The sequence below is a fragment of the Triticum aestivum genome, chromosome 5B (assembly GCF_018294505.1).
Source record: "Triticum aestivum cultivar Chinese Spring chromosome 5B, IWGSC CS RefSeq v2.1, whole genome shotgun sequence".
NCBI lineage: Eukaryota > Viridiplantae > Streptophyta > Magnoliopsida > Poales > Poaceae > Triticum > Triticum aestivum.
The window spans coordinates 572,741,584-572,813,672 of NC_057807.1; the positions used below are offsets into that span (position 1 = coordinate 572,741,584).

Sequence of the window (72,089 nt, forward strand, 5' to 3'; positions counted from 1 at the left end):
CGACGGTGTCACCGAGGGTTTGAAAAGTCGCTCCTCGAAGACGCCAGGCTCCTGAGGCAGCCGCCTGGATGCCCTCTTGGTGATGTCGTCAGCCTCTTGATTGGCACCGCGAGGCACATGCTGCAACTCCAACCCCCAAAACTATTTCTCCATCTTGAGGACCTCCGCGAGGTACGCTTCCATGTGCTCATCCTTCGGCTCATACACCTTGTTGGAGAAGTTGACGAGGAGTTGCGAGTCACCCTTGACGGTGATTCGTTTTACTCCCAAGGCGATGGCTGCCCTCAAGCCCGCTATCAGGCCCTTGTACTCTGCTATGTTGTTGGAAACCTTCTCCCCATGCTGGAAGCAGAGCTGCACGGCATAGTAAAGCTTGTCCTGAGTGGGGGATATGAGCACTGCACCAGCCCATGCGCCCTGCCGCGCGAATGCTCCGTCGAAGTACATTACCCAACCGTCTGGTGCTTTGCTCCCTGGGGAGAGCGACCGGTCCTCGCTCATTTTAAGCCCTGGTGCCTCTATCCACTCCGCCACGAAATCTGCGAGCGCAGCCCCCTTAATGACCCTGGTAGTGCTGAATTCTAACTAGAATGCTTGCAGTTCGATGTTCCATTTGGCGACCCTCCCTGCTGAATTGGGGCTCCTGAGTACCCTTTCCAGGGGGTAGGCTAAGACGACCTTGATGGGATGGCCTTGAATGTAGTGTTGCAGCTTGCGCGAGGCTACCAACAGTGCGAGGATGAGTTTTTGAGGCATTGGGTACCGCTCCCTTGCGTCCCGCAGCACCTTACGGACGAAGTACACCGGGTGCTCGACGAGATTGAGGGTGCTGGTGCGGCCCGCGTCTTCTGGAGGTCGGGGCGCCTCCTGAGGCGGCGTGGCCCTCAGTCCTTGGTTGCCTGAAGGGGCCTCCTCTGTTCCCGGTGCGCTCCCTTGGTGGGGCTGATCCTTCTCTGCTGAGGTCGTGGTCTTTGCGAGGCCTTCCTGGCCCTGTTCTGCCTCGGCCGGGAGTGCGACGATGGTCGAGGCCTGGCGCTCCTTTCTGACTGCCACCAGGGTTGCGCTGGCAGAGTAAGGGGTGGCTACAAGGTAGAGCACCAGGGGCTCTCGAGGGCGAGGGGCCACCATCACCGGGGGGCTGGTAAGGTACCTCTTGAGGTCTTGGAATGCTTTGTCGGCCTCTTCAGTCATTCGAAGGGGCCTTTTTTCTTCATCAGCTTGAAGAAAGGCAGCGCCCGCTCTCCCAGCTTGGAGATGAAACATCCTTACACGCCCGGTGAGCTTCTGCATTTCCCTGAGGGTCTTTGGCAGGCTCATGTCCTTGACTGCCTTGACCTTCTCTGGGTTAGCCTCAATGCCCTGTGAGGTACGAGGAAGCCTAGGAGCTTGCCCGAGGGGACTCCAATCACACACTTCTCCGGGTTGAGCCGCAGGTCCACTTTGCTGAGGCTCGCGAAGGTTTCTTCCAAGTCCTGTATCAGGGTCTTCGCCTCCCAAGACTTCACCATAATGTCATCAACTAAGCTTCAGCGTTCCTCCCAAGCTGTCGCCCCAGAGCGGTGTGCATCAATCGCTGGAAGGTCGCGCCTGCATTGCGCAACCCAAACGGCATGCAGGTGTAGCAGTATACCCCACACGGGGGCAAGAAGGCCGTTTTCTCCATGTCCTCCACCGCCATTTTGATCTGATGATAGCCCGAGAAGGCATCCAAGAAGCACAGTAGGTCACACTCGGCGGTGGAGTCAACGATCTGGTTGATGCGAGGGAGCGGGAATGGATCCTGCGGGCAGGCTTTGTTGAGGTTGGTGAAGTCGACACACATGTGTTCCTTTCCTCCCTTCTTTGGCACGATGACAGGGTTGGCCAGCCAATCAGGGTAGCGGACCTCGTGAATGACCCCTGCTGCTTCTAACTTGCGGGTCTCTTGGGCTCGGGGGCGACTGAGCCGGCAGGCTGCGCCACCGCCGCTGTCTTGAAGGCAAGCTTGAGCGCTTGCAATGCATCCCCGATGTCTCCGGACACGGTGAGGACGTCGCTGCTCCCGGGCATCTTCATGAGGTTGTACGCTGGGTGAGTTGTGGCCATGAACTGGGCCAGGGCTGGGTAGCCGAGGATAGCGTTGTACGGGAGGCCGATGGGAGCGATGTCAAAGTCGATCAGCTCCGTGCGGAAGTTGTCGTAGGTGTCGAAGGTCACCGGGAGGCGGATCTGTCCCAGGGAGCCGGTGGAATCGCCTCCAACACCCAAGAAGGGTCGGCTGGGCTGAAGCCGCTCTGGCGGCACGTGGAGGAGGCTGAAGACTTCCATCGAGAGCACGTTGAGGCCTGCTCCACCGTCGATGAGGATCCTGGTGACGGCCACCTGGCAGATGGTGGGGGTTCACAGCATCGGGAGCGCGCCTGAGCAGGCTGAGTTGGAGGGGTGATCATCCGAGCTGAAGGTCAGATCGGCCTTGGGCACCGCCCAACCCGGAGGAGCCCCATACCGCGCGAGGGCGGCACCAATCTGGCGGACGAATGGCTTGATATGGCAGCCCGAGGGCGGCGCCTGCGAGCCACCAAGGAGAGCTGCAACGACCGGGGGCGCCGGTGCAGCATAATTGGCGAGGAAAAGGCCGCGTAGCTCCTCCCAAGAGGCCACAGAAGTCGTTGGCAGGTGGAGCAGCCACATGCGCGGAACTCCGGTGAGGGCCATGGGAAACCAGTTAGCCATGACCCTGTCGTCGCCCCCGGCCTTGAGGACGGCCTCCTCGTATGCCAGCAAGAAAGCCAGCGGATCTGCCATGCCGTTGTAGCGCGGTGGCATCTCTGGCTTGAACTTGTGCGGCCACTGCACCTGGCACAAGGCGGGGGCCAAGGCTCGGAGCCCCCTAGCCCCAGTGCTGGCATCGACAGCCGGAGCGGGCGGCGCATTGCCCGTCATGAGGGCGAAGCGCGATGCTGGTGGAGAGCGGGTCAATGGAAGGGAAAGCTCCGGCGTACCCCTACCTGGAGCGCCAAATGTTGGATTTCGGGTTCCGGCAGACCCTTAAGGTTCGAACTCTGGGGTGCGCGTGGAGATCACTCCCCCTACCGGCTCACGTCTCGTCGCCTCGCCAAGGATCTAGGCTACACGAAGAACAACACAAGGGACGCAAGGTTTATACTAGTTCGGGCCACCATTGTGGTGTAATACCCTACTCTAGTTTATGGTGTGGTGGATTGCCTTAGGGGCTGATGATGAACAATACAAAGGAAGAACTGCCTCGCAAGGGGAGGGGTTCTTGTGTTGGTCATTCGGGCTAAGGTTCGATTGGTCGACCTCCTGCCTTGAGAGTGGCTAGTCCTATTTATAGAGTGAGGCCCTGGTCCTCTTCCCAAATATTGAGCGGGAAGGGCGCCAACAATTGGCCATTTTGAAGGGGAACATCTAGTACACTTATCCTGACTAAAGTTGGTCCTCGCCTGCCAAAGGCTCTGATGATGACGCCGGCTTGGGCTCCACGATGACCTCCGTCCTGCCGTTCTGCTGGTCTTGGTCTTCTTGCACCGAAATGGTTGCCTTTGCTTGATGCCCTTGCCTGCGCTTGCCCCCTTTGCACCAAAGAGGAAACAAGGACACTGCACAGGCCGGCGCCCGCCTGGCGCCCACCTGGCTTTGGTCGTCACGGCTTGCGTCACGGGCACCTCGTGAGGTACCCCGCCTTGAACTCTCCGCCTCCTCGCGAGCCAGCCTGACGAGGTTGTGCCTGAGGAAGCTTCCTGTCATCCGCCCCGTGAGGCCTGGCCCCTCGCGAGGGTCTTGAACTTGTGTTGACGAAGATGGGCCGCACTGGTCCACTCCTTGGGCCACACTGCAGGCCGCAGGCAGGCAAGTCTGGGTACCCCCGTTCCCAGAATGCCGACAGCTCTTGGCAATCTTAGAAGCAAGAGGGTGGTCAGGTTTGATTGGATCACTTGACTGCATGCATAGGAAATGGAAGAACTACCTAAAAGCTTTGAAAGGGCAATATCAGGATCATGTTAAGAAGGCTACCATCATTCTTGAAGCAGATGCATCACATGATTTTTGGATCTGGGAAGCTTTCTTTGGCATGCCCGGGTCTTACAGTGACATCAATGTGTTGCAACGATCACCATTGTTTGCTAGGCTGACTGAAGGAAAAGATCCTCCTTGCCACTATACTGTCAATGGCATGAGTACAACATGAGTTATTATCTAGTTGATGGTATTTATCCTCCTTGGGCTACCTTTTTGAACATCATCTCTAACCCAGTTGGTCAAAAAAGTCTCACTTTGCCCAAAGACAAGCAACTAGAAAGGATGTTGAGAGGGCTTTTGGAGTTCTGCAGGCACATTTTGCAGTTGTTCATTGACCTGCTAAACAATGGGATCCGGAGACCTTGTGGGAGGTGATGACCTGTTGTGTGATAATGCACAACATGATCATGGAGGATTAGGGTGAGAATGTTGTCTTGGATCTTGAATTTGAGAACATGGATGATCATATCGAAGTTCCCAACCAAAAATCTGGCCACATTTAAACAATTTGTTCAAATGCATCAATAAATTTGGCATCGAGCAACTCACAAGAAACTACAGGAACATCTGATTGAGCATCTATAGACTGTTAAGGGGGACAACAATGTTGGAGTGTAAGATTTAAACTTTTTAAATTAGAACCACTGAATTTGAACATTTCAACCATTTTAGACTATATATGTGGCTCTTTGAACCCGCGGACTTAAAAAATGGACACGAATGTTGCGATCAACCTTGGATGACCGCCTCTTGTATCCATATTCCTGGACTGATCTTCTGTCTGCAGACGGATGGCAGAGAAAATTTGCAGCATTCAAGATGTCGTTAAGTGATGAAAAGGTGAAGTTTTGCCTCGTAAAAGAAACCCAGACATGATGCATGCATGATAGATTGATAGCATCACATGCGCTGCACGCACTTGACCCAGTTTTCGGGCAGACAAACTGTGAGACAATCGTTCAATGTGCTGGCTGCTATATGGGCAACTGAAAGAACGAGAAGACCATCAACAGTAGATGAGCAACCGATCGAGTGCGCCCGTGTCCTGAAGAAAATGCACACACGCTAAAAGAATATCCAAGATGGCCGGTTTAGCCCTAAAAAATCATGTCGAGACCAGTGCTTCCTTCGAAGCAAAGTTAATAAACACGGATGACAACGAGCTGAAGGATATGCACATGCATGGGTGCAGGTTCACTTGATCGAACGAGCGCAACATCCCAACCTTAACCAAGATCAACCGCATTCTTGTTTCGGTGGACTGGAGCTGGCCTACCCCGACTGCCTCTTGCAAGCGCTCTCTTCTGGGGTCTCGTATCACACTCCACTCCATTTGTCCTTGAATGCTGTGGGATGGCCCATATGCAGGTTCAGATTCGAGAACTTCTGGACAAAGTTGGAAGGCTTCGAAGAGGCTGTTCGGGAGGCTTGGAAATGTGACGATGCAATCGTTGACCCTTTTAATAGATTGGATATGTGGTTGAGAAACTCGGTTGCGGCCCTTCAAGCATGGGGTCAAAGGAAGATTGGAAACGTCAAGTTGCTCCTGGTGGCACACTGGGTCAAACTTAGACTGGATCAAGTGCAGGAAAGGAGGCAATTGTCGCTGGAGGAACTATGGCTTCATCGCACGTTGAAGTTGGCTCTCGTAGGTTTGGCGTCGCTCGAGAGATCCATCCAACGTCAAAGCTCCCGGATCCACTGGTTGAAGGCCGGCGACGCCAACTCCAAGCTTTTTCAGACAGTAGCTAATGGGAGGAGGATCAAGAACTTCATACCGCGCATCAAGTTCCAGGAGGAAATCATCACTGATCAAGAGCGCATTCAGGAAATCTTCACACTGGCCTACGAGGGATTGTTGGGGAGAGCGCGGGCACGGGTGGCCACCATAGATCTCGAATACTTGGACATGAAGCCTGTGGATCTCTAGGAGCTGGATTGCCATTTCTCCGAGGAGGAGGTTTGGCAAGTCATCAAGGAGATGCCTCCGGACAGAGCATCGGGCCCCGACGGGTTCACCGGTGCTTTCTACCAGTTGGCCTGGCCAGTGATCAAGGCGGACATCATGGCATCTTTTCACAAGCTTTATGTAGGAGACGGATAAGGATTCGGAAAGCTCAACAAAGCGCTCATCGTGCTCATCCCAAAGAAAGCGGCTGCAAAAGAACCTAGGGACTATCGCCCTATTAGCCTGCCGCATAGTTTTTCGACGCTCTTCGCCAAGATTCTGGCTAACAGAGTGCGCCCAAGCATGAAAGAAGTTGTCTCGGCAAATCAGTCTGCTTTCATCGTGGGGAGGAGCATTCATGACAACTATCTCCTGGTTAGACAAGTGGCGCAGAAAATCTTCAGGAGGAAGGAGAAGGGCATTTTCCTGAAACTTGACATCACCCGGGCCTTTGATTTGCTCTCCTGGCCTTTTCTCTTTGAGGTACTGAGGAAAAAGGGGTTCGGCGGCACTTGGATTAGATGGATTGCTATCTTGTTGCAATCGGCCACGACAAAGGTCATTGTCAATGGTGTTCAGGGCCGCAACTTTTCTCATGCTCAAGGGATTCGTCAAGGGGACCCTGTCTCTCCCCTCTTGTTCGTTGTGGCGATGGAGGCTTTATCGACGATTTTCACCAAGGTCGAGCATGAGGGCGTGATCAGCTCCTTTTCCTGCGTCTTGGCTATGCAGCAGCTCTTGATCTACGTGGACGATGTTGCCCTCTTCGTCAAGCCCATCACTAGGGACTTGAACTTTGTGAGAGACGCGCTCAATATTTTTGGGGAAGCCTCGGGACTCAGGGTCAACTACAGAAAATCTGCCGCGGTCATAATCCGAGGTTCAGTCGTGGATAGCAGCAGGGTTTCCGGAATCCTTCAATGCACTATGGGATCTTTTCCCTGCAAATACATTGGCATCCAACTCGCCATCTCTAGGCTTTCCAAGCTAGATTGTCAACCTCTTCTTGATCAGGTTAGGCACTTGGTTCCTGCTTGGTAGTGTGGGCTCATCCAGAGGCCGGGGAGGCTTACTCTTATCAAATTTGTCATCGCGGCCAGACCGATCCATCAGCTATTAATCCTGGATACACCGTAGTGGGTGTTCGATGACATTAACTCCTAGCTTCGATCATTCTTTTGGGCCGACAAGGATAAGATTAATGGAGGATAGTGTCTTGTAGCCTGGAACACCATCTGTCGCCCCTACTACTACAGAGGATTGGGGTCAAGAAAATCAAGTTACAAGCGCTCGCCCTTCGGGTTCGTTGGGAATGGCTCAAGCAAACGGACGATGAGCAACCATGGCAGGGCCTGAAGCTCGTGCCTGATATCAAGGCCAGGGGGGTGTTCGACAACCTTGTCTCCATCTCAGTTGGTGATGGGAAGAAAATACTCTTCTGGTGGGATCGTTGGATCAACAGGCGAGCGGTGGCTGACATAGCCATGTCCATCCTGGCCGTCGTGCCTACTCGTACCTAGAACATGCATACAGTGCATCAAGCCTTGGGGAGCAGAAGTTGGGAGAGAGATGTCCCAAAGGAGCTAAACTTCACCATGCATATGCAGCTCTACCTCCTCCAGCAGGCCATCTCCCTCGTCAACAGGGAGGAGGGGCAGCCAGATATCTTCACTTGGTCGTCGGACAAGACGGGAACCTATTCGGCGATCTCCGCCTACAAAAGATTGTGATTGGGTCTCACGTATTTCCAGCCGGCTCCCCTCATTTGGAAGACTTGGGCACCATTGAAGTGCAAGATCTTCATATGGCTGGCTTCTCGGTATAGAGTTTGGACTTCGGATCGCCGGACACGCCATGGATTGCAGGACGAGACTTCTCCCTGTTTCACTTGCCTGCAAGAGGAGGACAAGGTAGATCATATCCTAATTCAATGCCCGTATGCTAGAGAGGTGTGGCATCTCATTTTGGGCCACAACGGTTTGAACATCGCCCCCCCCCCTCCCATCAGTACTATGCACCCCTCAATGGTGGGAGGAGGCTAGAAACGCACTACCAAGGAACGAGAGGAAGGGCTTCGACTCCTTGTTCTCGATGATGACTTGGGCTGTTTGGGAGCAGAGGAACACCCGGGTCTTTGGTAGGGTTAATCAGCAACTGCAGCCGGTGCAACTGAAGGGACAGATCATCGATGAAGCCAAGGATTGGAGGGCCGCTGGAGCAGGAGGTCTCATTAGTCTAGCGAGAGAGTAGTCTAGAGTTTTCATAGGTGTGGGTGTCGGTGTGTGACCGAAACCTGTTCGCAGTGTCTTCGATCTTCTTGTAAATTGTTTTGCTCCCTTCTATAAAAATACGGTACGCTTTTGGCGTACTCTCAAAAAAAAGTTAACAAACACGGACGTCTCTAGTCTCAAGATGTAGAAAAGAAAAGGAAAAACTGAAAAACATGGATCTCCCAACAACAACGAATCATATGGATGGTCAGCCACTCCATTCAAAAGGAGGAGCTCATCAACTCTTTATCTCAGAGACAACGACACTTGCGAATCACTGGTAAATGCAGAAGCTTTCCAAGATGAACAACGGGTTCATAGAAGATTCTATGCAACACTGACACTTGTATTTTAAGATATATTTGCGTTACTTGTATTTGGTAGTCTAGGATTTATAATCCGTCTCCTACCTTATCTCCACAAGATCCTTCTTATCCTCCAAGTCTTGTAGTCAATATATACTCTCCCTCGAGGCTCAATAATACATCCATCATACTTCACCAAGCCTCTCTTGAAGATAAGGTATGAGACGGATTACAAATCCTAGACTACCAAATACAAGTAACCCAAATATATCTCTAACATAAACAAGCTGATGAAGGAGAAAAGGCCAAGTAAAAGTATGGTGGTGCCGACACTTACTAGCCAGTGTCACTCACACCCTCTTACAAGGAACCAACCTATATATATGGTTTAGGAATGCTGCCACTGCAACCATGATTACCGCTAGGATCAAAGACTTTGGGCGCTCGTGGTCGCTTATGTAATGTAATGCAGTGAGAGTTTTTTTTTTGAAAGATCCAGCTTGGCTGGCTTGCATTGATTTAGCAGAGGGGTGAAAGAATACAAGGTTTGATCAAAGCGATCAAAAAGGATATAACCAAAAAGAAGATGGAGAAAAAGGTCCTGAGGGGTGGTCCCCCCCCCATAACCCCGGCTCTTGGGTATCAGGTTTTATCTTGCGCCAAAATCCCTAAACGGGGGCTCCAGCACCTTGGCTCCAGCGATCCGCCATTGCTCTAAGTTTTCCCTGATCGCCCTGGTGATATCCGACGCCTCCATTTCCGTCGCTCTGAAAGCATTGTTGTTCCTTGCGTCCAGAGCTCCCGGGTTGTGGCCATGATCATGGTTCGAACTCCTTTATTTTCCTATTTTCTTGTGCAATACATGATTTGCTTTGTCGCCGCAGGTGTGGATGTTTTCTCTCTTTGCTGGGGGGCTAGGGAGGTACAACCTTTCCACGATGCAACTGCGGCCCACACTTCTCTGGAGATAGCACAATTCCAGAAAAGATGAACTGACATTTCCAGGTTTCTTCTACAGAAGTGGAAAAAGTAGGAGTTTGGCCATCCGTGGCGCTGAAGCCTATTGTTGCACCATAAACGATCCAAGTGGAGCAACCAAGAGAAGATCTTGATCTTAGCAGGGGCCCATGCCTTCCAGATTGTGTTCTTCATGTGTGTGGAGGGGGTTCCATTGAACTGTGTTTTGTATGCCGTACTGGTGGAGTAGATGCCTGTTGCCGCTTGTTGTCCATCAAATCTTGTCCTGTTGGTGCTCTGCTAGAACTTGTCCTTGTCCTCGGATCAGTCTAGCAAGCAAAACTACCTCGGTAACTATATTTTCCCAGCTTCCATGCCGAACATCTCTGATCCATTGATCATTTCTGAGGGCCTCTGCTACCGTCCTTGTCTTCTTTCTTGAGTGTCTGAACAAGGCAGGGAAGGAGTTGCAAAGAGGAGCACCTCCCGGCCAATTGCATGTCCAAAAATTTGTAGTTTTTCTGTCCCCGATCGCAACCCTGGTTGTCATGGCAAAGAGGTTCTTGTCTTCCTGATCACGGGGTGTGGGGAAATCCCTCCATGGCATGTCTGGTTGCACCCAGGTCAGCCACAGCCATCTCAGACGCAAAGCTCTATTGAAGCGATGGAGGTCTTGTATCCCTAATCCTCCATTCTCAATAGGCATACAAACTGCTTTCCAGTTCACTTTGCACTTCCCTCCCGACAGCTCCTCTTCTTGCGCCCACAGAAACTTGCGTCTCGACTTGTCTATTTCCTTGAGGAGTTTTTTGGCAGACAAAGAACAGTCATGGCGAAAGTTGGCATTGCAGATAGAACGTTGTGTACCAGCACTCTTCTTCCAGCCATGTTCATTAACTTTCCCTTCCAGCCTGCTAGCCGCGATCTAATCCTATCTAAAAATGAATTGGAGATGAACTATCCTAATTCTACCAGTGCAGATAGGGAGACCTAAGTAAGTCATTGGAAAGCCTACAACAACTCCACCAAAGTCTTGGAGAATATCGTCGAGGTTTAGGTCATCGCACCTAATTGGTGCTACTATAGATTTCTCCTGGTTTAAACACAAGCCAGTTGCTTCTCCCAAGAGGTGGAGTATGTTCAGAAGCTTTGATACTTCTTCCTTGACAGGGTTTGCAAAGATGACAGCGTCATCGGCGTATAGAGTAATTCTCATACTAGTTCCTCTGCCTGGGAGGGGCGCTAGGGTGCCTTGGGCTGTAACTGCCGCCAGCAGACGATGGAGAGGGTCGATCGCCAAGATAAACAGCAAGGGGACAGAGGGTCACCCTGCTGTAGCCCCTGGCGGTGGAAGATTGACGGCCCGCTGTCACCATGTAGTAAACAAGAGGAAGATGCCGTGGACAGTAGGAGCGAGACCCAATCTCTCCATCTAGCGCTGAACAAGCTCTAGGATGTACTCCCAGGAGACTGAATCGAAGGCTTTCATGATGTCTAGTTTGAAGAGCAGAGCAGGTTTTCTGTTCCTATGAAGAGCCTTGACGCATCCTTGGACATAAAGAAAGCTATCATGAATGCACTTTCCTTTCTGGAAAGCTGATTGCGTCGGAGAGATTATCGTTGGGATTATTACTGCAAGTCTCATTGAAAGAACTTTGGCGATGAGTTTAGCGACTGAATTGATCAAACTGATCGGCCTAAAGTGGTTCCCTTCCATTGCAGCCTCCTTTTTGGGCAGAAGAGATATGAAAGCTTTGTTGATCTCATGAAAGTTTTCTCCTCGCGAGGTGATAGAATTTACTGAACACTTCCATTATATCTTCTTTGATGGTGTTCCATCTTGCTCTGAAGAATTGGCCAGTGAAACTGTCCGGCCCAGGAGCCTTTTCAGCCGGAGACGCAACAATCGCTGCCCAAACCTCGCCTTCAGTGAAAGGGTTGTTCAAACGGTTGTTCAAACCTTGCGCTGGAATTCTTGGGAGCTACAGCTTGTTCCAATTTAGAGTGAAATGTCGTTTCCTTGATGTGCCTAGGGCCTCTGCGAAGTGCTCATGTATTTCTTTAGTTTTTGCTGCATGTTCAGTCACTATTGTTCCTTCTCTTGTTCTAAGCATGTGAATGTGGTTCTTCCTTCTTCTTGCATTGCATTTTGCATGGAAAATTTTTGTGCTAGCATCCCCTTCCCTAAGCCATGTCACCCTGGAAGCTTGCCTTTTTCTGGCCTTCTCAATCGCGGCAAGCCCCAACACTTTGATCTTCAAAAACTTTCTGAGGTTGAATTCTTCTGCAGTTAGAGCTTTTTTTTCCTGAGCAATGTCAACTGCAAAATCACTTCCTTTGCTATGTGGAACTGCAATTTCGTTTTGCTGAAAAGGGATCTGCTTCAGATTTTTAGATCCTTTGCTGCCCTCTGCATCTTAATTTTGATCCTGACAAAAGGGAAGTCATGGTTGACAGGCCTCTCCCAGGCGTGCTGGACAGTTTCACAGTAGTGCGGGTGTTTAGGCCAGAAATTTTCAAATCTGAATCTGGCCTTGCACGGTTGACAATCAGCACGGGACAGGATTAGGGTGCAATGATCAGAGAAGGGAGTTGATGCAGCATGCAGCATGTAGCCATCATGCAGAATTTCCAAGTCTGGGTTGCAGAAGAATTTATCTATGCTGAGAGTAGATCTTCTGCCTTTATGGTTTTTTAACTCCTCCCTTAATTAACGAATATGATGAATCTTTTGCCTTATCTTAAAAACATGTATAGATATATATGAGTGGGAGATAGTACTCGTGTGCCAAGAGGTCAGATCACATGGCGCTCGTTGCTGCCTGCTGGCCTGAAGCGTCATGTTTGTCTGATTTTCTATCCCGCGGGTTATGTGATTTGTGCGCTATGAACAAGGCAGACATTCCGAGGCCATGTGAAAAGATGGGTGTGAGTCCAGAGGTCAACTCCAACGTGCGACCCCATCCTGTCCGCGTATGTCCGTTTGGTCCAAAACCGACAGACAACACGGGCCAACACGCGACTGCATCCTCTAATTTTGTCTGTTTGGCATCCGGTTCGCCCCATTTCCGGCCGAAACATGCGCCCAGTTTGCATTCACACGGACGTCGGACGGATGGGGACATGCTTTCTTGGCGCCCGCCTTGGGACGCGTGGAGGACATCCACCTACCTCCACCGCCCAAATTGAATGCACATGCACGGCGGGACCTGGCTGTCATTGGCATAGGCGCAGGGTCGCTCTCCTTCTTAATGTGGAAGTCGTGGACCAGACAGTCTAGAGCTTCCACTTCCAAGCCGGCCTGCCTCCTCCATTGCCGACAGGAGCAAACCCTAACCACTTCCCCGCTGTCGCACCCTGCTCGCCCACCTCCCTGCCGGAACCATGGACTGGCATTGGATCAAGGGGAAGCATGACCACAAGATTGGCTCCTCCTCTGGCCGATGCCGCTCCAGCAGATCCGTGCCGCTCGCACCGCCTTCTTCGCCACTTGCTCTGCCAACTTTCAGATGGCGCCGCTGGCGACCGGGCATCGCGACAGGCCCTACATCCATGTCGATGTATGACGTCGTTACTGGGAGATGGCGATGTCGGTGCCGTGGGGAGATGTCCACCTACCAAACAACTGGCATCTCTCTGTCGACCGCGTGCCGATCCCTCTAGTGTCTGCGAGCGGCCGCGCCACCGCAAGGAGATCAACCGATGGCGCGCCCGCCTCCAACCTAATCTATTGGCTGACTCTAGGTACGCCATAGATTCGCCGCTATGAAATATGTGGCTCCGCGACAAGCACGACCAGTGGCGGCAATCTTTTTTTGTCGGTGGTCCTCGTAGCCCGCGTCGCCCACGTCCTTCTTGTGTTTATGACAACCCTTCCCAAATGCAGGACCATAGGCATGTGCGCGACATCACGCCGACGCCTTCTCCGTCCCCGTCCCCGTCACCGCTGCCGCCCATGACCGAGCAGGAGGAGGCCCGCCTCATGAGGCGTGTCATGGAGGACTCCATGAACACGCACGACGAGGGGCAATGGGATGGCCTGGAAACCGCTCTGGCCCTGTCGGCGGCCGGCGACGTGGCCATCCAGGAGATGGACATCGACGTCAAGGAGGAGGTGCCGGAGGAGGTGGTGGAGGAGGTGCCCCTTGCCGCGTGGAACCCTCGTCTGGTGGGCCAACGGCGGAGCTGATCGTGCACGGCGCCCGAGATGGATGACTCAGTAGGTGTCGGCCCATGGTCAGCCACACCGTTGCGGTCACATGAGCACGAGCAGGAGCCATGGGAGGTAGTGGTGCAGGCGCCTCCGGCGCAGGCACCCCTGGTCTGGCAGGGGCCGCCAACCCACCTGTGGCAGCCACCGCCCTACGTCGACTGAACTGGCGACGACGATGAGTAGGACGGTGACTCCTGAAGACGATGGCGGCCATCGGTGACGAGCCTTTATCTATTTTTATGTCTTTTATTAAGTTTTAGTTTAATTAAGACCAGCGTTGAACTTTGGTACTATGGACGTATGGACGTTTTATGTCTATATTTATGTTTTCGTATAATTTACGAGTTTATTTTCTCTCTTTTTTTGGCAAAAAATCGAAGTCCACAACCCAGGCGGTTTGGGATGAGGCGTGCCTGTTAGGCGCACCGATGGCCACACGATTGCAAGCGGACGGTCCTGTCCGTTTTCCTGCCCCGAACGGACGAAAAACAGACAAATCGAACATCCGTTTGAGGTCGCGTGTTGAAGTTGGCATGAGGCCATCTAGAAAGACGATTGTGAGGCTGCGAGTGAGTACGTGTGGTGGATCCGATCCGGCCACCGGTGGGGGCGCATGGATAGGATCGAATACTCGCTCTTCCAATCCGTCCCAGTATCCGGGACGTTCGCCTATTAACTTTTCTATTGATATGATGATCAGAAACTTTTCTACGTGGCGCACCGGCCAAAACTTTCGGCCGGTCCCGCGCGAGCCACGCGATCGAGGCCATCGTACGCCTCACGTGACCCACCTGCCCTTCCCTTATCTTCTTCCTGCCGATCCCCTTCTTCCTCGCTACCTTCGTCCTCCCGATCCCCTTCTTCCTCCTAAATTATCTCTCAACCGCGTCCACGCATGGGGGTGGCCACGCCCCTCCTCTTCCTCCTTCAGATCTCACTGCCAGCTAGCCCCAATCACGTGCAGGTTCATACCTTCAACGCCAACGCCATGCCCACTTATTTCCGCTGCCCGCGGCTGCAGGTTCCTTCCGCCCCGGCGAGCCGGAGTTGAAAGCCACCATGGATAAGCCATCCGAGAGCTGCTAGAACCGTCCACCGGAGATGCTACCAGCACGGCGGCGCAGCCTCCTCTCCCGGCTGCTGTAACCATCTTCTTCTAAGCGAAATTGAAAGCATTTTTGCTCCTCCACCGATGTTGCAACCGACGACCAAAAAAGCTACAACCGTTCGATTCAAAAGATTCAACCAGCGGTATATAAAGCTTCAACAAGACACCATGCACTGAAAAAAGCTACAATCGTTCATATGAAAGCTCCAACTATAGTTTGAAAAAGCTTCGATGGACCGCCGTACAACTAAAAAAAGCTTCAATAGTTCATGTGAAAGCTTCGACCCATATTTGAAAAAGCTTCAAACGGTGGAGTAGTGAAGTTTTAACTCACCACTATGAAATAAAAAAATCTACAGCCATCATTTTGGAAAGCTTCAACCGTTGAATTGAAAAGCTTCAACCGGTTTTATAAAAAGCTTCAATTGGCTTTATAGGAAGCTTCAACCCGCAAGTACACAACGAAAAAGTTGCAGCCGTTGACATGAAAAGCTTCAGCCCTACTTTTGAAAAGCTTCAACCCGGCGACAAAAAGCTAGAACTGGTACCTCACCGTTGATGCAATGGCGGCACTCCTTCGCCGGAGCTGCGACCTTCACCGGTAGGAGCTGCTTACGATTTTTTGCTGCAATCGACAGCGGGAAAAACTACAGCCGGTGCCACGTCTTGCTACTCCCGGCAAAACCCGACGAAGGTTGAAGCAAATCGTGGTCGCCACCGTGACTGTCGACATGAATGGTTGTAGCGATTCCTGTCACGGTCGTAGCAAAAAATGAACCATGGTTGAAGCAAAATATATCTACACATAGATGATGAAGGAGAAAGGAATAGTTGGGCGTGGCCATGGCGACAGGGCTGCGACGAGGGGCGGCGGCGGAGCTGCAACCTGAGCTTCACCTGTCGCTGCTGAGAGCTACAACCACAGGCGCAGCTGTTTCATGGGTCAAGGCGGCGCCGCCTTGACCCATGAAACAGCTGCGCCTGTGGTTCACTGGTGGAAAAAGGGCCTTTGGTCGCGGTTCGCAACTGCCATTAGTCGCGGTTGCGCAACCGCGACAGACCGTGCGCGACTAAAGGCCCCCCCCCCTTTAGTCGCGGTTGCTTAAGAACCGCGACTAAAGGCCCGTCCACGTGGGCGCCAGGTGGGCGCCAGCTTCACAATGGCTACTCGAACATTTTCCGGCAGGAGCCCCCTCAAAGCAATCGGAAGCAATTGCGTCATAATCACGTGGCAGTCGTGAGACTTCAGGTTTTGGAACTTTTTCTCCGCCATGTTTATTATTCCCTTTATATTGGACGAGAATCCAGACGGGACCTTCATACTGCTCAGGCATTCAAAAAAGATGACCTTCTCTTCTTTGGTCAGAGCGTAGCTGGCACGACCTTGAAACCATTCCGGATGCCGGTCATCAGGGTCTTTCAAACGTTGCTGGTCCTGCCGTGCTTCCTTTGTATCATTTGTCTTCCCATACACGCCCAAGAAGCTTAGGAGGTTCACGCAAATATTCTTCGTAACGTGCATCACGTCGATTGCAGAGCGGACATCTAGGACTTTCCAATATTCTAGCTCCCAGAATATAGATTTCTTCTTCCACATGGCTGCGTGCCCGTCAGCTCCCTTCGGAACTGATTGTCCGCCAGGACCCTTTCCAAAGATGACTTTCAAATCCTTGACCATATCAAATACCTCAGCACCAGTGCGTTCCGCAGGCTTCGGCCGGTGATCTGCCTTGCCGTTGTAATGCTTGCCTTTCTTTCTTACTGGATGAATTTTCGGAAGAAATCGACGATGCCCAAGGTACACGTTCTTCTTACAATTTGGCAAATGTACACTTTCAGTCTCATGTAAGCAGTGCGTGCATGCATTGTATCCCTTATTTGACAGTCCCGAAAGGTTACTAAGAGCAGGCCAATTGTTGATGGTTACGAAAAGCAACGCTCGTAGGTCAAATTCCTCTTGTTTGTGCTCATCCCACACACGGACACCACCCCACAGCTATAAAAGTTCATCAACTAATGGCCTTAGGTACACATCGATGTCGTTGCCGGGTTGCTTCGGACCTTGGATGAGCACTGGCATCATAATGAACTTCCGCTTCATGCACAACCAAGGAGGAAGGTTGTAGATGCATAGAGTCACGGGCCAGGTGCTATGGCTGGAGCTCTGCTCGCCAAAAGGATTCATGCCATCCGTACTTAGAGCAAATCTTATGTTCCTTGCGTCAGCTGCAAAATCTTTGAACCATCTGTCGATCTTTCTCCATTGCGTTCCATCTGCGGTGTGTCTCAACTCCCCGTCCGACTTACGGTCCTCTTTGTGCCATCGCAACAACTTGGCATGCTCTTTGTTCCTGAACAGACGTTTCAACCGTGGTATTATAGGAGCATACCACATCACCTTGGCGGGAACCCTCTTCCTGGGTTTCTGGCCCTCAACATCGTCACCAGGGTCATCGCCTCTGATCTTATAACGCAATGCAGTGCATACCGGGCATTCATTCAAATTTTCGTACTCACCGCGGTAGAGGATGCAGTCGTTGATGCATGCATGTATCTTCAGAACCTCTAAACCTAGAGGGCAGACAACCTTCTTTGCTTCGTACGTACTGGCGGGCAACTCGTTATCCTTTGGAAACATATTCTTCAACATTTTCAGCAAGTTTTCAAATGCCGAGTCAGCTACACCTGCCTCTGCCTTCCATTTCAGCAAATCCAGTGTGCAGCCCAGCTTTTTCAGACCATCATCGCATCCGGGGTACAGCGCCTTTCTGTGATCCTCTAACATGCGATCCAAATTCCCCCTCTCCTTTTCAGTTTCGCAGCGTCTCCGTGCATCAGCAATGGTCCGACCAAGATCATCAACGGGATCATCACGTGCCTCTTCTTCACCTTCCCCTTCACCTTCAGCATCCTCCATGAAAGTATCACCGAAATGAGCAAGATAGCTTTCATCGATGAAATCATCCCCTTCTTCATCTTCTTCCATTATAACCCCTCTTTCTCCATGCTTGGTCCAACAATTATAGCTTGGCATGAAACCGTGCCGAAGCAGATGCATGTGAACATCTCTTGAGGAAGAGTAACCCTTCTGATTCTTACAGATAACACATGGACAGATAACAAAACCCCCCTGCTTGTTCGCATTAGCCACTACGAGGAAATCTTTCAAACCCGTAGTGAACTCGCCGGAGAGTCGGTTACCGTACATCCATTGCCGATTCATCTGCATTATTATAATATAAAATATATAATTAACCATCATGCATTTGTTAAACTAACTAGCTACAAACAATATAAATTAAACAATGAACTGCACACATGCATATTTTATCAATGACACACATGCATGAAAGGTTCAAGTTGCTAACCGCGATCGAGGAGGAAAAAATAAATGAGGAACCTCAAGTGTGGCTCCAACACTTCATATCATGTTTGTTTCACCCTCTTAGGGTATTTCATCAAACACCTTGTGTGCATAAGAGGAACCAAAAGCAAACCTACACCCCCTTGTGAAGCTTGTGAAGAGAAGTGGCACCAAATGGCTAAGTGAGTGTGCTGAACTGGTATATATAGGGGAGGAGCTTTAGTCGCGGTTGGCCTGGCCAACCGCGACTAAAGGCCTTTGCGCACCTTTAGTCGCGGTTGGCCTGGCCAACCGCGACTAAAGCCCCTCACGTGCACCAGCTGGCCACCGAGCGCCCTGGGCCCAGGCCTTTGGTCGCGGTTCGTCTGCCGAACCGCGACTAAAGACTTCATTAGTCGCGGTTCCTACACTTTCGCGACTAATGGGGCTGGACGGAAGCCTCTTTTTCTACCAGTGGGCGACAAGGACGGCCGGCGAGGATGGGGACCGGCGACGAGGACGGCCGGCGGGAGTGGGGACCGGCGACGAGGTCCGCCACCGAAGGGGAGAGGATGCGCGCACCGCGTGTGGAGATGTGATTCCAGCGAGAGGAAGAAGAAGCTGCGGGGCAAACCCTTTTCTTTCGCCAGATCCAATGGCCCACGCGGCTCAAATCCAACGGCCCTGACGCGACCGACCGAGCAGTTGGGCCGGTGCGCCGGCACAGATTAGTGCCCTATGATGCTGCCAAGAGATCAGTAAAAACAAACTTGACTGCAACAGAAACAAACAAACTGAACTTGTGCTTACGGATGAAATAAACTGAGATAGTGATTGCACACTCCGCGTCATGCGCCCTCTCGACGCGTCTGCTCTTCCGTGTTCGCAACTCACAAGTGATTAAAAGGGGCAACAGGGCCTACCTGTCAGCGCCGCAACAGCGAACACAAGGAAACTCGGGCCGTCGACCGTTGCTCGCGGATGCCGTTGGCGTCGGGCACTTCCCCTCCATCCGCTTCAAATTTCGAACCCTTCCCTCTCTCTGCCCCCAATCCCACCGCCGCCGCCCCTCCTCATAACCCCAACCCAACCCCCGAACCAACCCAGCCCGCAACCCCAACCCCGATCCATGGACGAGACCCCGATGGCGAGGAGATCCGCCTCCCCCACCGCCACCCCCACCACCGTAACGCCCGGCTCCACCGCCTCCTCCTGCTCCTCCAACTCCGACCCCGCGGCGCGGACGCCCCCGCCCGCCTACCTCGTCCCGTGGGCGCGCCCCGCCGCCGAGGGCGGCGGCAGGGGCTACTACCCCGGCTGCCGCAAGGACGCCAACTGCGCCTGCGAGATCTGCCTCGCCAGCATCAACGCCACGCGGGACCTCCTCCCGCCCGAGGCCGCCTCCGCGCGCCGCTGCTTCGCCGCCGCCGCCAGGGACCGGAGGCCCGGGACGCGCTCGCTCTTCCTCGCGCGCGACGGCGGCGCCACGCCCGGGTCCGCGGTCACCGAGCCGTGGACGCCGCCGCTGCGCTCCACCGCCAAGTCGAGGCGGGATGCGGCGGCCGCCAAGGCCCGGAGGTCCTCGTCGCCCGACTGGGCGCTCTACGCGCTGACGGTTCTTGGGTTCTTGCTCCTGCTGTGGGTGGACACGGGGCTCGTCCCGGAGGTCGCGGCCAGGGGGTTCGGCCCCAAGCTGTCGCCGGAGGCCGTCGCGCGGATGGGCCAGGAGGCGCGCCTTGCGCCTGCCGACCTCGGCCACAAACTGCGCTTCCTGGAGCGAGGGGTCCGGCAGCTCGTCGGCGCCGACAGGATCTCCAACTGCAGCTCGAAGGATTCCGTCTGGCGACTCCAGCAGGTTCGCCATTCTTGCTGTTCTTGCGTGTCAGTCAACTTACTGAGTCTTGGCTGCAGAGACAGTTCCTCATTGAAGAATTCTTTTTCTTTCAGAATGATCAGCATTTGTTCCATTGGCGCTGCTCACTATACAAGACGGCGGCAGAGGAGGTCAGCATCTGGGGGAGCCCGCTCCGGACCTCCGGCCTACTCCCGTCCACGCTCTCGACACGGCACATCACCATCCTCTCCGGCAAGGTCACGGAGGTAATCGACAGAATGTCCACTATCAACGCCAACATTTCTTCATCACCTGAACCACCAGTAGCAGCTAGCTGAAACTGAAAGCCATGTCCGTCTGGTATTTGTTTGCAGTGGTCGGACGGGAGCGTGTTGCCGACGGTGAGGGCGAGCAACGGCAGCTCCTGGAGCTACCGGGGCCGGAGCGCAGCGGCGGTGCTGCTGGAACCAGAGACGTGGGTGCTGGAGTACCAGAGGAGCGTGCTGTTCGAGGGGACACGGCTGCTGCCGGCCACGGTGGAGCTGCTGGCGTCCAGGTGCTCGGAGATGGCGAAACGGGCGCGGCGGAAGCTGTCCAAGAAGCGGTTCCGCGGCGGGATCCAGGCGAAGCCGACTTGACCTGCAGACAGGGCGATTTTTAGCTTTAGCATGTTGGATCATCTCATTTCCTGTGAGATTTCCTGTCTGCTATTTCATCGGATCGCTCGTTGATTAGTGGCTGATCACGGTACCTCTACTATGAATGCATAATGTTTGGAACTTACAATCCGGTAGAATTTCAGGGGAATTTTGCTGGAGTACACTGCAGTTAGTTGGCATTGCTTAGACACGCTTTGGAACACAAATCAGGGAATTCAAGAACACTAGTAGTATGCAGTGGCATGTTACCCAAGAACTACAGTTTTCTTCCGAAATTCTTGTTGGAATTTCCAGAGGTTTATGAGCTACTTTTCGTCTGAAACAACACCTTGAGGCCTTTACAGATCAAAGGAATGGAAATCCAAAAATATACAAAAAAAATGTTTAGAAAAGAAAATGTGAAAAAGAGGACTCTGAAGCATAAGAAAATCAAGAAATGTGGTTTAGAATGAAAAGAAGAATTTTGCAAGTACCATATGCGGATGATGGCAGTGTGAAGTGGAGACATATATAAAAAGACCAATATGAGCATCGTTCCTATGATCCAAATGCATCTAGGGAATAAATTCCTAAGGTTATTTCTTCGTTCCAATGGGGCCGAAACATCTGTGTCCATTTGCTAGCAACTCTTCGCTGCCTAAAGTTTACAAAAATCTTAAATCTCCAGCACGCTAGCGAATAAACGACAGGAGCGATGCATCAAAATCACTTTGCATAGCAGCTACACAACACAATTCCAAGATAGACATCAGGGAAACAGGCAACTGAAGCAGCAAATGCAGGAAAGGGGAATTGTGGCATACTGGCATCTGCTGCACAATTCCAAGATAGCCTCCCCTGTTCCAGGTTGCCAAATTTTCAAGATATTCCCCTGTTCCAGGTTGCCAAATTTTCTCCATCTCGCAGTTACGACAGCAGCAACCTATAACTTGGTTGTACCATCATGTCGACAAATCACAGAATAAACACAAATTACCAGCATAGTCATCACTGAACTCTGAATGTACGATTAAAGTCTGAAACTGGTAATTCAGATGTTGGGGGACTCTTCCTAGAGCAGCAGCCTGGCGGTGCACCCTGGAGCAGCACATTGTCGGAGACAGGTATACAACAGTACAACAGCACAAGAGACAACATACCCAATGTACAGTTCAGGGTAAACTATGGTATCTAAGTTCAAGCTAGTCAAACTTTGAGCTACTCCGCTGGTGGCGGCAACCCAAAGTGCTCCTTGATGTTCGCCGGTGCTTTCCGGAATCCCTTGGAGATTTTGAGCATGGTCTGGAACTTCTCCTCCTCGCTCTTCACTTGTTCCACACGGTTAGTAATGTTGGAGAGAAGCACGCTGTAGCTTGAGATATCGGATACGGGGTTAGGATCTGCAAGCTGGGACCTGTCTGACTCAAGCTGCCGATATAGACTGAGGATATAATCTTTCTGAGAATAAAGCTTCTGCTCTGCCAGCCTGTATTCTGCTTCCTGAGATTTCTTCAGTTCTAGAAGGGAATTATCTATCTCATCCTCAAATTTGAGAGACATCTCGGTGTGATTACCAGTAATGAAAATTGGAACACTTTCGGCAGCCCTCTGCAGCTCATTATCAACCATTGGATCAGTCAGATATGGGTACTGTGGATCAGCCCCTAGTACTGTGACACCAGCAATAGGTGGGGAACTTTCTTCTGCATGAGCCATAAGAAAAGAACCCAGTTATGGACAAGCAATATGTGAAGCAACAACTGAAGAACACCAGAGATACAAACTGTTCTTTGAGTTATACAACGTTCTGACACATGTCATAATTGAGGTTGTTCAAGATTACAATAAACATAAGGATTAAATCATTTCTACATCAAAGAAGAAAGAACAGGTATGACAGAAAATACTAAATCGCAAGTTACAACTTACATAAGCTACCAAGCATTACTTGTCCATAGTAAAATATGGTGCGTGTAGGCAAAACCTCAGATGGGTTTGAATATCATGATCCTACAATTTCTGCATAATCTACAGAGTTTTGGTTTATTGGAATTACATTGAACACCAGATGTCCTAACCATTACAACTAGGTTGGGACCTTTTATGATTATCTGAAATCCCACAAAAACATTTCGCCCTCAAAGTTCTCTTAATTGAACTAAACAATAAAGTTTACCTGCATTCAGTATTGGCATGCCATCGCCATCCTCCATATTCCATACTTCAGCAAGATCAACCCCATTATTCACCTGCATTAAACAATACACTATCAAACCATAGTCTTGGACTACTGAAAACAAAGTTGTACACCCATGCGCAGTATTAGCACCAATCAGAGGAGTGCTAGTACTAAACAAACCATGTTACCTAACTATCCTACTGAGATTTAATAAAATACATCACACTCACCTTTGCCATCACTGATGCCATATAGTCCTCCAAGCTTTTTGCTTGCAATTGTCTTGAACCACGCAAGATGCACAAGCCCATATTAAGGATTGGTTCAATCTCACTCCTCGATCCAAGAGAGCGACATGTTTCCAGCAGTTTCTCCACATGCATCATCAGGTTAGTTTTGTTGTCACACCTCCTGCAGTAATATTGCACATCCAACCCAATGCTTCCTCCAACAGTTCCAGCCATGAAAATCCTCAGAGCACAGTCAAGGTGGGCAACATGCCCACAGATGTAGTTCTCTGCCACAACTGCCTCACACTTGATGTAACTATAACCTCCAAAGGAATTGTTAACAGCCTTGCCACAGAGAATGCAACAGCATGTACGACAGAAATCAGGATGTACGCAGCAGATGTCACAATTCCCTGCTGGTGATGATTCAATAAACCCTTCTTTCCCAAGATTGCACGCCTTATTCCGAGCCTTGCATGGTCCATCAGGATCCGCCAGGCCATCTTCAGGTTCAACGCGTTCCACTTGAAGAGTTCCTGGACATATTAAGATGTTACAGAACTGTGCAAAATGAACAATCTATATTGAAATAACAGCAAATATGCAAATGCAATGATGCTTCTTTTCTTTTAGCGTCAAGACAGATGAATCAGGCTATCAAATGAAGAAACTATTTTTCCCCTTATGTCATGCCACTACGTTACTAGACAAATCCTCACGCATTCTCCAGGTTACATATGAAGAAAACTAAAAAAGAAAAGTAAAGCAGAAGACTAATCCAGATGCTATGTTTATGTGACAATCCTGGATGAGGAGAAATGATTTGCTTCCTTTTATGTGAGTTAGGATTGGGGGAAAAGCACCGCTTGAATGAAGAGAACAAAGCTCACCGTCACTTGGGTTGAGAGCGATAGGTAAGACAAGGGCGCGAGCAGAGCTCTGCGCAAGGGGAGGGAGGGACGGAAAGCGCCACCGCTTCAATTGGTGGTGCCGCACAAAGTTGAAGGAGAAGGGAGCCATCAGTAGAAGTGGTAGGCTGGAAGGAGATGTAAGAATTAGAGTGGCGGCTAGGGTTTAGGATTCGAGGAAGAGATAGGTTATACAGACAGATATATATATATATATATATATATATGGAGATGTTGACAAGCAAGGGTGGGCCTAAGGCCAGGGCTATGAGGACTCTAGTCCAGGTCCAGTTCAAGTGCACACCGAGGAAAAATTGCTGAAATATACACAGCTCAGCAACCTTTTAAGCCCAGCTCAGCCACCTTGTAATTTTCTGGGCCCAACAAGACATGTAAAAACAATATGGGATAAAAATTAATCCTGATACATGCACATACATGATAAAATCAAACATGTGCATCTATTGAAAATTAACTGAACTTAAAGAAATTCCCTGGTTAGCCATAGACCTAAAAAAAAGGACCGTTGTCAAATTTATATGGGTACAGCTAATAGGCTGCACAATAGAGATAGTTATAAAAGAAGATTCAATGCATAATAGCAACTGCAGATGTGGAATGCGTAACAACACGTCTGTGTGACCTTCATACTCATTATCTTCATTCTTTCCAATGTAATTCCATAGGTAATGTTGCCGAATCATGTTGTTATCCTTTCTATACAGTCAAATGTCGTGTCAATGGATTATCTTGTCAGTAAGAGGTCCACTAAGTGGTAAATAACAAAGTTAATGGTGCATTCAATGAAGCATAGAAGTATGGAATGGACATGCATAGGATGGAGCTGCTGCAACATGCTAGTTGTAACAGAGCCGTATACAGTTGCAGGAAAACAACGGACTTCACTTATGAAACAAACCACCGAAAACATAAAGATATAAAATAAAAGCTAATGCTGGCATACAATAACCGAGGTGAATAGTGTGTACATTTAAGGAAGTTATTTAGTAGATACAAGAAAAGAGAATAAAAGAACCTCGCACCCCAGGTATGTATAGTAACTAGTGCTACCAAGTTAAATTTCTTCCAAAAATAAGTCACACAGGTGGCCAAACATAAAAAAAAGGACCAGCATGGAAGAAAGTGCTCTGGAGTGGTAAAAATCATATGTATTGATTTACAGAAGCACCCATTACTCATTAGATGCTACACGCTACAGTGGTTTTAAGGTCTAACCTCCTTGAATCCCGCCTTCTGCAGCAGGGATCTTCCATATGAACATAGAGAAAAATGTGCTAGGATCAACATCTGGAAAATTGCTCTTGATAAACTCTCCAACTTTTAGTCTACTTGTGAATGTCGTCTTTTTACCAGTAGCATCACGAAAGCGCGAGGGCGGGGCAAGATATCTGTACAAAGTTAAATCCACAACGTGAGTCAATATGCTAAAGCTAAATTGAGAAATTAACCCTCTATAAATTTCTGCATTTTTTGCTTGGGCAAGACTATTAAAATTCGGCCTAATGAAGCCTTGATAAAAGCATTTACCTGTCCACCCAGTGCCCACCTGCAGCAATTCTGTTCCCCACTTTCCATTGCCACTGATCTCCAGGAGACGGCCAATTTTCAGGAGCATAGGGCAAACCCTTGCCATATGCATTACCATGAACAGGTATGGCAACAAGGCCATTCTCGCTTTTGCACAATTCTGATAAATCGAGTTCCCCAATTATGTTATTTTCTGCTACCACAGCACCAGGCAGCTGAAAGAAACAAGAATCTAATCAATGCACAGCTCAAATTCTACTTAACTCAGGAGATATTAAGATATACATTTTCCAAGAAATCATGTTAAGAAAATGCTTGAAATTCATACATTGGAGAAAAGGAAGTTCTATTTCATTTACCACTAGGACATATTTACGGTGGTTCGGATTTCTTAATACAATAGCTTTTTCCCCATATAAAGTTGAGATATATTATAACACTCACTCCATTAAGATTAATACAAATACAATGGAAGCAAGTAAGTTGTTATTCATGGCCTTAAGGTTATGTAAGTGTATCACTCTGCCGAACAATACTGGTGAGATTTCATTTCTAGGAGCAAAGGGCGAACTCATTCACAAGTAGAAAGTGCCATGGGAGAATGCTAATTACCAAGTATATTCAAATATAGAAACACAAACAGGCCGATTCAGATAGCTACCTTGCCCGCGTAAATAGGTTGTACAAGCAGGCAACTGTACCAGAATGGCACAAGAACATGTAGATTATGAGAAAAGTCACACCATAAAGCTAAAAGGCGTAACTTATTGTGCTTCAATCTATCCATGTTCTGATATTCCCATAAGCATCCAGTGAGCAAAAGACCCTGATTCAACTCCTGCTTGGTCCTAGCCAACTTTGGCACAATTGTTGTTTGGCAAATCATGGCTTGCCATATTAACTACGGCAACCGAATCACAAGTCACACAATAGTGGCAACTGAATTTAAGACATGCAGGTCATAGCGCTAAGGAAACATGGTAGACCACAAATCTACGGATGAAGCAAACATTTGTGGTTTGCCTAAGAAAGTGATAACCTAAAGTTAGGCACTGAAACCAACACCATGTTAAGCTTGCTGATCAGCAACCATAACAAAATAAAATGCACTATTTGGTTGAAAACTATTCAGCTCCATGGATCGATACCTCATTTTTATCCATTACTTGATTTGAACCTTGGACGATTGCTAACTCAAAGCCATTTGATGACGTCTGATGACGTTGAGGTCTATCCTTTGGTGGTTCTATTCGCGCCTTTTTTTTCGAAGGACCTTTCAAGTTCTCAGAAGCCGGAGGTGCCCTATCCTTACCAAATAACTCCAATAACCTATCGTAATGATCAATGGTCTTCGTCATCCATTTCTTGGCTTCTGGTTTTCTCTACAAGATCACAGCAAAAAAAATTACATCAGCTCAGCAAATCACAACACATATATACATTTGATTGGTGGCACACAGACCTCAATGAATTCCCTCCAGACTTGAGGGTCGGCGTGGAACCTCCGGGTCGCCGGGTTCCATTTAATCCCGCTCTGCTTATCAAAAAGGTTCTCGCACTCATGGAACATGTCCTTGACATGCTTGAGACGGTTCTTGATGTTGGACCTGTCGATCACCACCCCGAACCTCTCACCGACTCCGGTGATGACACTTTCATAGGCGCCGGTCAAGAACCTGCCCTCGGCGCTCCTGTTCCCAATGTCCTGCTGGTGCATGAGCGCATCGATGAGATACTCATTCATCTCTTCGGTCCAAATCACCATATCCCTGCCGTGCGGCCTGGAGGCAGACCCTCCATTGCTGCCGCCGGAGCCGAACTGGTTGGTGGAGATACTGGTCATCTCCCCAAGGCCCAACCCCAGCGGAACCCCTCCGGCGACCCCTGGCACCGGGGGCGGATCTAGATGGCGTGCCGGGCGAGAAGCGGCTGAAACAGAAGTTGTGAGGTTCAGTGGGACTTATTAACCGGTCGCCGGATAAAATCAAACCCACACCAAGAAACGAATGAACAAGGACCGCGTACGGGGTATAGACGGCAGGAACGCGACGCGCCGACGAGGAAGAACTGGAAGGAACGGGGACGGCGAGGGCGGACGGGGCTGAGGCGGTAGGCGGGCGGAATTGCGGCGGGCGGCGGGTGACGCTAGGGCGGCGGATGTAGAGCGCGGCGGTGGGCGGCTAGCGGGGAGAGATCTGCCGGGCCTGGCGATGGATAGTGGATGAGATTTGCTCCTCGCGCGATCTTACCAGCGAATGGGGGGAGAGGAGAGGAGCGGAGAGGAGCGGGGCAGCCTGAAGAACAAGGGGAACGGGGACGGCGAGGGGGGGTGGGGGGTACAGACACTGGTAACTGCAATCGAACCAACAGACACGTTGGGAGTGCGCTAGGGCATGTATGTAGACGCCCTTGTAGAATACTCTAGAGCCTAGGGTCTAACCGTATATGATGTATGTGGGTGACAACCCATGGATTGTCCCTAGTTAGTCAATTTTAGCAAGCAACAATATGTATATGCAAGTATTAGTCGTAAGATGGTATTATCGATATAGCAGCGAGGCCACCGAAAATCTTTGAGATCACTTGATATCTATCTTCTTTCCTCCCCTATCTTCCACACTCAACAACCATCGTATTTGGCATTGGTTACCAACAACCCACATAGGACGACTATGGCACATGTCCTTCGCATCAAAGTGGTGGATAGCAATGAAACTCTTCTCAACCAACAAAAGTGGCAGGGGCACGATCGTGGATGCCCAGCCTTTTGCTAGGGTTTTGTTCTTGCTCTTTGTTGTTAATTTCGCCCCCATAGGCCGATCGTTGTCATATTACTCCTCCGGTTCTTGTGATGTGTTAGTCTGTGTGATCTGTATACCCTCTATCTCTTGTCTTCGCTTCAACATCTTGGTTTAGGGTTTCTGAGGGAAGGGTCGGGATCCCACGTTCACCTACTCCATGAACATCCCTTCACACAATCTCGACAGTAATACAATTGTTTCCCTCGCTTGGTTGTCTAGTGCGGCCTTAATGCTAGTGATGGACAGAGTGGGAGGCCTGGTGAAGAAACTGCAACTGTCAGATCGGAGAAAAAAGGTTTGAAGATCACTTGGAATGAAAGTGGTAATATTGGGACAATAAAACCTCAAGCGGTGTGGAAGTTGCTTTATGTAAAGCCAATGTTGAAGGATTGACCAATACACTATGTAGGATCGGTTGCCCCTAACTGCGACAGTCTCGACCAGAAAGTCTTCTTGACCTTCTATCAAGCCTCTTGAGAAACACAAAGCATCAGAGGAGGGCCCTTAGATGTTCGACGATGATCTACTTGTGATAGGGGATTTTGGTGCTACTAAAACCATTAAGGAGTACGGGTTTTCATGTATATCTTGTGAATTTGAACTTGCCTTTATTGGTTATGAATAAGTGAATGAGGTAAAGCAATAAGAGAAGCTCAATAAGTCGCTACTAGTGAAGATGGAATGGTCATAGGGAAATACCATCATGCATGTATTCTCATACAATATAATACATGATTTTTAATAAAAAAACTAAAAAGGAAGAATTTGGCCATTGTGATTAGGGTCACTCTTTTTTTAACTTTAGTGGAATTTAACCAGACCTAGGGTGAATGCCTAGATGTTTAAACCGTTGATGAGAGGGGTTATTGGTCACACAATTAAGGGTTGCTTAATAAAAATGAAGAAATGTGAGGTGCAACAATATGGTAAAATGGCTGGAAGTGATACCTCCAAAGTGGGGACTATGGCAGGAGAGGAATTCGTGGGGTAGCAGAAGTGGAGGACTCCATGAGGAATGATAGCTTCGGTAGTGGGGTTTGTGGCTCTAGCAGTGACAATCTCTCATGGAGAAAAGACGATGGATCTTGGTCATGTTGGAATGTTGATCAAGATAGCGACGAGAGGGAGATAGAGATAGAGGGGGAGAGAGAGAGCATTATGAAGTTGACAGATAGGGTAGGGAAGGGCTTGACTAGAGTTGGAAACATAAAAGCTAACTATTTTCAAGGATATGAAGCAAGCGAATAGAACTATGATAGTGGAAAAGTTGTCAATGCAATAAGAGGCTAGTGGTGCAACGACAAGATGGTTCCTAGTGAACCAACATATGGGAAGGATGTGGAGGCGATAGAGGAATGGAGATAGGAAGGCGGAAGGACTTTTTTGGGAAGTGACTTGCATGGGCCATGCACGTCAAGAGAAAGGATACAAAAACCTTTTGCATGGGGCATGCAACGTACTGAACTAGGAAGGTAAAGAAAATGAAGAAAACTTGGGGTGTATAAAAGAAAAGGGCCGGTAGACGGTATGTTACAATGCTAATTTGAATGTGGTCATTAAATAGAAATACATGATTACATGCGAGGGCATGGAAGTTGATGCAAAGAAGAAAAGAGAGTCATGGAAGTCTAGAAAAACGGAAAATCTGAACTTGGGGTTGCATGGACAACCCTATGAGAACCAATGCATATTACCTCCTGGAACTACCTGATCACAGTGGGCATAAAACTTGATACCCGAAGCTCGAGCCCAAAAAACCCAAACTTGTATTGCCCAAACCCAAAAAACCTGAGCACTACAACGATAGAAGTTTTGGAAACCCGATGTTTTGGGTAATTTAGGTATAAGGCCATGGTACCAAAATAACCTGAATAGCCTGACTTGTTCTACAACCCAGTATAATTATCGCACGCATAGACAACCAAGAAAATTCTCGGCCCAAATCGGCATCTCTACTTGCTAGTCGCTACCCTCGCAAAACCTAGATCGTTTACCACTTAGTCATGCACACTCCTCCTCCCCTCCTCACACCCACGCTTTGCCGAGCAAGCCAACGGCCGCCACCATGCATGGTTGCCACTTGGCTCAGGTGACCTGCAAGGCCACTCCGGTCGAGCTTCCCTCATGTCGCTGCTTCCCTCCTCCTCTTGTGCTTGCCCGACCAACCTCCCAAATGCAGCACCAACCACAACGACACGCACTCATCGGCTCTAGCCTCCAGCCGCCATCTCTATGAGCTCTGACCATCGAGCTTTGCCGCCTCTGCGGGTGTAGTCCCACCTCCCCGACAACCTCTTGCTCCGGCTAGAATCCAGCCGCTGAACGAAGAGCCCCTCACGCTGCCCTGCAACACGGTGTTTTTTGTGTGGTATTTTGGGTAATTCGGGATTACCCAAACCCGATTTTTTGGATATCTGAATTGCTTAGAATCAAAAAAGTTTGGACAAATATCGACTATTATTTTTGAAAGCCCAAATTACCTGACCCGAATTTTTGGGTAAACCCAAACGCCCAGCCTGACTACCTCGGCTTGGGGAATGACCCAACGTTTTTTGGATACCTAGAAGGAGGGCCCCAATTTTCTTTCCTTTTTGGGACAAAGGTGGATAAGAGAAGTCTATAGTTGTTTTGTGGAATCTTGGCTTGTCAAATTGGTGGCTAAAATTTGTCGGGGCATAGTGTTTGTTTGGCAATTTTTGGAGGAATTGTACAACTAAAACAAGTTTATATCGAGATATCATGTTGATGTGGTGATTCTTGAATTTTTTTTAGGTTCCAACGGAGGTTTACTAGTATTTTATGGATAACCTAAGATGGAAGAGCGGGAAACCACGCAGATATTGTTGAGAAATATTAAGCATCATAGTAAGCTCCCCTGGCTATGCGTTAGGGAATTTTTAGTGAAGTCTTGTTATCTTGTGAAAAGAATGGCGGGGTAGCTCAAACCCAAGTGTGCTTTGTGGAAGATCCTTTTACAAGTAGACATCATAGCCAGAAAATGCCATGTACATTCATGAGAGTCTTGAGAGGTGGTGGCTACACATGAATGGTGCACTCGGTTTCCAAACTATAAGATGGTTAATGTTGATCGTATTAGTGGTGACCCTCGTCACAATGATCACCACCCCATCACAATCCATGTCGAAGAGGATCTGATGCACATTAGGATGGGTGGTCATGGAGCTTTTCTAACACCAAGTGGCTGCAAGAAGAAAATTGTGAGGCTACGGTTCACAATGCATGGTTGAATGCATATCGTGTGAGGGTGGGAGCACAATTGCTAAGAACTTAAGGGGTTGGCGCCAAAAGAAGGAGTGGAGTTCGAGTTCTTTGGGAGACATGGAGAGGCATATTGCACGCCTAAAAAGGAACTAGAAATCTACAAAAGGAGGGTGGTGGATACGTATTGGGTAGGGGACAATGGTGACTACAATCGAACGATGGGCACGTTGAGAGTTATATGGTATATAGATGTATGTAGACTAGTCTAGAGTCATATGATGTCAATAACACATATCTATATCAATTACATACGACGGTGATGGGACCCCACCTTCACCTCCTCCACCAAAAGCCTTCCACACAATCTATGGTGCATGCTCGTAATACTCTTGTTTCCCTAGTTTTGTTCTCTAGTGTGACCTTGATAGCAATGATGGACACAGTGAAGGGCTTGATACAAAAGTTACAATTGTCAGATGCCCAAGAAAGGCTTGAAGATCAATGGGCTGGAAGTGGTAAAGTTGAGATGTTGGAACCTCATGTGATAGGAAATAGCTCTCTAAATAGTTGGCGTTCACTGAAGGATTGGTAATTCTCTGTGTAGGATTAGGTGTCCCTGATTCCATAAGTCTTTGTGAGAATGTATTCTTAACCTTCTATCAAGCCTCCAGGGAACACAAGCATTAGAGGAGTCCCCATGGATTTTCAACAATGAGCTACCTATGATATAGATACTAGTAAAACAATTGGGGAATAGGAGTTCTTGTATATACCAATTTGGTTGTGAATTTTCAACTTGCGTTTGTTGATGATGATAAGGGCACGGGGTAAGCAATATGATAAGTTTAGAACTTGATGCGGGCACAGATGATATCAATTCTATTTGTAGATCACCAAACCGTTGATGAGAGATAATATGTAAAAGTGGGAGAAAATGGTATCTTTTTTAGTACAAATTATTTCCATATTTTAGCATCACTCATCGAATCATTGGACACAAGGGGTGTTCAATAAAACTAAAGTTCTTTAGTGATGCTCAATCACTTAACATTTTAGGCTTTGGATTTTTTCCCCACTAGGATTTTCTCAGATCCGCGGGAGGAAAAAGAGTTGCTCAGAGAATCTCTATCTTGATTCACGCAGAGCAGCCAACCATCTAAGGCTGAGGTAGGGCTATTTATAGTGGGTGGAGTAAGCCGAGGTTCTGATATGACCATTGGAGTCACACTCACAATGTCAACATGACATGTGGCTAACAATCGGAATTCAAAGTAGGTCATTCACATGGCCTGTCTTGCTGCACAAGACAACCAGCTATACTGCGAGGCAAATGAAGTAAGGAGACCAGAAGAATAACATCTCTGACTTAGAAGACAAAACCAATCGTTGTAGATATCTCAAAGTCTTCACTGGAAGATTTTAGGTTTGGATTGAGCACATGCTAGATGACTTCAATTTAACTTTCACTTTGTCCTGCATTGATAGTACGGGTTGCCCTATTGACTCAAGTAGAAGCAAAAGAAACAAGTAACAGAGTCCATGCTTCAACTTTACTCTCCTTGAGTATCATCATTTGATTCAAATAGTCATATCATGTTCTTCAATGCTACCACAACATTTTAGGGATCACAAACTCTTTATTAAACTAAATCCTTATGGACTACTACATGTGTAAACTCACAAATACATTAGTCCCTTAATTATTTTGTCCATAGAATCGTCCAAAACCCTCAAGGGCACTAGACGCACTAGGCGAATTAGGACAAAGCTAATAACATGGATTTACTACTTAGTTGGGAAATGTTGACTGTCAAAGAATATGAGAAGGGGGAGGGGCATTCAGTTACAAAGATCACTATGCTTTAAGACTCGCTATGCTCGCTAAGCAAGGATGGAGATTACTAGCTAACCCCGAGTCCCTATGTGCAAGAGTGATGAAGGTCAAGTACTATACGCACTCTTCGATTCTGTAAGCAGTAGCAAGGAGGGAATTTCTTATGATGGCGCAACATCCTCAAACGACTCCATGTTCTTGGAGAAGGTGCGCATTAAAACGGTTGGTGATGGTGCTACGGTGAAAATATGGGAGGTTGGCTTCTCGAACTCTGGAGCATGCATCCAATCACCCTTGTGAAGGTGGAAAATAATAAGTAAACTAGTGACCTAATTGGCCCTTATACGTGAACCTTGTATGTGACATCTTCTGGTAATCGAATGCATCTCTAATTCTCTTGTTACCTATCATCATGAGCTCTTTTAAGGCCTCTTTGGTTCACAAGATTCGAAAAAAAAGAGGAATAGAAAATACATAGAAAAATGATAGGAATGCAAGTGGGCTTTTGCAAAACAGAAAACCCGTAGAAACAAAAACTAGAAGCAAAACAGAGGAATGAAAAACACATACATTTTGCAAGCTTAGATGTTTGATTCATGAGAATATGAAAAACAGAGGAATCCTAATAAACATGGACAGATCAAACTCAAAACACATGACAAGTATAATTATAATGTAATTTTGGCACTAATCTTAGTCACATTCTTCGTGCATAGGAATTTGAAAAGGAGGTACAAGTGGATGTAAAGTTCCTACGCTTTTCCTTTCAAAGAGAGATCAAAGGAAATTTTTTTTGTGTTTTTCCTTTACTACTTCATTCCTTGAAACCAAATAATCATATTCATGCGTTTTCCTCAACTTTTTCTTTAAACCAAAGAGGTCCTTAAAATGCTCTGAAATATACATTACTATGACGTCTATGATGTTGTAGGGCTGATATGGGCATTTTACTTTTATACATAAGGAGACAAAATATATTGCTATTAAAACACAGCAGCAAAGAAGGAAAGATACAACAATGTCAATTAATGATATCTTTATCTTCCAACTTTGGTTGCGTATAGTAATTAACATACATTTACATACAATAAATGCTAGTACACGGAAGATTGTTAGCTAAAAAAGTTAAGTATTTTAGGCCCAAAAAATATGACACTACACACACCTAAGATTCACATATATCATGTTTTAAGTACATATATTTGAGTATTTATTACTACAAATAAATGTACCAATTATGTTTTGATCATTTGTACGACATACACGTAGCTAATATCACATATGCAAACATAATCATTAAAAAATTATCAATGAATATTTCTGTGGCGTATGTATTAAATACAAAATATAATCATTAAATGTTTAGCTTTAGACGGCATTATGATGCATATTTTTCCCTTCTACTAGACAATTGCCCGTGCATTGCAACGGGAGTATAAACATTATAGTAGATTAGCCCGTGACTGCACGTCTATTATTATATTGATGCGCTAACATCTTAGCAAATTCTTCTATCCAATCGCCATGATTTACCTGCCATTTTATTATTAAGCACTTCTTTTTAAGTGGTAGAGAAAACAATAGGATTTTTTTATCAAACAGGGCGTACATATGGAACTCTATTTTTTGAAAGAAAGCGTCGAATCTGTCAAAATTATTTGCTTTTAATCTTGTTATACTTACTATGTTCATACACCTCAATTTACTATTGATCAATTGGTGGTTGAGATTAAATTATCCCCTTAGCGTCATAAAATTTCTCATCTTTGAGGATATGAGAGATGTATTATTGCTTTCAAGTTGGCATACCGATTAAAACGATAGCTCGCTGAAATTGATGTGCATGGCCAGTGGGAAAGTTTGGATAGTGAGGAGTATCAATTTAACTAGAATGTGGAGAACGAAGTACTCTGTGAAGCTCCCATAACTTCTTTCAAGAATTGCCTATGATAGCTTACTGCCAGACTAAACCTTGCGCGGGAGTCATGGAAGTGGATCCTATCTGCCCGATGTGCAATCGCTTTAAGGGAAAAACCGATGGGCTTCAGTGACCGGGATGGCTCCTCCCCTCTCCTTCTCCCCGCCTCCTGGTCCCTCCCCCTCTGCGCCTCTCCGGCCACCGCTCTGGCCTCCTCGCCATCCTATGCCCCCATCGAGCCCCCTTCCCCTCTTTCCCCTCCTCTCACCCCACTGATCTCCTCGCCTCGGCTCGACCCCGTTCGCTCCCCGCGCTTGCTGGGCTCACATTTTTGGGCTTTGTTGAATGATGAGGACTCTGACGCTGAGACATCTGGTGGCGTATCTCCGCCCCTCCCATGGCTATCGTGGCCCTACTGTCTGGCCCAGGGGGTTCCGGTAACCTCCCGGTACTTCGGAAAATGTCCGAACCTATCTGAAACATTTCCGGTGTCCAAACACAACCTTACAATATATCAATCTTTATGTCTCGACCATTTAGAGACTCCTGGTCATGTACGTGATCTCATCCGGACTCCGAACTAACTTCGGTCATCAAAAACACATAATTCTTAATACAAATCGTCATCGAACGTTAAGCGTGTGGATCCTACGGGTTCGAGAACTATGTAGACATGATCGAGACACATATACGATCAATAACCAATAGCGGAACCTGGATGCTCATATTGGCTCCTGCATATTCTACGAAGATCTTTATAGGCCAAACCGCATAACAACATACGTTGTTCCCTTTGTCATCGGTATGTTACTTGCCCGAGATTCGATCGTCGGTATCATCATACCTAGTTCAATCTCGTTATTGGAAAGTCTCTTTACTTGTTCTGTAATGCTTCGTCCCACAACTAACTCATTAGTCACATTGCTTGCAAGGCTTATAGTGATGAGCATTACCGAGAGGGCCCAGAGATATCTCTCTGATACACATACTGACAAATCCTATTCTTGATCTATGCCAACCCAACAAAAACCTTCGGAAACACCTGTAGAATATCTTTATAATCACGCAGTTCCGTTGTGACATTTGATAGCACACAAGGTGTTCCTCCGATATTCCGGAGTTGCATAATATCATAGTCAGAGGAACATGTATAAGTCATGAAGAAAGCAGTAGAAATAAAACTATAATGATCATAATGCTAAGCTAATGGATGGGTCATGTCCATCACATCATTCTCCTAATGATTGGATCCCGTTCATCAAATGACAACACATGTCCATGGTTAGGAAACATAACCATCTTTGATTAACGAGCTAGTCAAGTAGAGGCATACTAGGGACACTATGTATTGTCTATGTATTCACACATGTACTAAGTTTCCGGTTAATACAATTCTAGCATGAATAATAAACATTTATCATGATATATGGAAATATAAATAACAACTTTATTATTGCCTCTAGGGCATATTTCCTTCAGTATCCCACTTGCACTAGAGTCAATAATCTAGATTACAAAGTAATGATTCTAACACCCATGGAGTCTTGGTGCTTATCATGTTTTGCTCGTGGAAGAGGCTTAGTCAACGGGTCTGCAACATTCAGATCTGTATGTATCTTGCAAATCTCTATGTCTCCCTCCGTGACATGATGTTGGATGGAATTGAAACGTCTCTTGATGTGTTTGGTTCTCTTGTGAAATCTGGATTCCTTTGCCAAGGCAATTGCACCAGTATTGTCACAAAAGATTTTCATTGGACCCGATGCACTAGGTATAACACCTAGATCGGATATGAACTCCTTCATCCAGACTCCTTCATTTGCTGCTTCTGAAGCAGCTATGTATTCCGCTTCACTCGTAGATCCCACCATGATGCTCTGCTTGGAACTACACCATCTGACAACTCCACCATTCAATATAAATACGTATCCGGATTGCGACTTAGAATCATCCGGATCGGTGTCAAAGCTTGCATCGATGTAACCATTTACGACAAGCTCTTTGTCACCTCCATAAACGAGAAACATATCCTTAGTCCTTTTCAGATATTTCAGGATGTTCTTGACCGCTGTCCAGTGATCCACTCCTGGATTACTTTGGTACCTCCCTGCTATACTTATAGCAAGGCACACATCAGGTCTGATACACAACATTGCATACATGATAGAACCTATGGCTAAAGCATAGGGAATGACTTTCATTTTCTCTATATCTTCTGCAGTGGTCGGGCATTGAGTCTGACTCAACTTCACACATTGTAACACAGGCAAGAACCCTTTCTTTGACTGTTCCATTTTGAACTTCTTCAAAACTTTATCAAGGTATGTGCTTTGTGAAAGTCCAATTAAGCGTCTTGATCTGTCTCTATAGATCTTGATGCCCAATATGTAAGCAGCTTCACCGAGGTCTTCCATTGAAAAATTCTTGTTCGAGTATCCTTTTATGCTATCCAGAAATTCCGTATCATTTCCAATCAACAATATGTCATCCACATATAATATTAGAAATGCTACAGAGCTCCCACTCACTTTCTTGTAAATACAGGCTTCTCCAAAAGTCTGTCTAAAACCATATGCTTTGATCACACTATCAAAGCATATATTCCAACTCCGAGAGGCTTGCACCAGTCCATAAATGGATTGCTGGAGCTTGCACACTTTGTTAGCACCATTTGGATCGACAAAACCTTCTAGTTGCATCATATAGAACTCTTCTTTAAGAAATCCATTAAGGAATGCAGTTTTGACAACCATTTGCCAAATTTTATAATCATAAAATGCAGAAATTGCTAACATGATTCGGACAGACTTAAGCATCGCTACGGGTGAGAAGGTCTCATCGTATTTAACTCCTTGAACTTTTCGAAAACCTTTCGTGACAAGTCGAGCTTTCTAGACAGTAACATTACTGTCAGCGTTAGTCTTCTTCTTGAAGATCCATTTATTTTCGATGGCTTGTCGATCATCGGGCAAGTCCACTAAAGTCCACACTTTGTTCTCATACATGGATCCCATCTCAGATTTCATGGCCTCAAGCCATTTCGTAGAATCTGGGCTCATCATCGCTTCCTCATACTTCATAGGTTCATCATGGTCTAGTAACATGACTTATGGAACAGTATTACCGTACCACTCTTGTGCAGACCATATTTTGGAAGAGCTACGAGGTTCAGTAGTAACTTGATCCGAAGTTTCATGATCATCATCATTAGCTTCCTCGCTAATTGGTTAGGAATCACTCGAACTGATTTCTGTGATGAACTACTTTCCAATTCGGGAGAAGGTACTATTACCTCATCAAGTTCTACTTTCCTCCCACTCACTTATTTTGAGAGAAACTCCTTCTCTAGAAAGGATCCATTTTTAGCAACTAATATCTTGCCTTCGGATCTGTGATAGAAGGTGCACCCAACAGTTTCCTTTGGGTATCCTATGAAGACGCACTTCTCCGATTTGGGTTTGAGCTTATCAGGTTAAAGCTTTTTCACATAAGCATCACAGCCCCAAACTTTAAGAAACGACAACTTGGGTTTCTTGCCAAACCACAGTTCATAAGGCATCGTCTCAACGGATTTTGATGGTGACCTATTTAACGTGAATGCAGTTGTCTCTAATGCATAACCCCAAAACGACAGCGGTAAATCAGTAAGAGACATCATAGATCACACCATATCCAATAAAGTACGGTTACGACATTCGGACACACCATTACATTGTGGTGTTTCAGGTGGCGTGAGTTGCGAAACTATTCCACATTGTTTCAAATGAAGACCAAACTCGTAACTCAAATATTCGCCTCCATGATCAAATCATAGAAACTTCATTTTCTTATTACGATGATTTCCACTTCACTCTGAAATTCTTTGAACTTTTCAAACGTTTTAGACTTATGTTTCATTAAGTAGATACACCCATATCTGCTCAAATCATCTATGAAGGTAAGAAAATAACAATACCCGCCACGAGCCTCAACACTCATTGGACCGCATACATCGATATGTATTATTTCCAATAAGTCAGTAGCTCGTTCCATTGTTCCAGAGAATGGAGTTTTAGTCATCTTGCCCATGAGGCATGGTTCGCAAGCACCAAGTGATTCATAATTAAGTGATTCCAAAAGCCCATCAGCATCGAGTTTATTCATGCACTTTACACCAATATGACCTAAACGACAGTGCCACAAATAAGTTGCATTATCATTATCAACTTTGCATCTTTTGGCTTCAATATTATGAACATGTGTATCACCACGATCGATATTCAACAAAAATAGACCACTCAACAAGGGTGCATGACCATAAAAATTACTCATATAAATAGAACAACCATTATTCTCTGATTTAAATGAATAACCGTCTCGCATCAAACAAGATCCAGATATAATGCTCATGCTCAATGCTGGCACCAAATAACAATTATTCAGGTCTAAAACTAATCCTGAAGGTAGATGTAGAGGTAGCATTCCGACGGCGATCACATCGACCTTGGAACCATTTCCGACGCGCATCGTCACCTCGTCCTTAACCACTCTTCGTTTAATCCGTAGCCCCTGTTTCGAGTTGGAAATATGAGCAACAAAACCAGTATCAAATACCCAGGCGCTACTACGAGCATTAGTAAGGTACACATCAATAACATGTATATCAAATATACCTTTCACTTTGCCATCCTTCTTATCCACCAAATACTTGGGGCAGTTCCACTTCCAGTGACCAGTCCCTTTGTAGTAGAAGCACTCAGTTTCAGGCTTAGGTCCAGACTTGGGCTTCTTCCCTTGAACAGCAACTTGCTTGTCGTTCTTCTTGAAGTTCCCCTTCTTCCCTTTACCCTTTTTCTGGAAACTAGTGGTCTTGTTAACCATCAACACTTGATGCTCCTTCTTGATTTCTACCTCCACAACCTTTAGCATTGCGAAGAGCTCGAGAATCATTTTCGTCATCCCTTGCATATTATAGTTCATCATGAAGCCTTTATAGCTTGGTGGCAGTGACTGAAGAACTCTGTCAATGACACTATCATCAGGAAGATTAACTCCCAGCTGAGTCGAGTGGTTATGATACCCAGACATTTTGAGTATATGTTCACTGAATAAACTATTCTCCTCCATTTTGCAGCTATAGAACTTGTTGGAGACTTCATATCTCTCAACTCGGGCATTTGCTTGAAATATTAACTTCAACTCTTGGAACATCTCATATGCTCCATGACATTCAAAACGTCTTTGAAGTCCCGATTCTAAGCCGTAAAGCATGGCACAATGAAATATTGAGTAGTCATCAGCTTTGCTCTGCCAGACATTTATAACGTCCGCAGTTGCTCCTGCAGCAGGCCTTGCACCTAGCGGTGCATCCAGGACATAATTCTTCTGTGTAGAAACGAGGATAATCCTCAAGTTATGGACCCAGTATGTGTAATTGCTACCATCATCTTTCAACTTAGCTTTCTCAAGGAATGCATTAAAATTCAAGGGAACGGTAGCACGGGCCATTGATCTACAACAACATAGATATGCAAAAAACTATCAGGACTAAGTTCATGATAAGTTAAAGTTCAATTAATCATATTACTAAAGAACTCCCACTTAGATAGACACCCCTCTAGTCATCTAAATGATCATGTGATCCATATCAACTAAACCATGTCTGATCATCATGTGAGATGGAGTAGTTTTCAATGGTGAACATCTCTATGTTGATCATATCTACTATATGATTCACGTTCGACCTTTCGGTCTCAGTGTTCCGAGGCCATATTTGCATGTGCTAGGCTCGTCAAGTTTAACCCGAGTATTCTACACGTGCAAAACTGGCTTGCACCCATTGTATGTGAATGTAGAGCTTATCACACCTAATCATCACGTGGTGTCTCGGCACGGCGAACTGTAGCAACGGTGCATACTCAGGGAGAACACTTATACCTTGAAATTTAGTAAGGGATCATCTTATAATGCTACCGCCATACTAAGAAAAATAAGATGCATATCACATGCAATCAAAATATGTGACATGATATGGCCATAATCATCTTCTGCTCATGATCTCCATCACCGAAGCATCGTTATGATCTCCATCGTCACCGGCTTGACACCTTGATCTCCATCGTAGCATCGTTGTCGTCTCGCCAACTATTGCTACTACGATTATCGCTACCGCTTAGTGATAAAGTAAAGCAATTACATGGCGATTGCTTTGCATACAATAAAGCGACAACCATATGGCTCCTGCCAGTTGCCGGTAACTCTGTTACAAAACATGATCATCTCATACAACAATTTATATCACGTCATGTCTTGACCATATCACATCACAACAAGCCCTGCAAAAACAAGTTAGACGTCCTCCACTTTGTTTTGCAAATTTTACGTGGCTGCTAAGGGCTTCTAGCAAGAACCGTTCTTACCTACGGATCAAAACCACAATGATTTTTCATCAAGTGTGTTGTTTTAACCTTCAACAAGGACCGACCGTAGTCAAACTCGATTCAACTAAAGTTGGAGACACAGACACTCGCCAGCCACCGTGGAAAGCACGTCGGTAGAACCAGTCTCATGAATGCGGTCATGTAATGTCGGTCTGGGCCGCTTCACCCAACAATATCGCCGAATCAAAGTAAGAGTTAGTGATAAGCAGCATGACTATTATTGCCCACAACACTTTGTGTTCTACTCGTGCATATATCATCTACGCATAGACCTGGCTCTAATACCACTATTGGGGAACGTAGTAATTCAAAAAAAATCCTACGATCACGCAAGATCTATCTAGGAGATGAATAGCAATGAGACAGGAGAGTGTGTCCATGTACCCTCATAGACCTAAAGCGGAAGCATTTAGTAACATGGTTGATGTAGTCAAATGTCTTCACGATCCAACCGATCGAAGTACCAAACGTACGGCCCCTCCGTGTTCAACACACGTTCAGCATGATGACGTCCCTCGAGCTCTTGATCCAGTAGAGGGTTGAGGGAGGGTTCCGTCAGCATGACGGTGTGGCGACGGTGTTGATGAAGGTACCAGCGCAGGGCTTTGCCTAAGCACTACGACGATATGACTGAGGTGTTAAACTGTGGAGGGGGCACCGCACACGACTAAGAGATTGTCTGTTGTGCTTTGGGGTGCCCCCTGCCCCCATATATAAAGGAGGGAGGGAGGAGGCGACCGACCCAGAGGGGCGCGCCAAAGGGGGGAGTCCTACTAGGACTCCCTGTCCTAGTAGGAGTCCCCCTTCCTTTTCGGAGTAGGAGAAGGGGGAAGGGAAAGAGAGAGGGAAAAGGAAAGGGGGGCCATGCCCCCTCCCCTAGTCCAATTCGGTTTGGCTAGGCGTGGGGGGAACCTCATGGCCGCCGGCCTCCTCTTCCCACTAACTAAGGCCCATGAAGGCCCAATATTCTCCCAGGGGGTTTCGGTAACCTCCCCGTACTCCGGAAAATGTTCGAACCTATCCGAAACCTTTCCGGTGTCCGAACATAACCTTCCAATATATCAATCTTTATGTCTTGACCATTTCGAGACTCCTCGTCATGTCTGTGATCTCATCCAGGACTCTGAACAAACTTTGTTCATCAAAAACACATAACTCTTAATACAAATCGTCATCTAACGTTAAGCGTGCGGACCCTATGGGTTCGAGAACTATGTAGAAATGATCGAGACACATCTCCGATCAATAACCAATTACGGAACTTGGATGCTCATATTGGCTCCTACATATTCTATGAAGATCTTTATCGATCAAACCGCACAACAACATGTGGTGTTCCCTTTGTCATCGGTATGTTACTTGCCCGAGATTTGATCGTTGGTATCATCATACCTAGTTCAATATCATTACCGACAAGTCTCTTTACTCGTTCCGTAATGCTTCATCCCACAACTAACTCATTAGTCACATTGCTTGCAAGGCTTATAGTGATGAGCATTACCGAGAGGGCCCGGAGATACCTCTCCGATACGCGGAGTGACAAATCCTATTCTTGATCTATGCCAACCCAACAAACACCTTCAGAACACCTGTAGAGCATCTTTATAATCACCCAGTTACGTTGTGATGTTGGATAGCACACAAGGTGTTCCTTCAGTATTCAGGAGTTGCATAATCTCATAGTCGGAGGAACATGTATAAGTCATGAAGAAAGTAGTAGCAATAAAACTGTAATGGTCATAATGCTAAGCTAACAGATGGGTCTTGTCCATCACATCATTCTCCTAATGATGTGATCCCGTTCATCAAATGACAATACATGTCCATGGTTAGGAAACATAACCATCTTTGATTAACGAGCTAGTCAAGTAGAGGCATACTAGGGACACTGTGTATTGTGTATGTATTCACACATGTACTAAGTTTTCGGTTAATACAATTCTAGCATGAATAATAAACATATATCATGATATAAGGAAATATAAATAACAACTTTATTATTGCCTCTAGGGCATATTTCCTTCATTTTTACCACATCGTTACCTTCCTAAGAGATGCTTAACTACCAAAATTTAGACTTTTTCACAAGGTCATTTGAGCATAGCTTGTGCTGCAACTTTCTATACAGAAACTTTGTACCAGGATCAAGTCTTGTCCATGGAGCTAGGTGGCAATCCTAGAGCACTCCTCACTCCAGCATTGAAGGGACTACACGCAAGACACAGTTTGCACTTCGCAAAAGCACCGCGTGTACTAGTGCACGGGGTGACCACGCTGGGCACGAGGTGTTCGACATGTAGTTGACACGCTCTGGGCAACAGGGCCCTTTGCCGCCGCCCAATCCTCCTCGCGCCACCGCAGCTTGCCTTCGCCACTCAACACCCTCCCATGCCTCCACTTGGCCTCCCACTGCTCCTCCCCGACTGATACGTCCATTTTGCATCATGTTTTCCTACTGTTATTTATGTTATTTTATTGTGTAATAATGCTTTTTGGAGTAATTCTAATGCCTTTTCTCTCATAATATGGAAGGTATGCACCAAGGGGGAGAATTCTTGCAGCTGGAAATTTGGACCTGAAAAAGCTACGTCAAGCTACCTATTCTGCACAACTCCAAATGAGCTAAAACTCCCGAGAATTTTTCATGGAATATTTAAGAATTATTGGAGAAAATAAGTACCAGAGGGGGGGCCACCAGGTGGGCACAACCCACCTGGGCGCGCTAGGAGGCCCGGGCGCGCCCTGGTGGGTGCTGCCCTCCTCGGCCCACCTCCGGTGCCCATCTTCTAGTATATAAGTCATTTTGACCTAGAAAAAAATAGGAGAGGACTTTCGGGACAAAGCGCCGCCGCCTCGAGGCGGAACTTGGGCAGGAGCACTTTTGCCCTCTGGCGGAGCGACTCCGCTGGGTGAACTTCCCTCCGGGGGAGGGGGGGTCATCATCATCATCACCAACAACTCTCCCATATTGGGGAGGGCTATCTTCATCAACATCTTCACAGCACAAACTCAACTCAAACCCTAGTTCATCTCTTGTGTTCAATCTTTGTATCAAAACTATAGATTGGTGCTTGTGGGTGACTAGTAGTGTTGATTACATCTTGTAGTTGATTACTATATGGTTTATTTGGTGGAAGATTATATGTTCAGATCCATTACGCTATTTAATACCCCTCTGATCTTGAGCATGATTATCATTTGTGAGTAGTTACTTTTGTTCTTGAGGTCACGGGAGAAATCATGTTGCAAGTAATCATGTGAACTTGATATGTGTTTGATATTTTGATGATATGTATGTTGTCATTCTCTTAGTGGTGTCATGTGGACGTCGACTTCATGAAACCTCACCATATTTGGGCCTAAGGGAATGCATTGTGGAGTAGTTATTAGATGGTGGTTTGCGAGAGTGACAGAACCTTAAACCCCAGTTTATGCGCTATTCCATAAGGGACCGATTGGATACAAAAGTTTAATGCTATGGTTAAAATTTATTCTTACTTTTCTCGTAGTTGCGGATGCTTGCGAGAGGGTTAATCATAAGTAGGAGGTTTGTTCAAGTAAGAGCAGCACCTAAGCACTGGTCCACCCACATATCAAATTATCAAAGTACCGAACACGGATTAAGCCAACATGATGGAAGTGACTAGATGAAATTCCTGTGTACCCTCAAGAACACTTTGCTTATTAGAAGAGACCGTTTTGGCATGTCTTTTGCCTCAAAAGGATTGGGCTAGCTTGCTGCACTTTTGTTACTACTATCGTTACTTGCTCGTTACAAATTATCTTGCTATCAAACTACTCCGCTACTTACAATTTTAGCACTTGCAGACATTACCTTGCTGAAAACCACTTGTCATTTCCTTCTGCTCCTTGTTGGGTTCGACACTCTTACTTATCGAAAAGGCTACAATTGACTCCATATACTTGTGGGTCATCAAGGCTATTTTTCTGGCGCCGTTGCCAGGAAGTGAAGCGCTCTTGGTAAGTGGAAATTGGTAAGGAAACATTATTACTACATGCTGGAATTTATTGTCACTTGCTACTATGGAAAACAATCCTTTGAGGGGTTTGTTCGGGGTATCTTCACCTCGAACGGAACCACAATTAGTTGTCCCTCAACCTACTGCACCTATTGAAAATGTTAAACATGAAATTCCTTCGGGTATGTTAGAACAACTCCTAGCTAATCCGTATGCAGGAGATGGAACTGAACATCCTGATATGCACTTGATATATGTGGATGAAATTTGTGCATCGTTTAAGCTTGCAGGTTTGCATGGAGATGAAGCTAAGAAGAAGGTTTTCCCTTTATCTTTTAAGGGAAAAGCATTGACATGGTATAGGCTATGCGATGATATTGGATCTTGGAACTGGAATCGATTGAAATTGGAATTTCATCAAAAAAATTATTATGCATCTAGTTCATCGTGATTGGAATTATATATATAATTTTTGGCCTCGTGAAGGAGAAAGTATCGCTCTAGCATGGGGTAGGCTTAAGTAAATGTTATATTCATGCCCCAATCATGAGCTCTCAAGAGAAATTATTATTCAGAATTTTTATGATCGGCTTTCTCGTAATGATCAATCCATGCTCGATACTTCTTATACTGGTTCTTTTATGAAGAAGACTATTGAATTCCAGTGGGATCTTCTAGAAAGAATTAAACGCAATTCTGAAGATTTGGAACTCGACGAAGGTAAAGAGTCAGGTATTGAACCTAAGTTTGATTTTGCTAAATCTTTTATGAATACCGATGCTTTTCAAAAGTTTAGCACTAAATATGGACTTGACTCTGAGATAGTAGCTTCCTTCTATGAATCTTTTGCTACTCATGTTGATCTCCCTAAGGAGAAGTGGTTTAAATATCACCCACATATTAAATAAGAAGTTAAAGAACCGGTGAAAGCTAAAGAAGAAACTATCATTTACAATGTTGATCCAGTTGTTCCCACTTCTTATATTGAAAAACCACCTTTCCCTGTTGGGATGAAGGAACATGCTAAAGCTTCAACTGTGGTTAACAGAAGTAACGTTAGAACACCCAAACCATCTGAACAAATCAGAGTTGAACCTAGTGTTGCTATGGTTAAAGATCTCTTAGTTGATAATATTGATGGGCACGTTATTTACTTCTGTGGTGAAGCTTCTAGAATTGCCAAACCTGAAGGAAAAGATAAACATAGACCAGTCGTTGGCATGCCTGTTGTCTCAGTTAAGATAGGAGATCACTGTTATCATGGGTTATGTGACCTAGGTGCTAGTGTGAGTGCTATTCCCTTCTCCTTATATCAAGAAATTAAAGATGAAATAGCACCTGCTGAAATAAAAGGCATAGATGTCACTATTAAACTTGCTAATAGAGATACTATATCACCAGTTGGGATTCTTAGAGATGTTGAAGTCTTGTGTGGGAAAATAAAATACCCTACTGATTTTCTTGTTCTTAGCTCCCCACAAGATGTGACAGCCTAGTTTTTGCCTTCTCTCTTTTTCCGGACTTCATTTCCCTGTGCTTTGAATTTGGAGTTTTTGAATCAATTCAAATGGACTTATACACTTGGGCATGTACTTGATTTTCACCCAAGTGACTCATCCACCCCTAACTCCTCATTATTTCTCTGAAAATTCCCAAAAATAACCCAAGGAATATTTTTCATAAAAGGAAAATATTCATTTTCTTATCTGAAACCCACTTCAGAAACTTGTGCTCCAAAGCAACCCTCATTTTATATTGCTCCAAAAATCTTGAGAAAATTCCCAAATATTCTTTGAACCCTAGGGCACCTCCTTGAGAAAAAATTTGAATAGCTTTCTGGAATATTTTTGCTACAGAAAATTATTTCCGTTCTGGACAGAATAGGCACTTTACACAGCAAGTATATTTTTATTTGATCCAATGAGGCTGAATTTTCTTGAGCTTCACTACCTTCCTAAGAGAGTGATAAACCCCAAAGCTCAGCCCTAAACTCTTATTGGATCACTCATAGTTAGCCTCACAAGTTACTGTCCAGAAACTTACCATGAAGTAAACCACGCACACAAAGCTCCTCGGTTCAACTCAAAGCTTTGGAACAACTCAAGCCACCAAGGACTACACGCCAGACATGAAGTTTATGCTTAGCGCGGCCTGATGTCATAGTTCATGCGGTGATCGTGTTCCTCCACGCGTGCTAGCATGCCGACAACGCGCTCTGTGTCACGCCCGAGTCTCTGTTGAGCTCGTGCTCGCTTCCCCGACCGCCGCACCTTGCTAAACTGCGCCACAATCGCCATCTCGACGCCATTAACTCGCCTCTGCCACTCGCCAATGCCACAGCTCACCGCAGCGGGCACGACACGATGCGGCCAAGCGTATAGTGCACCCGTGCCATTGTGCTCGTCGCCAACCGCGCTCTTGTGTTCGTCTCCGCCCTCCCACGGTGGCCGCGTGAGCTGCATCGCCTTCTCCCCTCTTGCTGACGCTGTTCGTCGTCGGGCCCCGTGTCCATAAGCTCTCCAGTGGAGCCCGACCCCCCTCCTCGCTCACCTATAAATACCGCCCCTCCCGCCTCCTCGAGCATCATCGCACACCCACCCAACCTCCACGAGCACGTAGCTAAGCCCAGCCTAGCCGGGCAGGCCTCTGTCCCCCGTCCCGCCCCGAGCTCACCGGCGATCCTCCGTAGCTCCTCCTCCTCACTCCGGTGCCTCTCGAGCTCCAAACACTCCTCCAGCGACTTGCTGGTGGTGTACTGGTGTCGTCCGACCACGTTGGAGCCCCTGGTGCAGCCTCACGTCGCCGTCGTCTCTAACTCCGGTGAACCCTGCATTCTGCAGCCGCTGGAGAGGCTAGTTCCGGCCACGTCCGACCACCCTGGCCAAACCCCGGGTACAGGCAGGTGCACCTCAACCCCCCTCTCTCTTCCTATCCCTCTGGTTCCGGCCACCGGGCACTCGCCGAAGAACGCATCGCCCGCCACTATTTCTCTCTCTCTCTCTCTCTTCTCCCGACCTAATGCGTGGGACCCGCGGTCAGCCTCACAGCTCACACCCGAAGTGGTATGAGTGGTGGCGTATTCCTGGAATACGCCATCGACGTCACCCCCTGGTTTTCTTTTTATTCAAATTAATTCAAATTTTGACTAGAAACTTTGGCATGTTGTAACTTTTTAACCATAAGTCCGAATGAGTTGATTCTTTTTGCATTGTGTTCTTATTGAAAAGATCTAGTAGCACACCAAAAATGAGAATTTTCTCTGCTGTCTAGATTTTCTGGCAATTTTCAGAAGTATTCTTGATATTTTCTTTTTGTGATTGTAATTGTTTTCAGAAGGAGAAGCTTGTCTTGAAGAGACCCAGGAGGAGTGTGAAGCTCCTCTGAACTAAGGCAAGCCACACCAAAATTTTCATGGTGTCATTGCAATATTCATGATTTTCCAACTTGAAAATGAGTTATTTCTTGCATATAATTATTTAATGAATAATGCTTGTGTTAGTTATTCTATCATGGGTAAAATGCTTAGTTTACAGAAGTGAGTACCTAGACTAATGTGAGCAAGCATGAGTAGTGACTATGTGATTTTTGCTATGGCTATGATATGACTAGTATCGGTATTACTTTCTTATGTGAATACTTGGTTTCATATGGTAATGATAAAACTAAAAATGATGAGTGATAATGTCCAGTGAGAAAGAATCAATAAAGTTTAGTGATGATGTGTGCAAGTAGAATTTTTGATGATGTTGATCTGTTTATTCTAAGTGATATCTGATGCATGTCATATGGTTGCATGATCACAACATATGGTGACTCAAGTATTTTCATTGCAAGTTAAAACCTATTGTTAATTGAACTTGAATATAAAGTTGATCGGGTCATGGTGCCACTAAATCGAGTTTTTTCCCAGTGCAACCACATTTACCTTTATGGGAAGGCCTTTAGTCGGTCCGTTGTCATGCCTCTGGTCGGTGCCTCCAACGAGGGAAGGTCATGGGTGTGATGTACTGTAGCGACCCGACCTCAGACAGTCAAGTCTCTGTGCTTAAGTGTCATCCCTGGATCGGTATGCTGACACACACAGTACTCGAGGATTTATAACAAAGGTAAATCACATGTGTAAAGTAACGTAAATACTATTACGTCAATCCATATAGCGAAACTAACGACAAGGTTGTGGATTCCCATCAACACCAATGGCAAAGGTTGAGTGTGGAAATCGTAACCCTAACGTATCACTTACTCGTCGAAAGATTCCTGCAACATGAGACGTTGCAGCCATATAGGTCAGTACATTGAATGTACTGGCAATTTCACACTGTAGAGCAATGCTGAATAATGGCTCTCACTACATGCATTTTTGGCTGGTGGAGGCTCTAAGTTTAATTTTGCATAAAACTAATTTTTCCCTACAACAAAGGAACATATTTTATTTAACTATAATCATCAACCTAACAAATTAATTAATTAGAGTGACGAGATCAACACGATAATCTACTCTGGGCAGACAGTACCACCTACATCCCCTACATCTGCTAGTCTACCTCTTCAAGAGCTCACACAACTTACTCAACTATGCTAGAGCCCATAATGGCTTGTGGCTGCACACGGAAGTTTCTAGCATGAATAATCTTATGATCCCTTTGAGCCTGGGTGGCATTCCATAGGGTAATCACACGGGTACTTCGGGATTCCCTTGGGCAAGCACTGGGTTCTCCAGGCGCCTGGGCAAACCACTGGGTGGTCCAGGGTACCCCAACCAATTCACCCAGGTGTGTATTAAAGTAGCCACCTTAAGTTAACCATTTATTAACAACTCTCACATCTGTCAATGGATCACTCAAACCAAACCACGTCTACAAGCATAGCATAGCAGTAATAGCATACGTAGAAGTAACTCCCAAGGTTTGAATTAAAGACAATAGGTTCCTACCTCATTGAGGGAGTCCTGGATTAGGGGGTGTCCAGATGGCCGGACTATGACCTTTGGCCGGACTCTCGGACTATGAAGATACAAGATTGAAGACTTCGTCCCTTATCCGGATAGGACTTTCCTTGGCGTGGAAGGCAAGCTTGGCGATACGATATGTAGATCTCCTCCCATTGTAACCGACTCTGTGTAACCCTAGCCCTCTCTGGTGTCTATATAAACTGGAGAGTTTTAGTCCGTAGGACGAACAACAATCATACCATAGGCTAGCTTCTAGGGTTTAGCCTCTCTGATCTCGTGGTAGATCAACTCTTGTACTACCCATATCATCAATATTAATCAACCAGGAGTAGGGTTTTACCTCCATCGAGAGGGCCCGAACCTGGGTAAAAACATCATGTCCCTTGTCTCCTGTTACCATCCGCCTAGACGCACAGTTCGGGACCACCTGTTGGAAATATGCCCTAGAGGCAATAATAAAAGCATTATTATTATATTTCCTTGTTCATGGTAATTGTCTTTATTCATGCTATAATTGTGTTATCCGGAAATCGTAATACATGTGTGAATAACAGACACCAACATGTCCCTAGTGAGCCTCTAGTTGACTAGCTCGTTGATCAACAGATAGTCATGGTTTCCTGACTATGGACACTGGATGTCATTGATAACGAGATCACATCATTGGGAGAATGATGTGATGGACAAGACCCAATCCTAAACATAGCACAAGATCGTATAGTTCGTTTGCTAGAGTTTTCCAATGTCAAAGTATCTTTTCCTTAGACCATGAGATCGTGTAACTCCCGGATACCGTAGGAGTGCTTTGGGTATGCCAAACGTCACAACGTAACTGGGTGACTATAAAGGTAGACTACGGGTATCTCCGAAAGTGTCTATTGGGTGACATGGATCAAGACTGGGATTTGTCACTCCGTATGACGGAGAGGTATCACTGGGCCCACTCGGTAATGCATCATCATAATGAGCTCAGAGTGACCAAGTGTCTGGTCACGGGATCATGCATTACGGTACGAGTAAAGTGACTTGCCGGTAACAAGATTGAACAAGGTATTGGGATACTGACGATCGAATCTCGGGCAAGTAAACATATCGATAGACAAAGGGAATAGCGTACGGGATTGATTGAATCCTCGACATCGTGGTTCATCCGATGAGATCATCGTGGAGCATGTGGGAGCCAACATGGGTATCCAGATCCCGCTATTGGTTATTGACCGGAGAGTCGTCTCGGTCATGTCTGCTTGTCTCCCGAACCCGTAGGGTCTACACACTTAAGGTTCAGTGACGCTAGGGTTATGAAGATATGTATATGCAGAAACCCGAATGTTGTCCGGAGTCCCGGATGAGATCCCGGACGTCACGAGGAGTTCTGGAATGGTCCGGAGGTAAAGAATTATATATAGGAAGTGCTATTTCGGGCATCGGGACAAGTTTCGGGGTTATCGGTATTGTACCGGGACCACCGGAAGGGTCCCGGGGGTCCACCGGGTGGGGCCACCTGTCCCGGGGGGCCACATGGGCTGTAGGGGGTGCGCCTTGGCCTAGATGGGCCAAGGGCACCAGCCCCTATAGGCCCATGCGCCTAGGGTTTCCACCATGGAAGAGTCCATGTGGTGGAAGGCACCCTGGGTGCCTTGGGGGGGAGGGAAACCTCCCCTTGGCCGCCGCCCCCCCTAGTAGATCTCATCTACTAGGGCCGGCGCCCTCCCCTGGCACCCCTATATATAGTGGGGGGGGAGAGGAGGTATTTCACACCAGCCCCTGGCGCCTCCATCCCCCCCGTTACGTCTCTCCCTCGTAGTCTCGGCAAAGCCCTGCTGCTGTGACGCCCTGCATCCACCACCACGCCGTCGTGCTGCTGGATCTTCATCAACCTCTCCTTCCCCCTTGCTGGATCAAGAAGGAGGAGACGTCTCCCGTCCCGTACGTGTGTTGAACGCGGAGGTGCCGTCCGTTCGGCGCTGGTCATCGGTGATTTGGATCACGTCGAGTACGACTACATCATCACCGTTCTTTTGAACGCTTCCGTGCGCGATCTACAAAGGTATGTAGATGCATCTAATCACTCGTTGCTAGATGAACTCCTAGATGATCTTGGTGAAACGAGTAGGAAAATTTTTGTTTTCTGCAACGTTCCCCAACAGTGGCATCATGAGCTAGGTCTATGCGTAGTTCTTCTTGCGCGAGTAGAACACAATTTGTTGTGGGCGTAGATTTGTCAACTTTCTTGCCGTTACTAGTCCTTTCTTGCTTCAGCGGTATTGTGGGATGAAGCGGCCCGGACCAACCTTACACGTACGCTTACGTGAGACCGGTTCCACCGACTAACATGCACTAGTTGCATAAGGTGGCTGGCGGGTGTCTGTCTCTCTCACTTTAGTTGGAGCGGAATCGATGAACAGGGTCCTTATGAAGGGTAAATAGAAGTTGACAAATCACGTTGTGGCTTTAACGTAGGTAAGAAAACGTTCTTGCTAGAACCCTAATTCAGCCACGTAAAACTTGCAACAACAATTAGAGGACGTCTAACTTGTTTTTGCAGCAAGTGGTTTGTGATATGATATGGCCAAAGTTGTGATGAATGATGAATGATCTATATGTGATGTATGAGATGTTCATGCTATTGTAATAGGATTCACGACTTGCATGTCGATGAGTATGACAACCGGCAGGAGCCATAGGAGTTGTCTTTATTCTTTTTATGACCTGCGTGTCATCGAGAAACGCCATGTAAATTACTTTACTTTATTGCTAAACGCGTTAGCCATAGTAGTAGAAGTAATAGTTGGCGAGCAACTTCATGGAGACACGATGATGGAGATCATGATGATGGAGATCATGGTGTCAAGCCGGTGACAAGATGATCATGGAGCCCCAAGATGGAGATCAAAGGAGCTATGTGATATTGGCCATATCATGTCACGTTTATTATTTGATTGCATGTGATGTTTATCATGTTTTGCATCTTGTTTACTTAGAACGACGGTAGTAAATAAGATGATCCCTCACAATAAATTCAAGAAGTGTTCCCCCTAACTGTGCACCGTTGCGACAGTTCGCTGTTTCAAAACACCACGTGATGATCGGGTGTTTTATTCAGACGTTCACATACAACGGGTGTAAGACAGATTTACACATGCAAACACTTAGGTTAACTTGACGAGCCTAGCATGTACAGACATGGCCTCGGAACACAGAAGACCGAAAGGTCGAGCATGAGTCGTATAGAAGATACGATCAACATGAAGATGTTCACCGACGTTGACTAGTCCGTCTCACGTGATGATCGGACACGGTCTAGTTAAACTCGGATCATGTAATACTTAGATGACTGGAGGGATGTCTAATCTAAGTGGGAGTTCATTAATAATTTGATTAGTTGAACTTAATTATCATGAACTTAGTCTAAATATTTTACAATATGTCTTGTAGATTAAATGGCCAACGTAGTCCTCAACTTCAACGCGTTCCTAGAGAAAACCAAGCTGAAAGACGATGGCAGCAACTATACGGACTGGGTCCGGAACCTGAGGATCATCCTCATAGCTGCCAAGAAAGATTATGTCCTACAAGCACCGCTTGGTGACGCACCCGTTCTCCCTGCAGAACAAGATGTTATGAACGCTTGGCAGGCACGTTCCGATGACTACTCCCTCGTTCAGTGCGGCATGCTTTACAGCCTAGAGCCGGGGCTCCAAAAGCGTTTTGAGAGACATGGAGCATATGAGATGTTCGAAGAGCTGAAAATGGTTTTCCAAGCTCATGCCCGGGTCGAGAGATATGAAGTCTCCGACAAATTCTTCAGCTGTAAGATGGAGGAAAACAGTTCTGTCAGTGAGCACATACTCACTATGTCTGGGTTGCATAACCGCTTGACTCAGCTGGGAGTTAATCTCCCGGATGATGCGGTCATTGACAGAATCCTCCAGTCGCTTCCACCAAGCTACAAGAGCTTTGTGATGAACTTCAATATGCAGGGGATGGAAAAGACCATTCCTGAAGTATTTGCTATGCTGAAATCAGCAGAGGTAGAAGTCAGGAAGGAACATCAAGTGTTGATGGTCAATAAAACCACTAAGTTCAAGAAAGGCAAGGGTAAAAAGAACTTCAAGAAGGACGGCAAGGAGGTTGCCGCGCCCGGCAAGCAAGCTGCCGGGAAGAAGCCAAAGAATGGACCCAAGCCCGAGACTGAGTGCTTTTATTGCAAGGGAAGCGGTCACTGGAAGCGGAACTGCCCTAAGTACTTAGCGGATAAGAAGGCCGGCAAAACAAAAGGTATATGTGATATACATGTAATTGATGTGTACCTTACTAGTGCCCGTAGTAGCTCCTGGGTATTTGATACCGGTGCAGTTGCTCACATTTGTAACTCAAAGCAGGGGCTGCGGAATAAGCGGAAACTGGCAAAGGACGAGGTGACGATGCGCGTCGGGAATGGTTCCAAGGTCAATGTGATCGCCGTCGGCACGCTACCTCTGCATCTCCCTTCGGGATTAGTTTTAAACCTTAATAATTGTTATTTAGTGCCAGCTTTGAGCATGAACATTGTATCGGGATCTCGTTTAATTCGAGATGGCTACTCTTTTAAATCTGAGAATAATGGTTGTTCCATTTTTATGAGAGATATGTTTTATGGTCATGCTCCTATGGTGAATGGTTTATTCTTTATGAATCTCGAACGTGATGCTACACATGTTCATAATGTGAGTACCAAAAGAAGTAAGGTTGATAATGATAGTCCCACATACCTGTGGCACTGCCGCCTTGGTCACATAGGTGTCAAACGCATGAAGAAGCTCCATGCTGATGGACTTTTAGAGTCTCTTGATTATGAATCATTTGACACATGCGAACCATGCCTTATGGGTAAAATGACCAAGACTCCGTTCTCAGGAACAATGGAGCGAGCAACCGACTTATTGGAAATCATACATACTGATGTGTGCGGTCCAATGAGTGTTGAGGCTCGCGGTGGCTATCGTTATGTTCTCACCCTCACTGATGATTTAAGTAGGTATGGGTATATCTACTTAATGAAACACAAGTCTGAAACCTTTGAAAAGTTCAAGGAATTTCAGAGTGAGGTTGAAAATCAACGTGACAGGAAAATCAAGTTTCTACGATCAGATCGTGGAGGAGAATACTTGAGTCACGAGTTTGGCACACACTTAAGAAAATGTGGAATAGTTTCACAACTCACGCCGCCTGGAACACCTCAGCGTAATGGTGTGTCCGAACGTCGTAATCGCACTCTATTAGATATGGTGCGATCTATGATGTCTCTTACCGATTTACCGCTATCCTTTTGGGGCTATGCTTTAGAGACTGCCGCATTCACTTTAAATAGGGCTCCGTCGAAATCCGTTGAGACGACACCGTATGAATTATGGTTTGGGAAGAAACCTAAGCTGTCGTTTCTAAAAGTTTGGGGATGCGATGCTTATGTCAAGAAACTTCAACCTGAAAAGCTCGAACCCAAGTCGGAAAAATGCGTCTTCATAGGATACCCAAAAGAAACTATTGGGTACACCTTCTACCTCAGATCCGAAGGCAAGATCTTTGTTGCCAAGAATGGGTCCTTTCTGGAGAAAGAGTTTCTCTCGAAAGAAGTAAGTGGGAGGAAAGTAGAGCTTGATGAAGTATTACCTCTTGAACCGGAAAATGGCGCAACTCAAGAAAATGTTCCTGAGGTGCCTGCACCGACTAGAGAGGAAGTTAATGACAATGATCAAGATACTTCTGATCAAGCCCCTACTGAAATTCGAAGGTCCACAAGGACACGTTCCGCACCAGAGTGGTACGGCAACCCTGTCTTGGAAATCATGCTGTTAGACAACGGTGAACCTTCGAACTATGAAGAAGCGATGGCGGGCCCGGATTCCGACAAATGGCTAGAAGCCATGAAATCCGAGATAGGATCCATGTATGAAAACAAAGTATGGACTTTGACTGACTTGCCCGTTGAGCGGCGAGCCATAGAAAATAAATGGATCTTTAAGAGGAAGACAGACGCGGATGGTAATGTGACCATCTATAAAGCTCGGCTTGTCGCTAAGGGTTATCGACAAGTTCAAGGGGTTGACTACGATGAGACTTTCTCACCGGTAGCGAAGCTGAAGTCCGTCCGAATCATGTTAGCAATTGCCGCATTCTATGATTACGAAATATGGCAAATGGACGTCAAAACGGCATTCCTTAATGGTTTCCTTAAGGAAGAATTGTATATGATGCAGCCGGAAGGTTTTGTCGATCCTAAGAATGCTGACAAAGTGTGCAAGCTCCAACGCTCGATTTATGGGCTGGTGCAAGCATCTCGGAGTTGGAACATTCGCTTTGATGAGATGATCAAAGCGTTTGGGTTTACACAGACTTATGGAGAAGCCTGCGTTTACAAGAAAGTGAGTGGGAGCTCTGTAGCATTTCTCATATTATATGTAGATGACATACTTTTGATGGGAAATGATATAGAACTCTTGGACAGCATCAAGGCCTACTTGAATAAAAGTTTTTCAATGAAGGACCTTGGAGAAGCTGCTTATATATTAGGCATCAAAATCTATAGAGATAGATCGAGACGCCTCATAGGTCTTTCACAAAGCACATACCTTGATAAGATATTGAAGAAGTTCAATATGGATCAATCCAAGAAGGGGTTCTTGCCTGTGTTACAAGGTATGAAATTGAGCTCAGCTCAATGTCCGACCACGGCAGAAGATATAGAAGAGATGAGCGTCATCCCCTATGCCTCAGCCATAGGTTCTATTATGTATGCCATGCTGTGTACCAGACCTGATGTTAACCTTGCCGTCAGTTTGGTAGGAAGGTACCAAAGTAATCCCGGCAAGGAACACTGGACAGCGGTCAAGAATATCCTGAAGTACCTGAAAAGGACTAAGGAAATGTTTCTCGTTTATGGAGGTGACGAAGAGCTCGTCGTAAAGGGTTACGTCGACGCTAGCTTCGACACAGATCTGGATGACTCTAAGTCACAAACCGGATACGTGTATATTTTGAATGGTGGGGCAGTAAGCTGGTGCAGTTGCAAGCAAAGCGTCGTGGCGGGATCTACATGTGAAGCGGAGTACATGGCAGCCTCGGAGGCAGCACATGAAGCAATATGGGTGAAGGAGTTCATCACCGACCTAGGAGTCATACCCAATGCGTCGGGGCCGATCAAGCTCTTCTGTGACAACACTGGAGCTATTGCACTTGCCAAGGAGCCCAGGTTTCACAAGAAGACAAGGCACATCAAGCGTCGCTTCAACTCCATTCGTGAAAATGTTCAAGATGGAGACATAGAGATTTGTAAAGTACATACGGACCTGAATATAGCAGATCCGTTGACTAAACCTCTCCCTAGAGCAAAACATGATCAACACCAGAATTCCATGGGTGTTCGATTCATCACAATGTAACTAGATTATTGACTCTAGTGCAAGTGGGAGACTGTTGGAAATATGCCCTAGAGGCAATAATAAAAGCATTATTATTATATTTCCTTGTTCATGATAATTGTCTTTATTCATGCTATAATTGTGTTATCCGGAAATCGTAATACATGTGTGAATAACAGACACCAACATGTCCCTAGTGAGCCTCTAGTTGACTAGCTCGTTGATCAACAGATAGTCATGGTTTCCTGACTATGGACACTGGATGTCATTGATAACGAGATCACATCATTGGGAGAATGATGTGATGGACAAGACCCAATCCTAAACATAGCACAAGATCGTATAGTTCGTTTGCTAGAGTTTTCCAATGTCAAAGTATCTTTTCCTTAGACCATGAGATCGTGTAACTCCCGGATACCGTAGGAGTGCTTTGGGTATGCCAAACGTCACAACGTAACTGGGTGACTATAAAGGTAGACTACGGGTATCTCCGAAAGTGTCTGTTGGGTGACATGGATCAAGACTGGGATTTGTCACTCCGTATGACGGAGAGGTATCACTGGGCCCACTCGGTAATGCATCATCATAATGAGCTCAGAGTGACCAAGTGTCTGGTCACGGGATCATGCATTACGGTACGAGTAAAGTGACTTGCCGGTAACGAGATTGAACGAGGTATTGGGATACCGACGATCGAATCTCGGGCAAGTAACATATCGATAGACAAAGGGAATAGCGTACGGGATTGATTGAATCCTCGACATCGTGGTTCATCCGATGAGATCATCGTGGAGCATGTGGGAGCCAACATGGGTATCCAGATCCCGCTGTTGGTTATTGACCGGAGAGTCGTCTCGGTCATGTCTGCTTGTCTCCCGAACCCGTAGGGTCTACACACTTAAGGTTCGGTGACGCTAGGGTTATGAAGATATGTATATGCAGAAACCCGAATGTTGTTCGGAGTCCCGGATGAGATCCCGGACGTCACGAGGAGTTCCGGAATGGTCCGGAGGTAAAGAATTATATATAGGAAGTGCTATTTCGGGCATCGGGACAAGTTTCGGGGTTATCGGTATTGTACCGGGACCACCGGAAGGGTCCCGGGGGTCCACCGGGTGGGGCCACCTGTCCCGGGGGGCCACATGGGCTGTAGGGGGTGCGCCTTGGCCTAGATGGGCCAAGGGCACCAGCCCCTATAGGCCCATGCGCCTAGGGTTTCCACCATGGAAGAGTCCATGTGGTGGAAGGCACCCCTAGGTGCCTTGGGGGGGAGGGAAACCTCCCCTTGGCCGCCGCCCCCCCTAGTAGATCTCATCTACTAGGGCCGGCGCCCCCCCTGGCACCCCTATATATAGTGGGGGGGAGAGGAGGGATTTCACACCAGCCCCTGGCGCCTCCATCTCCCCCCGTTACGTCTCTCCCTCGTAGTCTCGGCGAAGCCCTGCTGCTGTGACGCCCTGCATCCACCACCACGCCGTCGTGCTGCTGGATCTTCATCAACCTCTCCTTCCCCCTTGCTGGATCAAGAAGGAGGAGACGTCTCTCGTCCCGTACGTGTGTTGAACGCGGAGGTGCCGTCCGTTCGGCGCTGGTCATCGGTGATTTGGATCACGTCGAGTACGACTACATCATCACCGTTCTTTTGAACGCTTCCGTGCGCGATCTACAAAGGTATGTAGATGCATCTAATCACTCGTTGCTAGATGAACTCCTAGATGATCTTGGTGAAACGAGTAGGAAATTTTTTGTTTTCTGCAACGTTCCCCAACACCACCTACCCGAGATCCGCCGGTTTTGACACCGACATTGGTGCTTTCATTGAGAGTTCCTCTATGTCGTCACCTTTAGGCCCGATGGCTTCTTCGATCATCAACCACGACGCGGTCTAGGGTGAGACTTTTCTCCTCGGACAGATCTTTGTGTTTGGCGGCTTCGCACTACGGGCCAATTCGCTTGGCCACCTGGAGCAGATCGAAAGCTACGCCCCTGGCCATCAGGTCAGATTTGGAAGTTTGAACTACACGGCTGACATCCGCGGAGACCCGAACTTCGACGGATTAGAGCCACGGCCGAGCGAGCCGCACTATCACGACAAGCATGATCTAGCTCTGCCACCGGAGAGTGTCTAGAAGGCCGCTCAGGTGTCCGCTCCGACCCTTAGCTCGGAGCCGACTGGGCCAATCAAGGATGGATGGTTGGACACCGCCTTGGGGGCTGCAATCTCTACGGCGATCGAGCCGAATACCAGCCTTGTCCTTTGTGAAGCTCGTGGCTCCAAGGTGCCGGACTCCTCTTCGGACTCCGGATCTTCCGCACCCCATCCAACCGAACTCGATTGGGCTCTGTTCATGGAGTTCACTGCCGCAGACATCTTTCAGCACTCACCCTTCGGCGACATCCTGAGTTCACTAATGTCTCTCTCTTTATCAGGAGAGCCCTGGCCGGACTATGGTCAGCAAGGTTGGGATGCGGACGACGAAGAAATTCGAAACCCACCCACCACCCACTTCGTAGCCATTGTCGATGATTTAACTGACAGGCTCGACTTCGACTCCGAAGACATCGATGGTATGGACGCCGATGAAGGAGAAGAACAAGAACCAGTGCCTATAGGGCACTGGACAACCACCTCATCACACAATGTATGCATGGTGGACACACCTAAAAGAAACGACGACGAGGATCAAAAGGGCGCAACAAGGGACCGTTCCCTCGAAAAGCAATCAAAGCGGCGGCGTAAGCACCGCGCCAAACCCCACCTCGACAGAGACCCAACCATAGAGCAGGGCGAACCGACGGACGACGGACATGCCGTCGAACAACCGTCCGAATAGGGCAACTTGGATGAACAAACCGAACAACCCGTCCCTGGCGAAGATAATAGTCCGGACGACCTCACGTCGGACAAATCGCTGGAGCAGAAGAACCTCCACCAAAGGCTCATCGCCACTGCGCGTAGCCTGAAAAAGCGGAAGCGGAAGCTCAAAACAGCGGAAGATTCACTCAGAATCAGATGGGGCAAAGTACTCAACACCGCACACAAGTACGGCGATAGTCACCAAACAAAGAGCTATCCGAAGTGAAATTTACTACCGGAATTTGATGAGGAGGCCTTAGAGCCCCCACAGTCAAAAAACAAGGAATCCACCAGGTCGGATAGACGACCCCACGACCGACATCGAGCAAAAAAGGGCGCCGCACTCAATCCGACACGTGATCCGCACAAGGATTCACATCAAAAAGACGGCCCAACCAAATCTATCTACGGGCCAAGAAAGCAAGCTTTAGTAAGCAATGCAACGCAACAAATATCCGAACATCGCGGCACACCCAAATACAGGTGCGTCGCACATCCCCTATGTTTCACCGATGAGGTGCTGGACCATGAATTTCCAGCGGGATTCAAGCCCGTAAACATAGAGGCATACGACAGAACAACAGACCCTGGAGTCTGGATTGAGGATTATATCCTCCACATACACATGGCTAGAGGAGATGACCTCCACACCATAAAATACTTACCCCTCAAGCTCAAAGGGCCAGCCCGGCATTGGCTTAAAAGCCTTCCCGAAAACACCATAGGAAGTTGGGAAGAGCTCGGGGATGCTTTTCGGGCAAATTTTCAAGGGACCTATGTCCGACCTCCGGATGCAGACGATCTAAGTCATATAACTCAACAACCTGGAGAGTCAGCCCGGAAACTCTGGAACAGATTTCTTACTGAAAAGAATCAGATAGTCGACTGTCCGGACGCCGAAGCCCTAGCAGCTTTCAAACATAGCGTCCGTCCGAGACGAATGGCTCGCCAGACACCTCGGCCAAGAAAAGCCAAGAACAATGACCGCATTAACAAGCCTCATGACCCGTTTTAGCGCATGAGAGGATAGCTGGTTAGCAAGAAGCAGCACCAGCGACCCAAGTACATCCGAACTCAGAGATGGAAACGGGAAACCGCGCCATAGCAAGGAACAACACTGGATCAAGGATAACAACCCGAAGAGCATGACAGTCAACGCCGGATTCAAAAGCTCTCGGCAAAAATCGGAAAAAGCCGTCCCCCAAAGATGACAGTGACGAGCTATCTAACCTCAACAAAATCTTGGACAAAATATGTCAAATCCACAGTACCCCCGAGAGGCCGGCAAACCATACCCACAGAGATTGTTGGGTCTTCAAGCAATCCGGCAAACTCAATGCCAAACACAAGGGGCTCGACATACCAAGCGAGGATGACAGCGAATCCCATAAGCAGAACACCGGAGAACAAAAGAAGTTCCCACAAGAAGTCAAAACAATAAATTCACTTCATGTGACTAAAGGAAAAAACAGATTGGTGCCTATGGAGACACGCGCCATACGGCCTGTCCCAGAGGAATCCAGCCACTGGTTGTTACAACCAATTACCTTTGACCATCAGGATTACTCTAGAGGTATCCGGAACGCAGGCCGGACTGCCTTGGTCTTAGATCCGATAATCGACGGACTCCACTTTACACAAGTCCTAATGGACGGCGGCAGTGACCTAAACCTACTATATCAGGACACAATCCGCAAAATGGGGTTAGACCCAGCAATAATCCGCCATGGCAATACTTCCTTTAAAGGGGTCACGCCAGGCCCAGATACCCATTGTATGGGTTCCCTCTCGTTAGGAGTTATGTTCGCCCCCCCCCCGACAACTCCCGAAGCGAAATACTAACCTTCCACATCGCCCCATTCATAAGTCGCTATCAAGCGCTACTGGGACGTGAAGCTTTCGCCCGCTTTAATGCAATACCGCATTATGCATCCCTTACACTCAAAATGCCCGGTCCACGAGGCATCATCTCATTAAAGGGAAATATCAAGTGTTCCCCGAGCACGTAGGATGGTGCGGCTGCCTCGACAGCCGCACACTTACCCAGCTTTACTACTCAGAGCACCTACAAAGGTCGTTAAAGACCCCGGACATGGCTCGACGAATCCGACGTAAACATGCAAAGGCTTCATAGCCGCATAACCCTGTACAAGGGGCTCCGCGCGACAATAAAGCTCAATCCTACCCACGTTTTTGTATTATGCTTTGTTTATTTTAACATAGATTTCTCATACGATTGATTTTCCACTAAGTTCCTCTCTTTTGCAGATGAACGCCGTGCTACACCCGTCTAGGATACGGCACAACGGAGACACAGGCGCAGACGTGCAGCAGGGACCCGTTTCAAGGATTCTTTTCAGATTAAGACCCTGCGTAAACCTTTTTTACTGTCTCTTGTTGATAACATCCCCCGGTTTTTTCTATAACCGAGGAGGAGGCTGGCGTCTTGGCATGTGGCCACGCCAGAATTTTTCGCATACCTGGACACCAGGGGCTTTTTTACCAAGGGCTTTTGTTCGGCCCGTCTTCATAAAGACCGAATACCTTAGGGAGTGTTCGGCGTCGCGAGTTTGGCCTTATATGCATCAGCTCCGAATCATGTCTTTGGTCAAATGTTGGGTTTGCCCGGGTTCTGTGTTTTGCTGCCTTACGTTCCGCTCTATCGGCTAAGGCGGCACCAGGAGAACTACTGCGATTTTGCCCCGCTTCGGCCAGGCGAGCACCTCAGTAGAGAAAGCCGAAAACTGACTGTCATGATCTAGCGAGAGGCTGGTCAACCACTCGATGACTTGCCGGAATCTTTAGGATTCCTCCGCATTAACGAAGGGCCGTTTCCCGGCCAGGCACACACGCGCCCCAAATTCGGGCGAGCGCGGTGCCCCTAGGGGCTATTCAGTAGCCCCACTATCAAACTCCTATGGCTAAGTGAAAGTGATAAAGCATTATAGTCCGGTTGCCTAGTTCGCTGCGCTATCACCTCCTTTATAGGACCAAGACGTTGGATCAAGTGTGAAAAGGCGCCTTTTGCGAACACCCCCGCATTATATGCGTGGGGGCTGAAGCCAACGACTGCCATGTTTCAGGTTATATACACATATACATTAACGGCCGCACAGGAGGCATTATAATTCTTGAAAGCACAAGTATAAAAAGCTTTTACATCCTATCAAAATATTGTTTTACAATAGCACATGTCATTCGAACACAACATCCTTCGAGCACTGCGTCTCTATTAAACGAGCGTCCTGAAGAACTTCCTCAAAGTAGTGCTTGGCAGGTACTCAGCTTTCGTCCGAATCCCGGGATGCAACAACACTGGCCTTCATATCCGCCCAGTATGTATTGACACGGGCAAGAGCCATCTGTGCATCCTCTATGCACGTTGACCTCTTCATTGCATCAACATGCGGCACCGAACCAAGGAACTGCTGCACCAAGCTAAAATAACTCTTCGGCTCTGGCTCTTCCGACCACAGACGACTCGCAACGTACCTCATAGTGAGTCCGGATAACCTGTTCAGCTCTGCCCAAGCGGCCAAACGGTCGGACACCGAAAGTGGGCGCTCTGGATTATGGAACTGCGACCAAAACAGTTCTTCCAATTTATGGTCATCCAGACCCCGGAAGTGTTCGGTCGCGTCCGCGACACTTGCCGCCAAATCCAGATAAGTGTTCACCGCACTCCACTTCCGGTCCAATGGAGCATACTTAGGATCCCCGAACTTCATCCGTAGCATATAGGGCTTTCCAGCCGCGATATCTCCGGCCTGACATAGCTCCTCCTTCATAGCTCTCATTGCAGAGCGAGTGTCCTTGGCCTCGACAGTGACCTTTTCTCGGTCCTTCTGTGCCACCCTATCTTCTTCTTCATGAAGCTTATAACGGTCGGCGGAATCCTTCAATTTTACAGCCATCTCGGCCATTTCTTTCTTGCTCTGGCAGTGAGCAGCCTGTTCGGCTTTTAGCTCTTCAGCCGCTTTAACGGCAGCCGCATCACTCTTCCTCGCTTGCTCCTTGGCTCGGGCAAGTTCCGCCCGAAGGTTCTCCACGGCAGCGGCATCATCTGCATTAAGCACATATGTTATAAGGCACGAGCATCAAGCTCCTCTTATCATATGTCTTTGGAGACGTTACATACCTTGTGCCTCGTCTAGCCGCTCATTTACAAGCGCGATGTCGGCATCTGCTACGTTAAGTTGCCGCTTTAGCTCGGCAGATTCATCAGTCCGGCTAGCCACCGAACGCCTCGCCACCTACATAGGAAAGGCGACATATTATACCTGGGATTATGATCCTCTGTGCATCGTCATTTTTGACAACACATAGAGTCTCAGGGGCTACTATTTATATAGGGCGCATTTTATATATGCGGCTCTGTCAAAAGGTACATGTTTTCGCGTACCTCAAAACCTGTCAGTAAACTCCTGGCGGCCTCGTACAATCCACTTTCCACGGATGAAATCCTTCTAATCACCGTATTCATCAACACACGGTGTTCTTCTGAGATAGACGCTCGCCCGAGCAGATCGTGCAGCCCCTCCGACCGTGCACCTAAAGGTGCTGGACTAGTCCGACGACCTTTTTCAAAGTCCGGATTTGGGGAAATCCTCCGAGACGACACCTTGGGGTCGCTAGCCTCGCAAGATGGTACAGCTGGGGGAGGCGTTTCGCTCTCCATCATCTCTGGACGGAGATCCCCGGAAGATGAGCTCTGTTGAGTAGGGTTGAGATCCGAACTGCAAGGTAAAATTTTGGTTATCTTCCTCAGAAAGAAAACAGGGATATCACTCATTTTAAAACCCCCCTCTTTACTTACGGCTCGTTGGAGAGCTGATCCCCTTGGGGGCACGATGCGGCCGGAGCACTCTCCGGCGCCGGACCCTCTGATGAAGATTTCTTCCCCCGCTTTGAGGCGATCGCCCCTGGGTTTTCAGAGGCGTTCCTCTTCTTTCCCTGGATAGAGGAGTTCTCGATTCCTCCCTTCCTGACAGCCTCCTTCACGGAGGCGGTAGCTTCCTTGTTCCCCTCTTCGCCTTCTTCAAAAGGCGCAATCTCCCGCATCCTGGTCAACACGGGATCCGGTATGGTCTCAGGGAGGGGGGCCAGACACCTGATAAGCCTTGCTTCCGCTATCCACTCCTGTTTAAAGGATAGCTCTTTTTAAGGGCAGTTTTATGATAAATATACGGATGGCGTGTCCGGGTATGGGGCTACTTACTTGAGTATCCGGGCGATTGCAGCTCAGGCCTGCGTCCTCGGACAAGTCCGGACACCTTGCTTGTGATCCGAAGAACAATTTGTACATCTCCACGGGCGTCGTGCCCATAAAGTGTTGGAGGGCTCGCGGTCCTTCCGGATTAAATTCCCACAGGCGGAGGGGGCGACGTTTGCAGGGCAGTATGCGGCGAATCAGCATAACCTGCACCACTACGGCCAAATTGGTATCTCTTTCTAGGAGATCTTGAATGCGGCCCTGCAGCAAGGGCACGTCCTTGGACGCCCCCCAGTTAAGCCCTTTATTGACCCATGACGCTAGCCGTGGTGGGGGACCCAAGCGAAAGGCAGGTGGCGCCGCCCACGTGGTGCCCCTGGGAGCTGTGATGTAAAACCACTCTCGTTGCCATAAGCCGAACTCCTCTTGAAAAGAGCCCTCGGGCCATGGAGCGTCAGCAATCTTGCTTATAATAGCAGCTCCGCACTCAGCGTGCTGCCCTTCGATCATCTTCAGTTCTACCTTGAAGGTTTTAAGCCAGAGTCCGAAGTGAGGAGTAATATGGAGGAAGGCCTCACACACGACAATGAACGATGAGATTTGGAGGATGGACTCCGGAGCTAAGTCGTGAAATTCCAGCCCGTAATAAAACATGAGCCCCCTCACGAAGGGATCAATTGGGAAGCCTAGCCCTCGGAGGAAGTGAGATGTGAACACCACACTCTCACCGGGCTAGGGAGTGGGAATAGCCTGCCCTTGAGCAGGCAGCCTATGCGAGATTTTGCCGGTCAGATACCTGGCATTTCTCAGCTTTCGCACGTCTTCTTTCGTAACGGAGGAAGGCATCCACCAGCCTTGGAGGTCGGAGCCGGACATCATCAAAGGTCCGAAGCGCCTGAATCTGGAGCTTTGGGTGTTGGAACTCGAGGCGAGGGGCGGATTTGATTGGATTGAAAGAAAGGAATCGAGCCTTGGTCTCTTTATAAAGAGGTTGAATACAGAGAGCCCTCCCCCTGACCGTTTGGGACTTACCTTCGATTAAAGAAGTCGTACCGATGGCGCGGTTGGGTTACCCACACCCATATTGATGAGCATCCCGGAATAAGGGGACACAATCTCTGCTTTGACAAGACGTGCCAAAGAAACCGCCTCGCTGAACGCGCTGAGGTGGGACAGTAAAACGATTCAAATAAAGGTTTGGCTGTGGCATGACGTCACGCTACGGAATACGTCAGCAGATTCGATTTGTGCAGATATTAGTCTCTCTACGATGGCATGTGGAACTTATTTTACAGAGCCGGACACTATCCTTGTGTTCAATATCTTCTATGAAACATTCGGAGGAGGAACCCGCCTTGCAATGCCGAAGACAATTTGCGCGCCGGACTCGTCGTCATTGAAGCCTGGTTCAGGGGCTACTGAGGGAGTCCTGGATTAGGGGGTGTCCGGATGGCCGGACTATGATATTTGGCCTGACTCCCGGACTATGAAGATACAAGATTGAAGACTTCGTCCCGTGTCCAGATAGGACTTTCCTTGGCGTGGAAGGCAAGCTTGGCGATACGATATGTAGATCTCCTCCCATTGTAACCGACTCTGTGTAACCCTAGCCCTCTCCGGTGTCTATATAAACCAGAGAGTTTTAGTCCATAGGACGAACAACAATCATACCATAGGCTAGCTTCTAGGGTTTAGCCTCTCCGATCTCGTGGTAGATCAACTCTTGTACTACCCATATCATCAATATTAATCAAGCAGGAGTAGGGTTTTACCTCCATCGAGAGGGCCCGAACCTGGGTAAAAACATCGTGTCCCTTGTCTCCTGTTACCATCCGCCTAGACGCACAGTTCGGGACCCCCTACCCGAGATCCGCCGGTTTTGACACCGACACTCATCAACTACTTCCCAGTACCCACATGTTACCAAACCTACTCATGCAATGTTTGAGGATTGAAACTAATGCATAAAACTGGGTATGAAAAATGTGATCAAAGTGTGAACTTGCCTTGTACTGTTGATGAAGATGATTCACACTCATAATTCCTGATAGTTCTATTTGTCACACTCCGTTCAATCTATCGAAAGCAAACAATTGCATACATAAGCACTCAAGCATAAAATTCGAAGAAAAGATCTCGGAAAATTTCGAAAACAAGACTCTTGCAACAGAAAACAATTTCTAATAGTACCAAAGTTGCATGTATTTGGTCTTATCAGAAAGTTTAGGTCAAGAGCTTCGATTTGCAAAAAGAATCAACCAAATCGGACTTACGAAACTCAAGAAACAGATGAAACAAGATCGAATACTAATATGAACTAAACTCGGATTTTAAATTGTCAAAAACATGTTCAAGTTAACTTACTGGACAGAGGGGGTCATTACAAAGATTTAGGCGTTGGCTTCATCGAAAACGAAGGTACGAATAAAAAGATATGATCAAAAGAAGTTTGAATATGAATCTGAACAAATTTCGAAATTTGAAAATTTCAAAAAGTTGATGTGACAGGTTCATTGGATTGGTGAAAACAAGACGAAACTATAGATGCTGGTTTCATCTAATTTGGATGAATGAGTAAAAAGTTAGTCTATTTAAAAAATCAGGCCAAGTTGTGTTACAGAAGGAAAAGGGCTATGGGTAAAAAAATTCTAATCTTAAAATGTAAATACATGGACTAATTTATAAATATTATTATTCTAATGTACACTAGTCTAAAAATAATAAGCTATGGAAAAAACGAAGAAAGATACCTAAAAGACGACTTCGGAGAGAGGAGACGATTTCCAGAATTTTCACCGAAGAGGAGAAATATATTTTTATTTAGTGAATCTAGTCAAACGAAAATATTCATTTAACTCGAATTGGATGATTTTTTTGGAAACTCTATGGGTCTATATTTATAGGTGGAAAAGAGGCGTAGGGGGTCAAAGATTAGGCAATGTGGGACTAAACGTAGACGAAAAAGAAAAAAGAGAGAAGAGAAAAGCGCATGGGCCTAAAGCTTCTGTCGGCCGGCCATGCGCGTGCGTGCACAGAGTTCTTTTTTTTTGCCAAAGGAAGAAAAAAATCTGAAAAAGAAAAGGCTGGCTGGGCCTGGCCTACTTAAGAGAAAAAAAACAATGGAGCGCCAGAAGCTACTATGCTGCGCATGTGGGCAACATATAGTTACAGAGTACTCATATGTTTTTAAATAGAAACAGAAAAGGAAAAACTGAGTAATGAAAAAAAACATATAGGCATATTATATAGCTAAATTTTCAGAAAAAGATTCTCTACAATATGAACATTTTTATAGCGTCAAATAATATACGCAAAAATAACTAAATAAAGCAAAGATTGCTGCAGCTATAATAAAACCCAATAAAATATATTTTAGAAATACCAGAATAATTCCAAATTTATTTCTCTCCAATTTTCCAATGTAGTGAATCATTTTACCCTAATTTCCATATATTTTATTTTTGGAGAAAAATAATTTGAATAAAACCCAAATAACTCCAAATTGAAAATAATTTCAAAGGGACTTTTTGATTCTTTGAAACTTCCAACTCATATTTCATACAATTTGAAGAAGTCATTTTATCTTCTCTCATGAAAATCATTGAGTTGCTTAAAGTTTCTGAATTTGGAATATTTCCAAATGAGATTGAAAATCCTTTTCATTTATTTAAATGGAAGAAGTCATGTCATCTTCTCTCTAGGGTTTTGTGATGAAATGAATTTGAATTTATGGAGATCATAAAAGCAAGATGACAGTTTGGGAAAGTTCTTTTATTCCCTCTCATTTAACTTTCAACAAGTTTCAAATTTCACTCAATTTCACTCAAGCAATCAAACAATCAATCAAAACTATTTATTTAATATAAGATTCCAAAATTTAGAATTTTGGGATGTTACAAACCTACCACCCTTAAAATGAATCTAGGCTAGCAAGAAATATGTTAGGTTCGGGGTCTTCTCAAAATCCATCGATCGTCACAGGGGGTCTGGGGTGCTACCACCCGTAGAAACATTGTTACGGTTCCATCAAAACTCATATACTCCATCCTTATTGTTGGCAGTGTCGATCTTCTTAGAGCTTCAGGATAATTCCTTCTCTGGGCTCTTCCGATGGTGGCATAACCTTTTCCTCAATTCTTGTGTCCATTTCATCTTGATAAGGTTATTCCATGACTGGGTCTTCTTAGCTAACGGGTCTGACGCCAATACTAAACAACTATCGATATCTCATGGTGGTCAACAATTTATGGTTTCTCCTGCAGGAAATGGGTCTGGGCTTCATTCTTACCGTATATCCTACGATTGGAAACAACTGCCGTGTACAAGGGGAATAATTGTCATACATTCTAAGGTTCAAACAAGGTTTAATATCGCCGTGTCTCTACTATGGGTAAGTCACTCAGATTTACCATCCCATATAGCAAGACGAATAATAAGAGTAAGTCGGTATGGTGATCAATCCATCCCACACCCAAATCATTACCTTGTATATGGTTTAGCAAATCTCGCATTCTAACACTCGGTCATCCTCACAAGCATTGCAGAATTTCTCTTGTCGACGGACTAAGTTCGGATAATCCATGGATTCTGCAAGCCAAACAAACATCTATCGTTCCTTCACAACTCTCAGGTTTTGCGTAACTCCTATAAGATTGTTTGTTGATAAAGACATATCCTCTTCCAGGGTTTCCTTCAGCAAGAGTATGCTTGCTTCTTGGCAGGTCCTGGAGCCTGTGGGTTATTGCCCATCTCATCACTTGTAAACCTTGAACTCATCATCGGGGCAACTGATCATTATTCCAACATCCAGCTTCCTAGCATTCTTAAATCCATCCAATTGTACAGTCTCCCTTCCTTCTATTGGTACCAAACTAAGACGTGATTACTCAGACTCATCATGGATTTACAATTGCTCCATATTACCTAGCATTATACCTCCTTTTTATCCAATAGTACTTCATCCCTTCATATTCTTGGGGTATCCCACATATCGAGATAAAACTCGTACTTATTTTGTCTGTAATTCACTTCGTGGAATATCATTATCTTTTCCAGGGGTCAAGGGTCCTCACAGGGTACTACCACCCTTGGAATTGCACAAATTCTTCCATAGACCATATTTCTCATATCCTAAAAAATGGTCAAAATCTTTCTTCATATTGTAACTATGTCCGAAAGCGATTCGGACCTGCATTCGTTAAAGCTTAAAATTTTTTTCTGCCCGGAAGCGATTCAGACCTGCATTCTTAAAGCTTAAAATTTGTTTCTGCCCGGAATCTCCGTTTGGAATAGGATGCAAGCCCAACCACGGACTTGGGCCTCTCGGGGAGGACCGAGTCGATTGTTGGTTTGTCAGCTAGATCCGGCACATAATATCCTGCTCCCTGTTCTTCGATAGATCTGCTCTACATTCCGGACTGGCCGGGCCAGCGGAGGAGGTGGAGAGAAACGTATGAGATGAGGGATTTGGAGTTTCGTTGAGAATAAGTCCTTCCCTTTTGTGTGAATTCCCCAGCGGTGAATTAACAACTTGTGGGGCCCTATCTATTTAATCTCTCTCATAAAATCCAAATCAGTACCAATGATGCTAACTTTATTGATTCTCAAATTATTACTATCTCCTGCATTTCCATTACATACCTCAACTCAACACCTTAATATGAAAATAAATGTTCCCACTACTACTACTACATTTCTTTTGTTGCTAACTCAACTATTTAGCACAAGCCTCCTTCTCATTGGGACAATCTATGGCAAAGTGCCCTGCTTCATTATAGCAGAAACCTATTACTTCAAACAGGTCTTGCGGTTTCCTTGTGATCACATAGCCTCCTTGGGTCCTCGGCTTCCTTTTTGGGCAACTGCTAAAGTAGTGCCCTGAATCTTTGCACCTGAAACAGGTGATATGACTCAGGTCCTTCCTGGAATCCAATCTATTTCTCTTCTGGATTTTTCCGTTCCAATCAGGGCTTCTATTTCCTGTGGGTCATACTCTAC

General features: G+C 46.8%; 2 protein-coding genes across 2 annotated transcripts; one reads left to right on the forward strand and one right to left on the reverse strand.

Annotated features, from left to right (window-relative positions):
• Nucleotides 1–19,227: 19,227 nt before the first annotated feature.
• On the forward strand, nucleotides 19,228–20,932 carry LOC123113301 (uncharacterized). Its single transcript, XM_044534496.1, has 3 exons — nucleotides 19,228–20,019; nucleotides 20,112–20,264; nucleotides 20,373–20,932. The coding sequence occupies exons 1-3, from the start codon at nucleotides 19,294–19,296 to the stop codon at nucleotides 20,634–20,636; spliced, it is 1,143 nt and encodes a 380-aa protein (XP_044390431.1). The 5' UTR covers nucleotides 19,228–19,293; the 3' UTR covers nucleotides 20,637–20,932.
• A 712-nt stretch (nucleotides 20,933–21,644) lies between these two features.
• LOC123113299 (uncharacterized) lies at nucleotides 21,645–27,832 on the reverse strand. The gene is made up of 8 exons (XM_044534495.1): nucleotides 27,527–27,832; nucleotides 26,964–27,430; nucleotides 26,650–26,883; nucleotides 25,502–25,716; nucleotides 25,190–25,362; nucleotides 23,046–23,581; nucleotides 22,813–22,885; nucleotides 21,645–22,339 (listed from the first exon to the last, which is right to left on the reverse strand). The coding sequence occupies exons 2-8, from the start codon at nucleotides 27,342–27,344 to the stop codon at nucleotides 21,855–21,857; spliced, it is 2,097 nt and encodes a 698-aa protein (XP_044390430.1). The 5' UTR covers nucleotides 27,345–27,430; nucleotides 27,527–27,832; the 3' UTR covers nucleotides 21,645–21,854.
• Between the last annotated feature and the right edge of the window lie 44,257 nt (nucleotides 27,833–72,089).

Coding starts and splice junctions, on each gene's coding strand:
- LOC123113299 (XM_044534495.1), bottom strand. CDS start 27,344: ATGACCAGTATCTCCACCAACCAGTTCGGCTCCGGCGGCAGCAATGGA. Junction 26,884..26,963: donor TCTGGAGGGAATTCATTGAG/GTCTGTGTGCCA, acceptor GTGATCTTGTAG/AGAAAACCAGAAGCCAAGAA. Junction 23,582..25,189: donor AGAAGGCGGGATTCAAGGAG/GTTAGACCTTAA, acceptor TAATATGTCCAG/GAACTCTTCAAGTGGAACGC.
- LOC123113301 (XM_044534496.1), top strand. CDS start 19,294: ATGGACGAGACCCCGATGGCGAGGAGATCCGCCTCCCCCACCGCCACC. Junction 20,020..20,111: donor CCGTCTGGCGACTCCAGCAG/GTTCGCCATTCT, acceptor TTTTTCTTTCAG/AATGATCAGCATTTGTTCCA. Junction 20,265..20,372: donor TCTCCGGCAAGGTCACGGAG/GTAATCGACAGA, acceptor ATTTGTTTGCAG/TGGTCGGACGGGAGCGTGTT.